This window comes from Bos javanicus, chromosome 5 (assembly GCF_032452875.1).
Source record: "Bos javanicus breed banteng chromosome 5, ARS-OSU_banteng_1.0, whole genome shotgun sequence".
In the NCBI taxonomy this organism is placed as follows: Eukaryota; Metazoa; Chordata; class Mammalia; order Artiodactyla; family Bovidae; genus Bos; species Bos javanicus.
The window spans coordinates 35,758,942-35,831,030 of NC_083872.1; the positions used below are offsets into that span (position 1 = coordinate 35,758,942).

Below are 72,089 nucleotides of genomic sequence, written 5' to 3' on the forward strand. Positions count from 1 at the left end.
CAGGGTGCATCCATCCTTTTGTCCAAAGCTGTAATTCAGGGCCAACCAGAAAGCTTTGCAGGATTTCAATATGAATGAGAGGCACCTGTGTCTGTGAGGACACTGAGCTAATGAGAGACGGTTGAAAAGCCGCTGCTCAGCAGCACTCAGGGTAATTTCCTCAAAATCTTTCAGTGGTTCTCACATTTCACTTCAGGCCAAACAGTACAAGCGGAGATGTGGTTAGAAATGATCAATGAGCGAGGAATGCCAGAGAAACTGAATGGCCTGGAAAGAAACTGGGAAGTCTCCCAGTTACAGAAGAAAGTCAGTAAAATAGAGCTTGGAGGTAGAATGCAGGGCACGGAGATGAACAATGCCCAAGGCATGGCAAAATAATATACCAACGCCAACAGAGCCAGCCAGGAAAGACATGTGCAGGAAAAGCAGGACAATCAGAGCACAAGTCCTGCCAGATCAACACTGAAAACATATTTATAAATGTGTGCCAGACTTTTAGAATTTATTTCAAAGATCAGAGAAGTGTATAGGAATGAGATGGGGTGGAAGGAGTGGGAGAATATTTAGAATTCAATTGAGTAGTGATTATTGAAGTGGTTGAATATGCCTACCTCAACATATTCCTGTAGTTTTCTTGAAAATATTTTTTTCCTCTGCCTCAAGGATTAGGATGTAATCTGTCCAAGACTCTGAGTCAGGAGTGGGTATTGAGCTACAGTTAGCAGTTACTGGGGAAAACCTGTTTTTCCTTGAGTAACCCTGTACCAGGGAGGTTTCCAGGTTACTAAAAGGGCTACGATGGGTTCCTGAAGCTTCCCTTTTGAGAACAGAATCTAGCTCCTCACTGTGACTTTTTTTTTTTTTGGTTGCACCATGTGACATATGGGATTTTAATTTCCCTACTAGAGATGCAATCTGTGTCTCTGCATTGGAAGCATGCAGCCTTAACCACTGGACCACCAGGGAAGGTCCACATCATTTTAAAGATGTTTGATTGTTGGAGTGGGTGCTCAGCGTCTACCAATGAGAGGTCAGCAGTTCATCCTAGACTTCCACCATATCTGTGAAACAGCTATGAAACAGCTTCTCTTTCCACCAAGCACAGAGACACTCCTGCTCAAAGGGAAGAATTGTGCTGATTATGGAGGGATGGGAAGAGCTTCTTCAGATGCCATTGCAGAGGTCCAGGTCTTAACGGAGCTGTTGTAAACATGTGTTTAAGAGAAGAGATTTACCCGTTTGTTGTATTTGTTTACTACTTAAAGGCTTTGAGGAGACAGACTAGATGGATATACATACCACAGAGGAATTAAATTAAACATAAAAGATGTAAAGTGAGCTAAGGAGAGGATGGAGATGAGGGAAATGCAAGCTAAGAGAGTTACTGCCATTGAGCTCTAAAATTAGCTCAACTTCTTGGCATTGAAAACACATTAGGAAACACAATGGCTATATAGTTCTCACGGTCTGATAAAATTAAGCACACTGGTTCCTTACAAGAGACAAGACTTCCTCAGGCTCTACATTCACAGGTGCCTTCTAGATAGCTCTCAAATTCTCCTCCTTTCCATCATCATTGCCACAAACCCAGCCCAGACTCCTGACTGAATTACTTTAATCATCTCCAATCACAGTCTTCTCCAACTCTTAGCATAGCCTCCGTATCGCAGAAGTGGTCTTTTTGAATGCAAATAGGAGATCACATCTCATTGCTTTTTAAAAACTGACATACAATGTTCTGTTTTAGGTGTACAGACATAATGATTTGATATAGGGATATACTGAAAATTTATCACCATGATAACTTTTGTTAATATCTATCATCACACATAGTTATAATTTTTTTTCCCCTTATGCACACCTCATTAACGACAAAGTCCAAAATCCCGAGTGCTGCATACAAGACACAATCTGGCCCCAGCCTACATCTCTAGTCTAATGACAACATACGTCTTACTTTTCCCTATGAACTCTCTCCCCTCGTTGCAACCTTCTTTAATAGATAACTCACACTCACTATTTTACACAAGGCTATCGCATAGGTTTTACCCATCTGAACTTGAAGGCATTCAAGTTCTTTTTTTTTGGACCAGATTTCAGCATAGGCCAAGGTGGTTCTTTAAGGAATGACAGCTCTGTAGCAAAATGGCTGAGACTCAGTGTATTGTCAATTATTAGGTTTTTGTGTTTTTTTTTTTTTTCCCATAAATATCAGTAGCTTTTAATAGCTACTTGGGCTTCCCTGGTGGCTCAGATGGTACAGAATCCACCTGTGATGCCAGAGACCTGGGTTAGATCCCTGGGTTGGGAAGATCCCCTGGAGGTGGGCATGGCAACCTACTCCAGTATTCTTGCCTGGAATATCCCTATGGACGGAACCTGGCAGGCTACAGTCCGTGGGGTCACAAAGAGTCGGACACAACTAAGCGACTAAGCACAATAGCTACTTAAGCAAATTAAGGAATATAGAGCCATTCCCATAACCTCACTACCATCACATGTGAAAGCAAGAGTCAGGCTGAATTCTACAACACACTTAAACATTTATGTGCAGGCAGGTACAGAGACAGTCACATAATATGTTTTGGAAGCTCAGTGATGCCAGCTCTTGATCCTTTCAATTTCACATTCTCTAAGAGAGATTTGCTTGAGGAAATGTGACAGTGTTCTAGTCCTGGGATGCTGCTAATCTCAGCTGGGTTTGGGCAATACGTTCTCTAAATTAGTAGCTGAAGACAAGAGTGGTTCAGAATTAAGCCTTACACTCCATTCTGGAGGTTACAGGCTTTCATGTAAAGGTGTAAAGGATTCCCTCCACATCTTAAACACTACTTATTGATCTCCTGAAAAATAATTTGTGATGTCCATTGTACTAACTAAAAAAAGTCCGGTGTTAATTGAAGATAAAGATAAATGTTGGGAAAGGCAGTCTTTCATCCTCCACTTGGCTGCATAACAATGGGCCTGGGGCCTGGAGCACTTCTTTCCCAGGAGAGAAAGAGCCCACTCAGCCTGTGCTGGGCTCATCGCCTCTCTTGGCTCCATCAAACAGCCCCATCTCTTTTTAACCTTCAGCCTCTTGTCCGTAGCACCTCTTTTCTTCTCATCATATAGACATAGTCATCTCTTCTTTTAACCCATGACTTTCTTTAGCTTTTCCCCCATGTTTCTTCAATCTCTACTTTCCTATTTTCTATGGACCCTCAATCATCCACAAACAGGTTTCTGCCTCTCTTTGCTCTCCATGAAAAAGTCTCTTGCCCAAGTCACTTAGAATCAAGTTATTTTTTTGGTCTGAAGCAAAGAGTTCAAGTTTACAGAGTTGCATATTATTAACTAAGGTAGGTGAGGATTTGCCGTGGAAATCAACTCTTTAAATTTTAAAGGTATTACATAATAAAGATTGATTTTTTTGCTTAGTAAAAGAATCCACCTACCAATGCAGGAGATGCTGGTTCAATCCTTAGGTCAGGAAGATCCCCTAGAAGAGGAAATGGCAACCCACTCCAGTATTCTTCCCTGGAGAATCCCACAGACACAGGAGCCTGGTGGGCTACCATCCAAGGGATCGCAAAGAGTCAGACACGACTGAGCACACTAGCACACATGCTAGGTTTGTCATAGCTTTCCTTCCAAGGAGCAAGCGTCTCTTAATTTCATGGCTGCAGTCACTGTCTGCAGTGATTTTGGAGCCCAAGAAAATCTGTCACTGCTTCCACTTTTCCCCCTTCTGTTTGCCATGAAGGCATGCGACCAGATGCTATGATCTTAGTCTTTTTTTAATGTTGAGTTTCAACCCAGCTTTAATGTATTAACACTGGATAAATGGTGGCTATGATATGGGAATGGTGGTGATGATGTAATCTCTCTATTCCTTGTTAATTTCAAAGGTTACTGATTCACACCTTATTTCCAACCACTGTTCACTTTTAAGACTCAAAGTAGGGGAGACTTCTGGAAGTTTTCTCACACTTTTCCCTTCAAATTTCAAGTCCTTTTTCAGATGTTATTTGTTTTTCTGCCTCACTAGGCTGTGAATTACTAATACAAAGCAAGGACCAGATCTTTCTCTTCTCTATATATTCCCAGGACCACCACTAGGGCTCAATTTATATGAAATGCTCTGTAAAGGTGTGCTGACTCAATCAGTAAGTGAATGAATATTAGTAACACGTACCAGGCTTGCCAGTAATTTCTCTGTCATTTGGCAACACGTGGGGGTGTGGGCCTTTAAAAATCTTTGGACACACCAAGTGTAAATGAAACACAAATAAACCAGGTGAATTTTCAAGAAGAAATCTATGTAACAAACCTGGCCAATATTTTAGGGACAAAATTATTCTTAGGGTAAAAAGTAAAACAATACATGTGACTCCAAACTTTGAAGACATCCTTTAAAAACCACATTCTAAATAAATGCATCTAAATTTGCATAGGAGAGAGGCAGTGGGAAGTATGAATTGACAGAAGTCACAGTTTGAACTTATTATTATCAAGGTAAGACAGTTTCCAAAATGAAGTTGCCTTGTGGTTAACTGGAACACTTAAAGACACACAAACTTGTTTCATCTGTCCAGTCTCTATTTAGCAGACTGTTAATAAATTGAAAAATACCCACATTTCTAGGAAAAAAGAAAAAAAAAAAAGTAGCTGTAATCCTAAGGAATTCAGAGTTCTCACCCTGGTCTCTCTGAGGAGTCCCTGGCCACCTTTGCTTTGGTGGTGGCTTTCTTCCTGGAATTTGGACCCAAGCACCTGTTACTTGCCATTTAATCAACTCCAACTAAGATCCCTTTTCCTAAATCAAAATTTATTAGATCACCTCTTCTAAAGTGACTCCTAAATCAAATTTTACCAAAAAAGTGACTGGACATGAATTGCTGGAAACAGAAATTTTGTAAGGGTCTTCCAAAAAAACTCATTTCCTTTCCTCTTAAAAACAAACAGGGGCCACATTTCATACACAAACAACGCATTCTTTAAAAGGTGCCTTTTCATCTGCACAAGTCTCAGTAACACATGTGACTTTCTCTGATGATTATACCCCTCCAGGACACTAGTGACTCCCATTCACTTCCCCTGGTGGCCCCGAAGTGACGTCAACCCCGGAGAGCCAGGGGTCGTCCAACAGGTGGTCCGCCGAGCGCTCTCCCAATGTGAGCGCCGTCCGCGCTCTGTGCCCGGCTCCAAGCTCCCCCCGGGCTCCGCAGGCTCCCGACCACGGCCGGGATCCCCTCGCCCCCGCACCCCTCCTCCTCCCGCTACGCGTCCCCTCCCCTCGCCAAAGTTCGGACTCTCGGGTTGCCCTTATTGTTGGCCGCGTCTGTCACTTTGTGGACTGGGTGACACGAATGGATGGGTTGGACACACCTTCCAGCCTACTAGAAAAAAAAAAAGTCCGGATCTGCATAGACAGCGGGAGGGACTCCCCCGGAGCCCTCAGAGCCTACGCCGCGGGCCGGGGAAAAGCACAGCTCCCCCTCCCACATTCACTCCTCCCCGCCTTAAAAAAAAACAACGCTCAGCGCAAGTAAATAATATCGTTCCCAGCCCGCCAGGGTCCTCGGTGTCCTCGCCTCCTCTGCCGGCTGAGCGCGTTCCAGCGCGGCGGGAGGCGGCGGCGGGAGGCGAGCGCGCAGAGGCCCCGGCGCGCATCATGCTCCCCAGCGCCGTGGCGGCCCACGCCGGCGCCTACTGGGACGTGGTAGCTTCCTCCTCGCTCCTGAACTTCCCCGCCGCTCCGGGCTTTGGCAACCTGGGCAAGAGTTTCCTGATCGAGAACTTGCTGCGGGCTGGGGGCGCCCCGCCGCTCGGACTCCCACCGCCCCAGCACCACGGCTCGGCAGCGGCTCTCGGCGCGGGCGCGCAGGTCCGGTCCCTGCCGGCCAGCCCCGTTCCCCTCAAGTTGTGCCCCGCGGCAGAACCAGTCAGCCCCGGCGGGGCGCCCTACGGCACACGGTGGGCGTTTCAAGTGCTCAGCCCTTCGGCGGACGGCGCCCGGCTGCCGGGCCGGGCTCCGGGGGACCCGGACTGTGCCTTCCAGCCACCAGCCCCAGGTGAGCCCGTTCTCCCCTCCCCAGCCGCGCCCTGCGCCTCCCGGGCCGCGGGCCCACCCGCTCCAGTGCTCAGGAATCCTCTCGGGCTTCGAGCTTCCGAGAGCATCTCCAGCATCAATGGAGATGCAGCCTCGGGAGTGAGGAGGGTACCACCGCTAATCGTGATGTTCCTCCCCATCCCATCCCACCAAGCTTCCTCTTCTCCCCTTCTTTCTACAAGTGGTAGGGCTACCTTGAATTTCAGGCCTTTCTGTAGAAATCCTGAAGTCACCTCGGGCCTTAGCCGAAAGCGCAGCCCCGCTCCGCTTCTCTGGGCTCGCTGGACCTATTCCACTGGGTTTCCAAAATTCAGCGTCTCTACCCGCCCGCTTCTGTCTCGGAGGCCGAGAGATACCCGCTCCCTGGAAAGTTCTTGGCTTGAAGAGCCTCGCGCTCTCGCTTTGGGGGCTTTTGCCTCTCAAACCTTAGCGTCGGTCGGGGAGGTTGGAGAACACGCGCAAAGATCTTTGGAAAAAGAGTTGCGCCAAGTTTTGGCTTTCTCCACTCTTAAATTTTGGATTGCTAAGGCACAAGAAAATCGACGCCGGCTTTTTCTTCGGGCTGAGCTAGAACAGTTGAATTGGCACCTGGAGTAGGAAGTTCACCAAATACATGAGAATTTACCCCAGCTGTTTTAGTTTGCTTGTTTTAATTCCCGCATAAAACCGAAGTGTTGTGACTGGGAAGAGAATGCGGACAGTTTAATTCTATATTAGCTAAAACTTACGGAGGGGCTGCCGAAGTTGGCCTTGAGAAAGGGAAAAGCGTCTTAGTGACTCAAAAGCTGAGATCCAGTCGGATTAATTTTTTTTTTTGGCTGCGTCCTTAGACGATCTTAATTCATTCTTTTAATCCTGATGGGTTTGTCCAGAATGACTAATCGACGCTTTTTCAGCAGATTTCATTGTCCCAGCAAACTGCCGGATCAAATTTATTGCTAATGACTTTATAGAATTGAACATGTTTAGAACCTGTCCTGGTCTTTCACTTTGAAATGGTTACTAACAGAATGGAACAAATATAATTACATGAGCACCGGTCTCATTCACACAGTGTAAAACCTAAATTCTAAGCAGCATTTTTGCACCCTGGGAGAGGAACAAATACAGTTAAAGGCAAAGTTTATGTGCCTAGGAAATCTGGGCCACTCTCTCCTTTTTGAAGTATTCGGAAAATTAGAAACATGTATAGCTGGTCCGTTTAGACAAGCACTAGTAAATAATGTCTCATAAAAGTAACATTTTCAAGAAAATTTAGTGATTTCTGTGGTTTTTGATGGCTTGACATTACGTTCATAGATGTTACTTTTCAAGTATTCTTAAGTTGCTCTTGATCATGATTGGCTACTCCAAAAAGCTAATTTCAACCTTTGTAGATTTTACAGGTTAGATTTAAGTAAACCAAATGCAAATCAAATACAGATATTTCAATAACTCTGAAAAATTATTTTGTATACCTACTCTTTTCATTCAGAATATTGCAATTATTCAGTAAAGGGTTTAACTACATTATTTTTGTTTTCAAGAACATATTCATTCTGTACACTTATTGAAACATCAAAATGCAAAAATGTTTTTTGGAATAATTGAGAATGTGAGAATTTAAATTTCACTTTGAAGTATTTTAATATAGCTTTAGGCCCGTATATCTCCTAATATTTTATTCAGTCCTTATTGAAGATTTGATGCTTTCTGAAGTTAATTTTTATTTGAACAAATAACTTTTTATTTTAAAAAATCATTCTTGTAAAGAGTGCATTTAATTTTTGAAACTCGAAAAATATCTTAAGAAGAAAATTAAAACCCTGTAAATTTGTGCCCACAAATATGCTTAAAAACATTTTTTAATAATTTGACAGAGAATACAGTTTTGTGAGCGCTGCTCCAGTTTTGTCCTTCCAAATGACAGATTCTTGTCCTGCCAAATGTTGTGGGAATTCTTTTGTACCGTGTAGAATTATAAAGTTACAATGAGTGCTGACAGTGTTCGCTATCACCTGAAAATTAGATGAGGATGAAATAGTGATTGACGTTCTATAAAGAGTGGAAAGGAGATTTAGAGAAGGTACTGTTTTTAGAACGATAACAGTATTGCTCTCTGAAACATCAGTGAACAACCAGTTCTGATCTATGCATTAACTTAGTGGATCACTGGATGTGATTTTTAATGATTTCAGTATAATGATTACCCGTTTTTTCCCTCAACCTTAATTTGTTGAGTGCACCAGTCTAAATATTGAGTAAGGAAGCCTCAGAGTTGTTTTTAAGTGCATTGGTGAAAGACAGCACCATTTAACTAGGGGATTTATGCCACTGCATGCATTTCTGCTTCATTATTTCTGTTACCCACTATTAATTATACCATATAGTTCATTCATTCAGCAAATGCTTACTGACTGTCTCCCATGTGTCCAGACTTTGTTCCAGGCCATTGGGATAATCAGGGAACAAAACAGATGACCGTCTCTGCCCCTGTGGAGCTTACAGTCCATGTTCTGTCCTACTTTATGGTTTACCAAGCATTTTCATAATTGTTAGCTGCTTTAATCCTCATAATAGGCCAATTTTTTCTACAATGATTATTCCACTTGCTAACTTTTTTTGGTCTGAAGTATCAATTAAAAACCCTGTGATCTTGTGATAAAGAAAAATATTGCCCCCGATTCTGCGACCTTGTGAAAGAGAAAACTATTGCCCCAAATATTCCTTACACTAGTTTTTCCCTGAATAAGAACTAATGAGGGCTTATGGGATAACCAGTTACATGTATCTTCATAATAAATCAGATTGGGGTGTTATACCTGAGCCTATAGGAAATTGGTCTTTCCCTTCATCTCGTTGTGTGTCTGAAAGATGGTGACAGTTAAACAGTAACGCAGGTTTACAGATTATGAATGAAATTTAGCTGTCTGTGCTTCATTCCTAAAAATTGGCAAGTCTTTAAGTATTTAGAGTTTAAAAAAAAAAGGAACACTCCATAGCTATATGTTGTCAAGTTGTGTATATAGAGTAGTTTAAAAACTTTAAAAATCAGAGCACATTCTCCAAGATTTGAGAGGGGCATGTTTACTGTGATCACAGGTAGTGAGTAGATTCACCTCCAGACATTGTATGTGAAAAAGAGAAGCTTGGATGTCATAGTGTATTGGTGGAAATCAGGTCTGTCAAGTAAATCCTAATAGTCATCAGAGACCCTTCCCCAGAAGTTCATTCATGTCATCATTTGGTGGCTGTTGTACTAGATTCAGATATCCATGCTTTTGTATATTAAAGAAGGTCTTGAAAATGTGAAAATCTGAACAATTTAAATTTCTTTTAGTTATGCAACCTATTTTCTTCAAAGTGGAATAAATAGCCTTGCTTTTCAGTGACATTTGTTATTTTAAACATTTTAGATAATGTTTGAAATAAAGATAATTTCCTGAATGTAATTTAGTGATTATTAAATCTACTTCTTGTGCTGCATATAAAAGGATTAGAAAGCAAGTTTTTTTATTCTGAAGAGTTGAGTTAAACTGTCCTTTTTTAAAAAGTAATTTTGTCCAGTAGGTTGTACCATATAGTAGTACAAGCATGGAATCAGATCCATCTTATTTTTTCTGGTACCCTGTTAAGTTTCTTATTACTAGTAATACCTCATGTGCACTCATTTTCTTGTCCACCTCACAGTGCCAGCTAGTATTTACTTACTAATCTTGACTGTGTCTTAAACTACCCAAACTTGTATTTTGTGTCCCAACTGGTAGTTTTTTTCTGTTTTCACTGAGATGTAGTGAAAGTGTGACATAAAATAGCTTCTCTTACGCCTTAGGCACTTTGAGGATGGAGGAGAAAATGGAGCATCTTGTATTCTAGGTGGGGATTCCAGTCCAGTTGAACATTTTGCGATCTAATTTATGAAGCTAGAGTTTGTTATTTATTTTAGCTAATGCTATGCTCTAGTTTTGTTTTGGCAAATTAAAATCACAGAATCTTGACTGTTGATAATGCTGACCCAGAACCAAGACAAAGACAATGGGGGATCTAGAAAAGGATAATAATGGGGCCCATGCTAGTAGTTCCTTGCTCAGACCATCACCCTAAAAACACCCTTTGGTGGAATTGTAGATAACACCCATCAATATTCTTATTACACTTGTATTTTTTAAATAAGCTGCTTAACATATCTTTGGATTTATATTAACATATTAATAACTTTTGCATAGTTTATAAGGAATCAACTCTGAACAAATTGCTATATGGTCTCAAACTTCATAAGGTTCTTCAGGTTCAGGAAGGTTTTGCAGTGAAGAGGACCAGTTGTACTAATAGACAGTCTTTTTACTTCCAGCTTTGGGTTGAGAAAACCACATTGTCTCTATGTCTTGAGTTGAAATTACAAAATGATAGCAATTTATGTGCATCATATTTGCCTCTGACATTAGTATCTGTCCCTCTCCCAGTCACTAAAATATGCTTCTCTGCTTTGCTTTAACAGCAAGAAATCTCAATCTGTTCACATGTATTGAAGCTTTATTATTGAGGTTTAATAATAAAACGAGTAAATCCAGGAGGCAAGTAGGAACATTTTAGAATTTTCCCTTTACCTCTTACTCACGTTAGGGATTTGAGGATTATTTTAAGAGGCACAGTGGTTTGAATGCCCAGAAAATTGTGTATGGATTTAAGCAGAAGTAATTGGAGGATCTAGAGAGTTCAGAGTCATCAGGATGCCAAAGGATGCCAAATGTTGTTATATGTTGTAGATGTGTGACACCATGTGTTCTGGACAGTTTAAAAGAATTGTCAACCGTGATTTTAGCTATGTTTGTTTACTATCAGTGTGGCTCAGATACTGAACCCAACACTGTACATTAGAGTCTGGTGTATTGCTCTTGGAGTGTGCCACCTCCTTCCTCCCCTTTGCCCAGCAGAAATAGCTCTTTTTGCTGTAAGAAAACATCTTATGGTTAGTTTTGTCATTGGTCAGTGGTAGAAATTGTAGCAACTTGAAAGTAAGAGAACCAATATAGGTAATAGCTGCATTGGTAAAATACTTTGAGCTTCTTTGCTATGAAAGTTTTTACAGAAGCAAAAATGTTACCATCTTTCAAATATTTAAACAAATGTGTTCTTACGTTAGAATTGGGAGGTAAATACATTATTTACTCTTCAAGCTACCTTCCACCATCCTATTTCCTTTGTTGATATCATGCATAACTTTTGAATCTATCTTATTCTATCTTTTGAGGAGATTTGATTTGTGGTTCTTAAAAATAGTATTTGTCCACTTAATCATGGGCTAACAGAGGCTCCAAATAAAGTTGTTTTTTTTTTACCTTATTACTGTGATTTTTTTCCACAATGAAGGTACATAATTTTTAAGTCAGTTAAAGAACTTTGTTTTCATTCAAGTACACCTGGAGTCTGTCAGAAACAAAAAGGCAAATTGTAAAAAGAAACAGTATGATTTCTATGTAGGAATGCTTGTTAGAATTTCTCCTTCTTTAAGACTTCATTAGATCATGCTTCCATTTTACACTCTCTTAGTAAAAAAATTGGATTTTTGCCTTAGCTTCTAATGTGCTTACCAGACCCTTGTATATTTTATTCCAAAATATTTTTATTTTACTTTCAGTAATGTTTCCACTTTTAATGAAATCTCTCCCTTTCATTCCTTTTAGCCTCTGGTCAGTACCTGATTTAGCAATGCTGAGTGATTCATCACTTTTATATAAAGTTACCATAACCGATTTTATTTTTAATAGCATTATTCATTTTGTCAGCCAGCTATTAGTTGGGAATGTTTCAGGGGCACACTCTTTATGTGAGTTATATGAACAGTAAACTTAAGGCACTAAAATTCTCTCTGAAGTCAGAGATCAAAAAGTCTCTATAAGTTTTTAAACTTTTGTTTCAGAATCAAAGCATCTGGGAAAAGGAAAGGGAAAAAAAAGCAGGTCTTTTTTCTATATATTGCTAAAATATTTAATTGCCTTCTTGTTCTTAAATATTCCAAAGATGAACTGGGTTTTTCCCTTTTCTTTCACATGTTCAGACACCATGCATGCCATAGCCACCTTGATTTCGTTAATTCTGTGGCCATCAGAAATAGCATGTACAATATATACATGTCTAACGGTCCCCTTCTTGCTTGGAGAATCCCGTGGACAGAGGAGCCTGGCAGGCTACCGTCTATGGAGTCGCCAAGAGTTGGATGTGACTAACCACACACAGCATGGCAGTCCTCTGGAGAGAGCTCAAAACTTCTTGTTCCTTAAAAATTTAAATCTCTAATATTTTTAAAATTAAATTATATGAAGGAAATAGCTATTCTTTGAGAAGATTTATGTACATTAAAAGGCAATAAAAACCATGATGGCTGGTGAATTTTTTTTTCTAAGATTTATTTATTTGTTTGGCTCCGCTGGGTCTTTGTTGCTGCACGTGGTCTTTCTGTAGTTGTGGTGAGCGGGGGCTGCTCGCTGGTTGCAGTGCGCAGGCTTCTCATTGTGGTGGCTCCTCTTGTTGGGGAGCATGTGGACTCTAGGGCTTGCGGGCTCAGTAGTTGTGGCACACAGGCTTGTTTGTTCCAGGGCATGTGGGATCTTCCGGGACCAGGGATCGCACCTGTGTTCCCTGCATTGGCAGGGGAATCTTAACCACTAGACCACTACCAGCAAAGCCCTGGTGAATTTTTAATAGACTAACCTAGGACTAGATTGAGTTTAGGTGTGTTGAACCTGTGCTGTGCTTAGTCACTCAGTCGTGTCTGACTCTCTGCAGCCACATAGACTATAGCCCACCAGGCTCTTCTGACAATGGGGATTCTCCAGGCAAGAATACTGGAGTGGGTTACCATGCCCTCCTCCAGGGGATCTTCCCAACCCAGAGATTAAACCCAGGTCTCCCAAATTGCAGGCGGATTCTTTACCAGCTGAGCTACCAGGGAAGCCCATATTGAACCTACTCTAGAGTTATATTGGGTCTGAAACCAAAAGACAGTCTGATCCTTCAAAGCAGGAAAAGAGTCATTTCTGTTTGCTTATTTCTTCTTCCTTTTTTTTTTTTTTTATTTCTACAGGTGCTTTTGCACTACAAATTGAACAGATGCAGCAGAGACCACATGACCTGCAAAGCCTAATGTATTTACTCTCTGGCCTTTTATAGTAAAAGTTTGCCAAAACTTTCTCCAAAGCAAAAATGCATATTGAGTCAATTTTAAAATAATATATAGTTTTCCGAGCTGGTTTTAGCAGCATTTCTTTAATTTTAAAACCTAGATTCAAGTCAAGATCTTTAAATGACTAATTATATAATCCTAAGCAATTCGTGTAACTGCGTTGAGCCTCATTTCAAAATGAGCACAGGTGATAGGCTCACCATGGGACTTTCAGCCACACATCTCAAAACCCTGTTGGTAACATACAGGGAAAGATGTAAAAGCTAGAGTTCCACCATTCCACCACAAACAAAATGCATACTGGTAAAAGGGGTATTGCTGTGTAGGAAACCATCTCAGAACTTAGAGGAACAATCGATTATTTTTGCTCACGGTTTGTTGGGCTGTCTAGGCTCAGCTGGGTGGTTCTCACTTGGAATCTCATTGCAGTTATAAGTCAGCTGCGGTCATCTGCAGGCTCAGCTGATCTGGATGTCCAAGATGGATGTCCATGGACTCACACGGCAGTCAAGGATGCTGGCTGTTTATGGGGTGCTCAACTGTGAGCTGTTCTAGCATCCTTTGATGATTGCAGTGAACTGTGATTTCAGGGTACCCCAGCTTGATGAGAAGCCAGACTCCAGACACTTGTTGGTGTTGTGAGGATAGTGGAGAAGGTGTCAGTGGGAGTGTCCAGACAACTGGTTGTTACCTCTTGCCACAACATATGACCACAGCAGGATCCTTCCATATAGTCCCTTATTATTCAACCACAGCTCATCTGCCATGGTTAGGTGGATGAGCTAACCGGATGAGCTAAAAACAAATGAACATGATTTGTTTTTTAAGTTGCTCTGATCATATAATCAAGTTATTTATGAGAACATTAATTATTCCTATTTGACTATCAGATCAAATAAAAATATTCAGTTTGTCCTTTAAGACCTTCATTCTATCAACTGCATTTAGCTCCTCTAACCACATTCCTTTTTTCAGTTATACATAAATATATATTTATATATATCTTCTTATATTCTTTCCCATTATAGATTGTTATAAAACATTGAGTATATTTCCCAGTGAACATCCTTGTGGGTTATCTGTTTATGTATAGCAGTATGAAAGTATGAAAGTGAAGTCGCTCAGTCGTGTCCAACTCTTTGTGACCCCATGGACTGTAGCCTACTAGGCTCCTCTCTCCAAGGGATTCTCTAGGCAAGAATACTAGAGTGGGTTGCCATTTCCTTTTCCAGGGGAGCTTCCCAACCCAAGGATCGAACCCAGGTCTCCCGCATTGCAGGCAGATGCTTTAACCTCTGAGCCACCAGGGAAGCCCTGTATAGCAGTATGTGTCTGTTAATCCCAAGCTCCTGATTTATTCTTCCCTACTGCTATCCCCTCTGGTAACCATACGTTTCTTTTCTGTTTGTGAGACTATTTCTGTTTTGTAAATAACTTTGTATTATTTTTTTAGATTGTACTTTCAAGTGATATCAAATATTTGTCTTTGTCTGACTTACTTCACTTAGTATGATAATCTCTAGATCTGTCCATGTTGCTGCAGATGGTATTATTTCATTCTTTTTAATGGCTGAGCAATATTCCAGTGTGTGAGAGAGAGAGAGTGTGTGTGTGTGTGTGTGTGTAGCAGCCGACTCTAGTATTCTTGCCTGGAAAATTCCATGGACAGAGGAGCCTGGCAGGCTACAGTCCATAGGGTTGCTCAGAGTCAGACACAACTGAAGCAACTTAGCACAATACACACACACACACACACCCCCCTTATTTATCCATTCATCTGTCAGTGGACATTTAGGTTGCTTTCATGCCTTGAATTTAGTAAATAGTGCTGCAATGATTGTTGGGGTGTCCAACCACATTCTTAATGCTCACACCTTTGACCTTGGTCCAGCAGTCAGGCTGGTCTTAACCCGCCCTGTGTGTCACCATCATCCTTGCCTTCTTTCATTTTTTTCATGCCACCTTTCTTTCCTGGAATGCCTTATTTCTCTTCTTGTGCCATTCAGATACTTTCCCAGTCAAGTTTCCAGATCAAGATGCTTTTCCTGCTTAAAGCCTTCTTGACGGAGGCTTCCTGACAATACTCTTTACTTTTTACTTGCTCATATGTTTTAGTGCAGGTCTGAACCATGCTGCTTCTTTTTATTTGTTGTCTTAGAATCGATCCCAAATTATGTAATAATGGTAGGAATAAAGGCTAACATTTATTGAGTGCCTGGTGTGTGTCAGGCATTGTTTTGTGTTCTAGTCAGTGGTCTCATCCTGATTATGCATTGTAATCATGTGTGCAACTTTTGAAAAAATATTAATAGTATGTTGGTGGACCCACTCCTACCAGCCCGGTTTAACCCAATTGCTGTGGGGTTCAGGCTCTGTATCTTTGAAAAGCATTCTAGATCATTCTCATGTGTATTCAGGGTTGGAAACAGTGGTTAGGGGAAGGTACTATTTTTTTTTAAGACCTTATGGCCATGGGAAATGCCTCAGATTTTATAGAACAAAATTGAATTTGGAGTGTGGAAATATTTGTATTTCATTTATTTGATCAGAAGATTCAAATTTGTAAGTTATGGAACATTTAAAAATAGAAATTCTTCCAGGGAGGGAAGCTATCCTATTGTAATCTTTGTCATCCAACACACATGCATTATGTGGCACTTGATAGATAGTAAATATTATTTGCATGGAATTAAAAGGACAGAATCAAACAAGTAGACACTGCACTTGACTTATTTTCTCATGAACTGTACCAGACTATTAAGACCCTTGCTTTCTGTCTCTGAAATACTCAAAGCAAAAAAAAAAAAAAAAAAAAGAAAATGTGGACTTCTGTCATTTTTTGATGAGCAGAAAGGTAAAGGATGACTTAACTTGCTTTGCCTTGTGATGGAAGGCATGTTTGCATGTGGATCGCATAAATGAATTACTTCCAGCTTGTGTGATAAAATAAATCATACCTTATTCAATAACTGATATTTCTTAGGTTTTATAACTCATGACAGATAGTTGTCATTCTTTAGAGATTTTTTTGGGGGGAGTCCTCTTAAGATAGTCTGTTCAATCATGTCATATATAAAGGTCAGAAGTTTAGATTTCTTTATTCCCAGTGCCCATATACCCAGCAATTGAAGGAGGTCATTCAAATCATCTTTTTGAAATTATTTAATTCCCTGTTATTCTTTCCCAGAGGTATGTTTTGATCCCTTGGTTGCCTTTGTAAGACATCTTGGAACCTTTTCTCTTTTTTCTTCCTCCTCCGTAAAATGTTCTGTCTAGTCGGCATAGCATCACAGTGGCTCCTGAAATGTATTTGAAGGTTTTATTAGTGGTCTTTAAGATTCTTCCTTTGAAATGTCAGCCCGCATCAGTTAGTACCACAGTTTGCTATGACAATGAAAAGAATGTGGTTTCACCCTCTTTAGATACACTCTGTTCTTCTCCATTGATAAAGAAAGTGGAAAAAAAAAATGAAATGTTTTGCTTGCTTTCTAGACCACAGAATTTTGAAAATGATTTCTCTGTAACTAGGCTTGTAACCATCCTTGACTGTGGGGTGCTTTTGTCACAGAACCATCTAGTTAGGTTTAAAAAAAAAATCAGGCCAGTTCACCATTAAGTTGGCTCTAAGTTCCCATCTTAATTAAACATTCAAAATAATTAATAGTTTGATTCTGTGTTTTCAGATAAGTCAGAACATGTGATTAAGAAGTGAAAAGTTCACAGAGTTTTCTCTGAATAAGCATGTTTAGTCATTTGGATTCAGACAGTTTTGTTCTGGAAATTTTAAATCATTTGTTTGTAACTTGAAACAGATTCCCACAGAACCCGGAAGGCAGATTTTTTGGCAGAATACAAAATGTGGAGTATCCTGAAGTGGTGTGCTCAGAGAACCTAGCATCTTGCTGCAGGACCTGACAGCATGCATCCCCCCCCCCCACCCCCATAGGGAAAGCCATTGGCTTTTCTCTTATGGAAAGCTGGGGAGATTTGGAAATGTCTGCCTCTTACTAAGTGACTGCCAGTATGTGTGCCTGACGTCCTTCTCTCTCATGGCTGCTGCTGCTGCTAAGTCGCTTCAGTCCTGTCCGACTCTCTGCGACCCCATAGATGGCAGCCCACCAGGCTCCCCTGTCCCTGGGATTCTCCAGGCAAGAACACTGGAGTGGGTTGCCATTTCCTTCTCCAATGCATGAAAGTGAAGAGTGAAAGCGAAGTCGCTCAGTCGTGTCCGGCTCTTAGCGACCCCATGGACTACAGCCTACCAGGCTCCTCCATCCATGGGATTTTCTAGGCAAGAGTACTGGAGTGGCCTCTCATGGCTAAGAACTATTAATACATATTATGCTAAAATACCTGTGTTTCCCCTGTCTGCTGAGAACAGTCATCATCACATTCCAGATGCATGCCCATTTGAGGATGAATATTAATAAATGAAATAGCAAGTGTTAACTTCATACCCATGTATGAAGTCTAGCGCCCACGTAGAGTAGGCATTCCTGTCATATATATTGTTCGGTAAGCTTAAAACAAATTGTTCTTAACATGATAAATGATAAAGGGACTGCATCTAGATTGCACTGATGGGCTTTGAAATGCATATCATGGTCTTAAAATTGCCTTGTTTTCTGCCCCTTTCAGAGAATCTCCCAAGTAGTTCTTAAATGGTTTGCTGAAGTTTTAACATATCTGTTAACTTGTTACTTTGTTTTTATCATACTTGAGTTTCCATATTCTGCTCACTGCTTGAAAAAGTATGTGATTGACAAACATTAAAATGTAATATATATCTTTAATGCATTGCATTGTTTTAAATGGCTATTTCTTCACACCATTCAGCATCCTGGCCATCACATGCTCCGTTAGATTAACATTTGACTTATGTCCAAGTAGGAGCATGTAAAAAATGGAGTACTTAATCGAAATTTCACAGTGATTTCCACATAAACCAGATGTATTTATGCGTAGAAATTAGGAATCAACTAATCTTCTGTGTAAATACTGTGTGTCAATTAGGTGATTTTAGATGGTGAGAAAATACTATGCAATGGAGCTTTAAGCCTGGTTATGTCACATGGAGTTCTTTAGCCACTATAGAGTTGCTACAGTAGACATAGCAACTGTCATTTTGATTACAGATTTATTATATTAAGATAGAATAGTATGGAGGAATATAAAAAACTGTTCAATTAAACTTTTTTCTGGTTAAATTTAACACCAAGAGTCTATATCTCAGAACCTCATTTATCACAATTGAATTTAATTGAACACTTGTCTCAAATGAACCGTACTTTTTTTTTTTTTTTAAATTGGAGGCTAATTACAATATTGTGGTGGTTTTTGCCATACATTCACATTAACCAGCCATGGGTGTACATGTGTTCCCCATCCTGGCCCTCCCTTCCATCTCCTTCCCCATCCCACCCCTCAGGGTCATCCCAGTGCACCAACCCTGAACACCCTGTCTCATGCATCGAACGTGAACTAGCGATCTATTTTACACGTGATAATATATGTGTTTCAATGCTATTCTCTCAAATCATCCCACCTCGCCTTTTCCCACAGAGTCCAAAAGTCTGTTCTTTATATCTATGTCTCTTTTGCTGTCTCGCATATAGGGTCATCATTACCGTCTTTCTAAAATTCCATATATATGCGTTAAGATACTGTATTGGTGTTTTTCTTTCTGGCTTACTTTGCTCTGTATAATAGGCTCCAGTTTCATCCACCTCATTAGAACTGATTCAAATGCATTGTTTTTAATAGCTGAGTAATATTCCATTGTGTATATGTATCAAATGAACCATACTTTAAAAAAATTCTTTGTTTTCATTTTTAGGGCTGTAGGATTAAACTGAGAAACATTTTGGCTAGAATAGTAAAATTTGTAATTTGTACCTAGCCTGCATTGTTATATTGATATCAGTAGTATCACCATATCATACTTATTTTCTACACTAGATATTGAGCAAAAAAAATTTTGTGTGTGTGTTTCCAACTATTATGATAGATGCTTACATGCACATATATAAGTGCAACATGGCTGAGCCTTTTTCTTTTACCTCAATTTACAAAATGCCAAGCAGCACAGTAGCTGTAACTTAAAATACCTATGGAGTACTTAGTTTGGAGGTGAAGTAAGTAAACAGAAATACTTGAGAATAAACATGAGACAACTTTTATTATATATATTAATATCTACTTTTCAAAGTGCTTCATATATTCATCAGATCAGATCAGATCAGTCGCTCAGTCGTGTCTGACTCTTTGCGACCCCATGAATCGCAGCATGCCAGGCCTCCCTGTCCATCACCAATTCCTGGAGTTCATTCAGACTCACGTCCATCGAGTCAGTGATGCCATCAAGCCATCTCATCCTCTGTCGTCCCCTTCTCCTCCTGCCCCCAATACCTCCCAGCATCAGAGTCTTTTCCAATGAGTCAACTCTTCACATGAAGTGGCCAAAGTACTGGAGTTTCAGCTTTAGCATCATTCCTTCCAAAGAAATCCCAGGGCTGATCTCCTTCAGAATGGACTGGTTGGATCTCCTTGCAGTCCAAGGGACTCTCAAGAGTCTTCTCCAACACCACAGTTCAAAAGCATCAATTCTTCGGCGCTCAGCCTTCTTCACAGTTCAACTCTCACATCCGTACATGACCACAGGAAAAATCATAGCCTTGACTAGACGAGCCTTTGTTGGCAAAGTAATGTCTCTGCTTTTGAATATGCTGTCTAGGTTGGTCATAACTTTCCTTCCAAGGAGTAAGTGTCTTTTAATTTCATGGCTGCAGTCACCATCTGTAGTGATTTTGGAGCCCAGAAAAATAAAGTCTGACACTGTTTCCACTGTTTCCCCATCTATTTCCCATGAAGTGGAAACATTAAAAAATGTAACTCTTAACTCTGCCTAAACAATGCCATATTATTATAATGTTGTTGCTGTTTAGTTGCTAACTTGTGTCCAACTCTTTTGCAACTTCATGGGCTCAAGCCCACCAGCCTCCTTTGTCCATGGAATTTTCCAGGCAAGAATACTAGAGTGGGGCGCTATTTCCTTTTCCAGGGAATCTTCCCAACCCAGAAATCAAACCCACCTCTGCATTGGCAGGCAGATTATTCTTTACCACTGAACCACCTGGGAAGCCCTATTCTTATAAGATATTAGGTTCAAATAAAGTGATTTATCATTTCTATGATGGCTTTTCAATCAGCATTAGAACAACTTATGATAACAATGACAATTTTTTTAAAGTTTTATAGAACTTACTGAATGCCAAAATGGATCTCTTTCATACTTTGGTTAGTTGCCATGTTTTCAAAGTAGCATTGACATTTTATTATTTGAAAGTTCAGGTATTAAAAAACTAAAACCATTGACATTGACAGCTTTTCATCATATTGTGACCCCATAGACTATAACGCCTCTGGCCTCTCTGTCCGTGGAATTCTCTAGGCAAGAATACTGGAGTGGGTAAGCCATTTTCTTCTCCAGGAGATGTTCGCAACCCAGGGATTGATCCTTGGTCTCCCATATTGCAGGCAGATTCTTTACCATCTGAGCCATCAGGGTAGCCATATTATAGAAAAGACCCTCCATTATGGTTAATTTGCAGTTTGACAGCGTTAAGGACCATAAGACCATAAAATTATTTTATGTACTTATATATTTATTTTGATATGTCCTTCAAAGATCTTGGTAAAATAAATGAATGCTTATCAGTTGGTTAAAATATGAGTGCGAAATTACTCTGTTCTTGAAAAAGGCGTGTATTTGCAGCAAAATTATATTCACTGTATATGATTAAGAAGTGAAAAAAGTTTCCATTGAAAATAAAGGGAGAATAGTGGAAATATTTATTTTCAAGTCGTCCTCTAGATTTAAAAGTTATCTGTTATAGAAGATGCTATGTTTCAGAGTGTCAGGGGAACAGGGAAAAGAGTAATTCCTGATTTCCTATTTCTTAGTTTTAAGATTATTCGTTCATTTATCAAAAATCTATTGACTATTTAGAATGTGTCAGACACTCTGATGGTTATGTGATGGTAAAAGCAAGCTGCCCACCTAAGGAAATCTCACCTGTGTTTGTATTATATTAAAGCCTACTGTGCAAAAGGACATCTTGTATTTAAGGTACTACACCTAACCAAAGCCTGGCATAGAGTGCGTGAAAGTCAAGTTGCTCAGTCGTGTCCGACTCTTTGCCACCCCATGGACTGTAGCCTACCAGTCTCCTCAGTCCATGGAATTTTCCAGGCAAGAGTACTGGAGTGGGTTGCCATTTCCTTCTTCATGGGATCTTCCGAACCCTGGGATCGAACCTGGGTCTCCTGAATTGCAGGCAGACGCTTTACCATCTGAGCCATCAGGGTATATAGTAAATGTTCAGTATAGGAGAGCTACTAATATTCTGTGACATCCGTTATAGCCATTTTTCATCTGCTGAGGAACAGAGTTTAAAATTTCTTTTACAAGATATATCAAGTAATGATAACTATTCTGTATATATGTATTAAAAATGTTCTGAATAGCAGAGTTTAATAAAGTGAGCAGAGCAGAATTACATGGCAACTCCCTGTACTATAAACACACGTGCTTTCAGGTTAACTAGATGTCACTTGAGATTAAATGTTGTTATTATTCTCAAATACTTTTAAGCATGTAAAATGATCAGAAAAACCACTGTTATCATTGAATTACTCAGTAAATTAACTGTTTTCACCTTTGGAATCCAGCTGTCTATATATTTCAAAGCACCTTCTGAAAATAAAAAGTGGAGTAATATAATCTCTTTAAAAACTAAACTGAAGCGTGTAACATACAAACTGTCTCTTGGTAAGTATTTTATCTAGAACTGTGTTGCTCAATGTGTTAGCCCCTAGACATACGAATCTACTTAAACTTTAAAAAACTGAAATGAAGAATTCAGTTATGCAGACATACTGGCCACATTTCAAGTGCTCAGTGGCATATATGACAAGTAGATACATATTGGACACAGAGAGACAGAGGATGTGTCCATCATCACAGAGAATTCTCCTGGGCAGTGTTGCTCTGGGCAAGTTTAAATAAAGCACTATTTGATATTTACTATTTATAACCACACAGAAAATGAACAATTAAGTTTGGTTTTGATAATTCGAGTGTTTATACCATAACTTCCAAACCAGGATTAAGTTATTCAGCAAGCTCTGACAGATGAAGACTACTTTATTTACTTTTAAATTTTATGTATTTATTTATTTTGAAGGATCATTGCTTTTCAGTTTTGTATTGCTTTCTACCAAACATCAGCATGAATCAGCCATGGTTTACCCATATCCCCTCCCACTTGAATGTACTTCCCACCTCCCTTCCCATCCCACCCCTCTAGGTTGTTAAGACTACTTTAAAATGACTTAAATTCCAGTAAAAATTGTAGCTAACTAAATGCTCCGAAGATGTAGGGCTTTACCCCGTGACTTTGGGAAAACTGGGATTTTGAATATTGTGTAAAAGAAATGGCTAATCAATGCAATCAATGCTTTCTCTGCAGCGCCTTCCAAGCCTTTTTTTCTGAGCGCCCCGCCATTCTACTCGGCGTGCTGCGGTGGGTCCTGTCGGCGCCCCGCATCCCCCACTGCTTTTGCAAGTAAGTTTTTATGCTTCATCAGCAATGCCTCAGTTACTCTGTAAACCAAAGCAGCAGGATTTAATGTGCTCTGGAAAACTAATTGGTAATGCAATGACAAGGAGCTAATTCCTCGCTAAAAATCACAGCGTTCCTATTCAGGAGGTTTCCAGAGATTTATCAGACCTCAGCACACTGTGCGATTGTGAGCGGTTTCTAACAGCATTGAAACCCAGGGCTGACACATCAAGGAAAGCGACTTGTTTTCCATTTGATATAAAAGATCTCAGAGGGACCCGTTTGGCTCTTGCTGAAACATGTAACGATGCTCATTTAAAGAAGAAGAAAGAAAGGAAGGAAAACTAAGAGATTGTGTAAAAATTTCCATTCGGTTTAAAATGTGACACAGAAAGTCACTAGGTGTCCATGGAAAATAATCTAAAATTGCCAAGATTGTAAAAGGAGATAAATACCATCTCTTATGATCTTGAAGAAAACCAGCCAGGGTTGTAGGAAGTGTTTTCAAGAGAACTTTTCTTCAAACATTACATCATTTTAATAGTGTCTGAGATAGAGGGAGAATGACAACCTTTGAAATTGAAGAGCACACACACATTCACATGCACAAAGAAAAAAAATGTCTAAGTGAAAATAAAAAGAAATAATATTCACAATAATCTTGAGATTTTTGGTCAACTAAGAATCTGTAGGCAGGAGGACTCAAGTTTGTGATAAAGAAGTCCAGCAGAGGGGTACGTGGACTTCTGCTGCGGAAGAGAAAACGTTGATTCAGGTTAACAGCTCTGTCAGGTGAAGAGTGAGCTAGGAGTACAGTCAGGCTGAAGTCCAGAGCTGCATCATGGTTGAATTCAGATCTCTGTTGCCTCTCTGCATGTGTTTTATGAATGTTTTAGGAGAGCAGTTGCCCAACAGAATGATTCCTGACAAGTGAGGCAGCAAATGCTGGCCGTTTAATGAGCTGCGGGCTTCTGAGCATCTCTTTAGGGGGCTGATACTTTCCCACAGGGCACTTTACATGGCCGAGCCCTGGCCACAATGGGTGGCAGACCCGTGACCAATCGCCACTTTCACTTGACTCATCCACACGCGACCTCACCACGATTTTTCACTGTGCAGATGAACTTTCGGAACCATTTCACAGGGAAAAGGCTCGGGCAAGGGTCAGTTGCCCTTTTGTATGGTCATAAAGTGAGGCTCTGTGTGTCAGCCTTTTCTCCTGTCTCACATTCCAAGTGAATTTCTGGACACCATTTAAAGCACTTGGCTGAAAAATAAAGCAGTGAATGAAACTGACTTTTATAGACTCGTTCCAGCTCATCTTCCCATATAACCCTGTCCACCTGAAAGGGGATTTAGTGGATGAGCTGAGTGTATACAGGGCTTGCTGAATACATAGGGCCCATTATCCACTGTGGGGATCGTTTATTAACCAGGACTGATACACTACTATTTTGGAAGTGACCTATTAATTGTCCATTTAACTAGAATGTATTGATTCAAATAGAAAAATAGAAACCATGACTAAACCTTTTACTCGCTCCTTCAAGGTGGTCTCCTATGAGGGTAATTGAAAAATGTTGTACAGATTAAGGAAACATTTATCACCATATATTAGAGTATCGGAAAAGAACGGCTGGAGCAGAGACTTACACCCCAAACATCTGATAGCGCAGCGTGGTGGCATCTCTGTGGAATTAATCTTCAGTGTGGTATCCCAGGGGTGGAGATTGAAAGAGTTCCCACACCTAGTTTCAGTGATTTCAGCTTGGTATAACACTGGTCTTCTACTTTAGAAAGTCTCTGGCAGTGCAGTTTAGGTAGGAGGCAATGGATCAAAACACTCCATGTGCCTGGTGGACATTCATGTGTGTGTGAGTGTATTCATTTTATAGTAGTGTTTTGATGGATTCATTTTGATATTTGGCAAAACTAATACAATTATGTAAAGTTTAAAAAAAAAAAAACTCAATGATATGTGAAAAAAAAAAAAGAGTTTCTAGGCTGTAAAAGTATTCTGGTGCCCAGGCCAGTTTAATAAATAAAGCCCATAAAAGTGAGTCGAAAGTTATTTCCTAGACAACTTCATCTTCTCGATTGTTTGAAAAAAAAAATCACTCTAAGCAAGTCTCTTTATTCTCCATCTGGTTCTCGGCCCTTCCCACTTTGTGCCTTTAGTATGGCTGTTGTAAATTGTGGTGTTTATTCCTGGAAGCTTATAAAGCCCTGTGTTTATCTCATTTATTTAATAAAACATACAAGTGGAAAATCAGCGCTGCTCAGACTGACATTTGTCTCCATTTCTAGGTTGCCATTTTAAAACAGCTTAGAGATGCCACCAGTGTTCTTAATAAAAAGGATGGCACCTCATTAGTGATAAATCTGAAGTGAATTTCTTATATTCTTATGTATAATGTTCATTGTATTAGGAGCAAATAATAATGAAATGGTAGATTTCAGCTGTCAGTAAGAATTTTACATAAATACTCATGATACCAAGGAACAGTTGATAAAGCTTACAACTGCCCAGTAAGGTTTTTATTTAAGGCATTTTTTGGCTTTTCTTTGGAGAAGGCAATGGCACCTCAATCCAGTACTCTTGCCTGGAAAATCCCATGGATGGAGGAGCCTGGTAGGCTGCAGTCCATGGGGTCGCTAAGAGTTGGACACGACTGAGCGACTTCACTTTCACTTTGGCTTTTCTTCTTCTTGTTTTTAATAATAAGAATGATTTTATGCCCAGGAATTTAATTTTTTTTCCATTTGCACAAAAGAAGGAAAATGAACTGTCCAAGTAATTTTGTATTTAGTTTCAGCCTGGACAGCCAAAATTATGGTTTATACTCAAAATTTTAATAAGTAGTAAAATCAGTGGCCCTCATCATTGTTCCACAATATTGATTTCACTATTTCTAAAAGTTTAGGATTAGATCAACACATCCATAGCAAGAGAAATATCTTTTTGATTCTTTACATGATTCACTTGTTTAAAATTGATTTAGTTTTTCTTGTTAACCTGTTAGATTTATGATTGACTTGTTGCAATGTGGAAACAATCATTCATCCAGTGCCCTTCTCACATATAATAAATAGTTTAATTAGCTATTTAAGCGCAATCCTTACAGTGGGGAAAAATTAAAAGGCAGTGGTAAATTCTCCTCTTCCCCAAAGCAGTGTAAGGAAAATCTTTGATAGTGTATTCATAAGGTTCCTTTCAAAATAGCATACAGCTCAGCTAAAATGAAATGGAAAGTTGTAGAAATTATGCAGAGAATGACTTTAAGAAAAAGACTACATGAAAATGTGTAGGTGTCTTAATTATGTAGAATATCTCATTGAATTAAATCATTATTTCTTTGTCTTTGAATACCCAACTTGAATTTAACCTTTCAAGAATTTTATGCATTAAAAAACAAAGTTTAAATTTGGAGCAGCATTATGAAGATATGAGTGAGGAAATACTATTCTGGAATAAATTGTTTTAGCTTTCTTGGTTGATGAACTTAGATTCTGCATTTAGAAATAATTTTACTATCTTCCCTTCCTTGTTAAAACTTAAAAGAATATAATATACTCTTGAAATTTGAATTTAGAATTGTGTTGAAGGCAGCAGGAAAGGGACCTTGTTATTATTGTAGGTTGGTCCTAAGAGTGTCACTTTCAAAGGTGGCGATGCTCTGTTGGGCACACACCTTGATAAACACACCTGTCCTGGCTGTGTTCTGCTCTCAGCTGGAGTGGTCAGTAGGTGTGGGGAACTGAACAAGACCTATGTATGCATGCTAAGTTGCTTTAGTCATGTCTGACTCTTTATGACCCTACATACTATAGCCTGCCAGGCTCCTTTGTCCATGGGATTCTCTAGGCAAGAGTATTAGAGTAGGTTGCCGTGCCCTCCTCCAGAGGATCTTCTTGACCTAGGGATCAAACTTGCATCTCTATGTCTCCTGCATTGGCAGGCAAGTTCTTTACCACTAGCGCCACTTGGGAAGCCCCATCAAAACCTATGGAAATCCATAAAAGGCTGCCTGAGAGCTTCTTTTATAAGGATTTAACTTTAGAACTCTAAGATTTTCAGAAGGATGCAGCATTTTGTGATAATAGATAACTAGTCTAGTTATTGTGCTGAACATGTAAATGAGTTTGTGTGATGAATTGAACGTAGGTTTTGACTTCTCAATAGTGAGGGGAGGGTACTCTATAGATACATGACAGTCAACCAGGAAGAAGGTTTAAAGGCATCAGAGACTCAAAGACAATAGCTTTTCCAAGTTGATGGCTCTATTCAACAATTCCACAGAGGCAGTGAAAAGTATTCAAGTAACATTTCTAGAATGGAGTTTTCTTTCTCCCCAAATGTTTATAAGTAGTAGTAGTAGCCTACCCTGGGCTAGACAGAGACCTCCACCAGTTTATCTACTGCATGTTTCTCTATTGTTCATCACCCTGTATCATTCACAAACAGCACACCTCCATTTGAAGTGCCTTTCGTAAGGCTCACGTCACATAGGGATTCCCCGGGGGTGGAGGTGGTACAGGGGGCCCGTTGCAAGATGCTGGGGATTATACCTGTGAAAACTTTGTTATCCTAGGTCATTCTGCCATTTTAATGACTCTCCCCACCTTCTGACCTCTTTCCACGACCATCTGTAACTTTGACCATCTTCGGTATAGTTTTAAAGGGTGTTGGTTGGGCTCACTCAGCTTGCATGTGAGGTCTCAATTGCAGAAGTTGTCTTTTCAGAGCCTCAGTTTTTTTTTTCCTATGGAAATGAGGATGCTAATATCTTCTTCTTGGGATTGTGGTAAAGATTTCATGACATACTGCTTATTGTTGGCACATATAGCATCACATACTGAGCCCAAAATATATATGGAAATCACACTATAAAATAATATACTGACATCTGCAAATTGGCAGAGTCTCTAGTATCTTGAGTTGATGGCCCTGGCTTCTAAAGCCTCTTATCTAGGCATGCTCTAATCTTTGTATCTGTTCATTGTTATTTTATAGTATTTATTTATTATTGTCACCTATAAGTTTCCATAAAAATCAGATTTGTGTCATGAATTTAGGAATAATCAGAGGTATTCGTTGCTTGTAACTTTTTAATAGCTCCTGAGAGACTTTTAAATCACCATCCAGTTCTTGAAGTCCCTATGTCTGTTTTGCAGGTGTAAATTTGAGCTCATATTCCTAGATTTAGAAGGTAGGAAAATGGGGTAAGTTCATCATTGGTTTATGGTTAGATCCAGAGAAAGCCCACAAAAGACTCCCAGGGGAGATGTGGAGAGAGGCAGCCGTTGTGGAAGCAGCATCTTGTCTCATGCTTCTTGTAGGAAACTGAGCCACGTCTGTTTATGAAAACAGTCATGATTCATGTATTGAGAGCAGAACTTTGGAAAACCAAGCAACTAGCAGACAAAGGAAGAATGGAATATTCTTTATATTTGCTGTGGCTTTTGTCCAGTGGTTGTATTTTTGCTATAGAGCACCGAATCCTGAGGACCAGACCAAGGAGTTAACCCTCTGATCCTCACAACTACTCTGAAGGTCTCTCTTTTAGAGATGAGGTCTGGTCTGTGTGTATTCTCACCCTTCACACTGGTGAGAATATTGTATTTGTAGATCTCTTTGATGGGGCTCTTCTTTCTGTTCTTAACATAGATCAATAGAAAACATAATAGGAAAATCTGTGAGTTCCTATTAAAAAGTCTTAGGGGAATTTAAAAGTGTTACCCACATTGTTTTATGTAAACATTTAGATTTTAGTGAAGAAAGTACTAAATGAGTAGAATTATGACCCCTATCTACAAAACCTTGATTTATAACAAATGTAGGAAAAAAAATTTAAACTAGCTTATATTGGGCCATAAATTTGTTTGTATTTTTATATAGATTTAAGAAGTTGTATTATAAAATATGCGGCTTCCCAAGTGGCTCAGTGATAAAGAATCTGCCTGCCAATGCAGGAGATACAGGAGACCTGGGTTCAACCCCTGAGTTGGGAAGATCCCCTGAAGTAGGAAGTGGCAACCCACTCCAGTGTTCTTGCCTAGAAAACCCCATGGACAGAGGAGCCTGGCAGGCTACAGTCCATGGGTTACAGTAGTTGGATATGACTGAGAGACTGAGAATACACACACACATATATGTGCGTACATATATGTGTATGTATGTGTGTATGTGTACATACTGGCTTCCCTCATAGCTCAGTTGGTAAAGAATCTGTCTGCAATGAAGGAGACTGTGGTTTGATTCCTGGGTCAGGAAGATCTGCTGGAGAAGGGATAGCTACCCATTCCAGTATTCTTGGGCTTCCCTGGTGGTCAGCTGGTAAAGAATCCACGTGCAATGTCGGAGACCTGGGTTTGATCCCTGGGTTGGGAAGATCCCCTAGAGAAGGGAACAGCTACCCACTCCAATAATCTGGCCTGGAAAATTTCATGGACCGTATAGTCCATGGGGTTGCAAAGAGTCGGACACGACTGAGTGACTTTCACTTCACTTATGTGTACATACATATGTGTGTATAACTGAATCATTGTGATGTACACTTGAAACTAACACAACACTGTAAATCAACTATACGTCAGTTAAAAGTAAATAAGAAGTTGTATTAACTCAGAAAGTATTGACCTTCTGAAATGCAAGGTCCTCAGAAGACTTCTCACTGTGGCAAAGTATATCCTAAATTTGTTTGAATCACTCCTGGTCCTACTCTACCTCCCAGCTAATGTCCTGTGTTCCTCCTGCTCATCCCCTGCATCCTCTAGAAGCACCAAGCTCTGAGCTTCCTGGATTCACCATGTCTTGCCCTTGTCCTCACCACACTCAAACTTCTGCAGATGTCAGTTGTTCTCTCTGCCCCATTGTCCAAGTTTCCCACAAGAGGAATTGCTAGTCCTTTGGTAGCACATCCCTCTCAGGACTTACTCTGTTGGCCTCCAAAACTAAAGGGCTTCTCAGCTGGTGCTTAAAAGTTCTCTGTGCAGTGGTCTGTGGGTGTTTCTCTCATTGTACTATGTCTGATCCTAGCCTTCTCACACTTCTCCTTATCAAATATGAACATTTGAAGGATGGAGTGGGTTCATCAGTTGGGTTTTCAGTTGTCACTCAGTGATGATTCAATTACTTGGCTAGATTCTCCCCCAAAGGTTGCTACAATGTTTGCTTGTTTTCCTAATAAAACTGAATCAGAGGTAAAATGTAGAGTGGAGATGCATTATTTGTCTATAACGGTATGATGATGGCCTCTCTTAGTTTTTATTTTTGCTTTATCAGTCTTTTTCCTCTGCATTTTTACTTAGCTTGAGCATGATATGTATCTTATATACCATATAGTGTATTTTTCTTGCTGCTGCCTGATCTTCCTAGTCATCTTTAATGGTTCTTTAAATTTTCACTTAGTAGGTATAACATGATGTGCTTATGCATTTCATTACTTTTGGGTATTTATGTTTCTTTCCCTAATTTTAATATGTATGGCTATAATAATGGTAGATTGGATACATTTATAAGTTAAGAATTCCAGATCAAAATATGAAGTGAGAAGGGCACGCTGGAATTTGAGGACACCGTTGCCAGGCTACATCGGAGATGCCATGTGGTCCTGACCAAGGACAGGGAGCAGAAGCCCATTGTCACAAGCAGAAGCTCTGGCTGTGTTCCTAAATGTTCCTTTCTTCACAATCTTGACCCACCAAGAAACAGTGGGGGACAGAGGAGAGAGCCAAGAATTTGGATTCAAAAGGTCTTGCTACCATTTAATTCTATCTTTTGTGCCACATTGAACCTTCACTGCTTTGAACACTTTTTCATCTGATCAGATGTCTTTAGCATATGATGATCCTTATTGTGGGCTCAGCACTGAAAGTTGTCTTGTGCTATTTCATCAGATCCTTAGAACAACTCTGTAAAGTAAGCTGAAAGAGTGAGTAACTCTCTCCAAATCACACAGGTATGTGCCGAGGTCTAAACCTAGTTTTCCCATCCTCCAGAGTCCTCTGTCCTGAGGCTTCCTAGAGAGACACCATCTCAACAGATGAATCTGTGCTCTGAAATAAAATGCAGAGGGCTAATTCTGTGGTATCTATACCAAGGATAGTTCAGAGAAGAAAAGCATTTAGAAATACATGAACATATTTATATGTCCATACTATTTTTATCAATATTATTGACCAATATTGCGTGTGTGTGTGTGTGTGTGTGTGTGTGTGTGTGTGTACACCCACTCATATCTGACTCTCTGTGGCCCTATGAACTGTATAGCCTGCCAAGCTCATCTCCATGTCCATGAGATTCTTCAGGCAAGAATACTGGAGTGGGTTGCCATACCTTCTTCCAGGGGGTCTTCCTGACTCAGGGATTGAACTGGTGTCTCCCGCATTGGCAGGTGGATTCTTTTACCACTGAGCCTTGACCAGTATTGCATAAACCTATTTAAGCCTCTGAGAAAGAAATAGTGAATCCAGTTGCCAAAGCCTGACTTTAAGATATGACCTTGGTGTGAGGCAGGCAAAAGTAACTGGTGCTATAGATGGAGAATTAACCAAGATCCCACACTTGGATGAATTGAAAAGGCATCAGTAAAACTAGAACTTTGTAAAGAATTGGGCTTCATTACATCCCAAGGATTATGGCATTTCTATGGAGATTTTAATGAGTGTTGTAGAGCTCAAAGAAAGAGAGAGAGGCCAGTGTTTCTTCTGGGAATGTCAGGATGAATGAGAATGAGATGTAACCCAGAGCTGAGAGACTAGCTGGAAGTTGTTTACGAATCTTTTAGATAAATAGGAAAGAAAGCAATTATATTACGAAGGTAAAATTGACAAGATTTATCCATTTATTGACATTTTTCTTCTAAAATACAAGTCAGTATTGTGTCAGTACTGTGTAGGTTTAAGAGCATTTGTTTTGGAATAAGTCTCTGGACAAAGTTCCTTAAGCTACCTAAGCTTCCTTTTATGCATCTTTAAAATGCAGAGAATAATAGTAGCATTCGTGGCATAGTTAGGTTTGGAGAATTAAATGGAATAGTGCATATCAGCTGCTTAATACAGGGCAAGTATGAGGACAGAGGAAGTGCTCAGTGTATGTTTATTATTATCATGTCACATCCTGCTTAAACATATTCTGTTGATCTTCACCACCTATTGGATAATGTTCCAGACCCTTGTAGACCTCTTCAGTCTGATTCCACTCCATTCCATAACCTCTACACCACAGGTCCAGATGTCTTCAAGAGCCTGACAGGTAAAAAGCAAGTTAATGAGGCTATGGCAAACTGGGGGATCACGTGTTTCCTGTAGGGGGCATCTGCCACTCACCCTGGTAACTCTTTGCTCTGTGGGAAGGTAAGCTCAGTGAGGTTACCTTTGAAAATATGTTGAAAACCTGAGCTTCAAATAAAACCTCCCAATTATTAATTATGAATAGCTAAATCAGAATTTTTTTACCAACAGTCTAAGACCAAACAAAGCACACCTCCAGGCTGGATATGGTTTCTAGCTTGTACCCTCTGCTTTATGCCGTTCCTTGGCCTTGCTGACTGTTTACTTTTCCTTGTTGTTGATCAGTTGCTAAGCCACATCCGAATCTTTTTGACCCCGTGGACTGCAGCATGCCAGGCTTCCCTGTTCTTCACTGTCTCCCAGAGTTTGCTCAAACTCATGTCCATTGAGTCAGTGATGCCATCCAACCATATCATTCTCTGTTGTCCCCTTCTCCTCCTGCCCTCAATCTTTCCCAGCATCAGAGTCTTTTCCAATGAGTCAGCTCTTTGCATCAGGTGGCCGAAGTATTGAAGCTTCAGCATCAGTCCTTCCAATGACTATTCAGGGTTGATTTCCTTTAGGAGTGATTGGTTTGGTCTCCTTGCAGTCCAAGGGACTACTTTTCTTTGGCAACACTTTATTCCCTTGTGCCTTAGTATTTTGAAGTATGCCTGGGTTGGCCTTAGTTCCTTTTCTCTGGAACTGAATTGTTCTTTTAGACCTGATTCAGCCTGTTTTCTCTGAACTCATCACTTCATTTTTTGTAATGCCAGAGCATTTTTGAGATCATTCTATTCTAGTACTTAAGACATTCATTTGCTTCTTTATTTAGAAATAATTATTAAGCACCAAAATGCATACCAGCTACAACTGTAAGCTGGAGACCCTGCTCTCCTAGTGCTTGTATTCTGGAGTGATGTTCATGTGTTGGTCCTGCCATGAGAAGGTGAACTCCTAGTGGCAGGGACCACGTACTTTTTGTCTGGTTTCCTCGGCAGTTAGCCCAGTGAGTCTGATACCCAGTGTCCTAGTGTCTTCTTGCTGCTGTAACAATTTCCATAAACCTACGTCTTAAAACAACACAAACTTACTGTCTTACAGTCACAGAGGTCAGAAGCCTGAAATGGGTCTCACTGGATTAAAAATCCAGGTGTCGGCAGGGCTGCATTTCTTCTGGAGGCTCTAGGGGAGAATTTGTTTCCTTGCCTTTCCAGTTTCCAGTGACTGCCTGCATTTCTTGGCTTATCACCCCTTCTTCCAATATTCAAAGGAAGAAATGTGACATCTTCAAAACTCTGACTGTGACTTCCTTTTTTGTCTCCCTCTTCCACTTACATTGGACCTACCTGGATTCTCCAAGATACTCTCCCAATTTCAAGGTCAGCTGATTAGCAACCATAATTCCATTTGCAACCTTAATTCCCCCTTGATATTTAATGTAGCATATTCATGTGCTCTGAGGATTAGGACATGGGCATCTTTGGAAAGGACATAATTCTGCCTACCACTACTAGAAAACTGAATGAACGAATGAATGGTGAATGATGAATGAAACTCACAGAGGCTGGGAACCAGTGTTGTGCCAACCAAAAAAAGGCAGAAAAAGTAGTGTCTCTGCCCTGAAGGAGTTGATAACCAACTGAACTGAGAGGGTAGGAGGTGATTGGAGGTCTTCCAAACCTTCCTTCTCATATTAAACATCTCCGACTCTTGCACGCTTTCCCTGACATCCCAGATTAAGGTTAGACCCATTGTTTTGTGTTCCTAAGGAACCCTCCTTAGGAATACTTCATCACACTTGTGATGCTAGTTCAGTAAATGCCTCCCCTTGATTTTATAGGTAATGAGTATGATAAAACATATGTCTTACTTCTCGTTGTGTGGTATTGAGCAGAGAGTGCCTGGCATATGGTAAGTGCTCAACAATTTGAGACAATAAATGAATAAATAAATGAAGAATTAGAGAAAATCAAGTATTTAAACCATCTACCACTTGTTCTACATTGGAGCTTTGTAACTGGGACCGTGGACTTTCAGAGATGGCATGCAAAATTGCGAAGGCAAGCGTCTGTATGTTGTTTTTGTTCCCCCAGTGGGGAGCAAAGAACTTTTATCAGATTCTCAATGGAGTCCATGACCAAAAAGAGGTTAAGAAGCACTCTACGTGTGCAGAGTTCAGAGATGAGATAATTTGGCCATGGCAAAGAGGTGGAGGATACGGTTCTGGGGAATATGAGTGGAATTCTCCTCCCAAAGCTAACGGAGCTTTTTGTATTATTTTTTCCCTCTAGGAGAAGAGAGTGTACTGCCTCTTCTGACCCAAGAATCTACTTCCAAAGTTCGGAGGGGCATTTTAAGAAGAGCTGTCTTTTCTGAGGACCAGAGAAAGGCTCTGGAGAAAATGTTTCAGAAGCAGAAATATATCAGCAAAACAGACCGAAAGAAACTTGCCATCAACTTGGGACTAAAAGAATCACAGGTACTGATGAGCAGGAAGATGTGTGATCAGCACACAGCTCCTGATTTCTGAAGGAATCCAATGAAATCCATTCATTTGGCAACTGTTCCTTGTACTAAGCATAATACAGGACCCCAAAGCATTATTGAAATGATTCTTATAATTTTTTAGTGAGTGGAAATATGTACAACAATTCCTGTTTGGAAATTGGTCCATTTGCTGAGAAGTCTAGGTTTTTGCCTGATTAATTCTTCCCAAATGAAAAGCAAAGGCTGTGGCATTTACATCATTACATTGTTTGCTCTGTTTTCAGAGAAACTGGCTGCATAATTGCCTACAAAAGCAGGAACCAATTTTCCTGTCTTTTTCTTCATTTCCAATCCAACAGTCAAGGCATAAATGAATGACTCATAAGTACCTCTTAATAGATGTCATTATTTTGTACTGTGGGCTTATGTCAAGTACAGTTAAGTAATTTCACGTTTGCAATCTTTACAAACCTTTCTTGTACAATGACGTTTCATATAATTTTGAAAGAGACTTCCTGACCTTTGGGGAAGTGCAGCATACTTCATTTAAAGATTGGCCTACTTATAAATAATTAACAGTATAAGGCACTGGCATTTTCCTATTTAATCCTTGTTATGAAATATCCCCATTTTCTAGATGAGGAAATGTAGAGAAGTAAACAGAGATCCAGTGTCACAGAGTGAAACTGCTCTGGAGCTGAGCTCCCCACCCCAGGCACCCTGACTCTGGAATTTGCTTTCTCTTTAACTTGGAACCACCATGTACATTTGTGCAGGCTGTTCACTGCACAGGGGCACTTGGCTCATGGGGATGGCAGCAGCTGAAATGCAGCAGGTACTCGTTTGTCTAACTGGCTTTCCTGGTGCAGGGCTCCATCTACCTGAATTTTTTGAATCAGCATAAAAGCTTTAAAGGGCTAGCAGAGGCTCTGTGTTAACCACCGTGTTCTTCTGTATTTCCCCTCAATACAAATGACCTGGTTTCTAACTTCAGATGTTACTAAACTAGTTATTTTTGGATGAAACCTTTCTTAACCTTGCTTCCTTTCCCCAGGGAAGTAATCTGTCCCCCTGACCCCTGACTTTTTGAAGTCATAGGAAGCAGTACAAGGTGTGGTTGAGGGTAGTTGGCCTAGATCAGCCAGTATGTGTTTTCCTCATGTGTGGTACTGGTGAGCCCATGCCCTTAATTGACTGCTCTGTGCCTCAGTTTCTCACTTTTATGTAAGACTCAGAGCTTCCCAGGTGGCTCTCATGGTAAATAATCTGCCTGCAATGTGGGAGACACAGGTTCAATCCCTGGGTCGGGAAGATCCCCTGGAGAAGGAAATGGCTACCCACTCCACTATTTTTGCCTGGGAATCCCATGGACAGAGGAGCCTGGTGGGCTACAGTCCATGGGGTTGCAAAGAGTCGGACGTGACTGAGCAATTAACACACTCTGTGCTAGGTAAGAGGGAAAATTGATAAGTATTGATTCAGGTAACACTCCTTGGATCCCAGGAATGTTTACAACCAACTGAGAAAACAAAGCAGAAGCTTACGAGCAATTAGATAAGAATATAAAACAATAATATAGGAAACAGTGCCTGGCAGGTTAGTTATACTGCCATATAGGAGCAGGATCAGTAGTTCTTCTAAAACTTATATATCTCTCTGGAGCCTTACACTAATTCCCACCTCTGGAAGGGACGGTCATATGACTGGTCCATATATCCTTGGGGAGTCTAGTGATGGGAATTTTCTGGTCCTCAGAGGAATTGTTGGGTCTGAGAAAGGACCACGTGAGGGCTCAGTAGGCCTGGCCTGCATTGCATTGGCTTGGATGAGTGTGTAGTTTTGTAAGTTTGGGGGCCTCTGGTTGACTTGGAACTTGAGGTAGGTGTTGTTTAGTTGCTAAGTCACGTGAGACTGTTTTTCAATCCCATGAATAATAGCCCACCAGGCTCCTCTGTCCATGGGATTTCCCAGGCAAGAATACTGGAGTGGGTTTCCATTCCCTTCTCCAGGGGATCTTCCCCACCCAAGGGTCAAACCAGCGTCTCTTGCAAATGTATTGGCAGGCGTATTCCTAGGTGTTAAAGAGCAACAATGGCTAGGATTAATCTGACAGTGCTCTGAGAAAGTGTGAAAATCCATAATAGTACATAGTATCTTCTTTAAAATGAACTATTGAAAAAGGATTGCATCAAGCCTATTCAATAATATTTATGAGGAGTTGACTGTAATATTTCCACTCTGAGAAAACAAACTGTTTCCATATTTTTATGTTATCTCTCAGTTCTTATCCATAGGCACATAGTTGTACATAGTTGATTATATTGGTTTTAAAATTCAAATGCCTCAGGAAAGAATGTTTTTTATCTCATTGAATTTGGTGAACAGCTCAGAAGTAGGTTAACATTTTCTTATTTCATATGTTGTCGTTGTTGTTGTTCAGTCACTAAATTGTGTCCGACTCTTTGTGATGCCACGGACTGCAGCATGTTAGGCTCCTCTGTTCTCCACTATCTCCTGGAGTTTGCTCAAATTCAGGTCTGTGAGTCAATGATGCTATCTGACTTTCTAATCCTCTGTCATCCCCTTCTCCTCCTGCCCTCAATCTTTCCCAGCATCAGGGTCTTTTCCAGTGAGTTGGCTCTTTGCATCAGATGGCCAAAGTATTGGAGCTTCAGCTTCAGCATCAGTCCTTCCAATGAATATTCAGTATTGATTTCCTTTAGGATTGACTGATGTGACCTTCTTGCTGTCCAAGAGACTCTCAAGAGTCTTCTCCAGCACCACAATTCAAAAACATCAATTGTTCGGCTGTCAGCCTTCTTTATGGTCCAACTCTCACATCTGTACATGACTACTGGAAAAACCAAAGCTCTAAGTATACAAACCTTTGATGACAAAGCGATATCTCTGTTTTTTAATACACCATCTAGATTTGTCATTGCTTTCCTTCCAAGGAGTGAGCATCTTTTAATTTCATGGCTTTAGTCACTGTCCTCAGTGATTTCAGAGCCCAAGAAAATAAAATCTGTCACTGCTCCCACTTTCTCCGCTTCTATGTGCCATGAAGTGATGGGACTGGATGCCATGATCTTCGTTTTTTGAATGTTGAGTTTTAAGCCAGGTTTTTTTTTTTTTTTTGCACTCTCCTCTTTCATCCCCATCAAGAGTCTCTTTAATTCTTCTTTGCTTTCTGCCATTAGAGTGGTATCATTTCCATATCTGAGGTTGTTGATATTTCTCCTGGCAATCTTGATTCCAGCTTGTGATTCACCCAGCCCAGCATTTCTCATGATGTACTCTGCATATAAGTTAAATAAACACAGTGACAATATATAGCCTTGTCATACTCCTTTCCCAAATAAGCTTATATGTTTCTCATATATGCACAAACACATAAAAAACACATGCTAAGTCACTTCAGTTGTGTCCTACTCTCTGTGACCCTTTGGGCTGTAGCCTCCCAGGCTCCTCTGTCCATGGGATTCTCCAGGCAAGAATACTGGAGTGGGTTGCCATTTCTTCCTCCAGGGAATCTTCCCAACCCATGGATCGAACCAGAGTCTCTTACATCTCTTGGATTGGCAAGTGTGTTCTTTACCACTAGTGCCGCTTGGGAAGCCCTGTTAAAAAAAAAAAAAAAGGTAGACTCTTGCATAATGATTACCACATCCCCTGACATTTGATGTCATTTACAGATAATAAAATAGCTACTTCCTTTATTTCTGTTTTACAGATGGAAGAAGCTGTGACCTAGAAGCACATATATGTATTTTTAGGTAAAAATGGGATCACACTCTGCACATATTTTGATGTTTTCCAAAGGACAGTACGAATCACCTGTGTGACCAGCACACAGCTCAGGCAGTAGAATTTGACCATGGGGCCAGGTGCCCCCGGCACACCCGCTCCCAGGCACTACCTGCTCCTTCCTGACTGAACTGCATGGATTAGTTTGCCCATTTTTGTGCTTTGTATAAATAATATCACTCAGTTCATATTCTTTGGTGTATGGCTTCTTTCACTGACCATATCTTGTGAGATTCATCCCTGTGGCTGTGTTGTAGCAGTAGCTCATTTACACTTATCACTGTGTAATATTACATGGTACACCACGGTTTATCCATTCTAACGGTGGCCATTGGGATTGTTCCCATTTTTTGGCTATTATGAAAATGCTGTTGACAATGACTGTTGTTTTACACTTTGCTTCCCCCCTGCCCACATTCAAATGTCATGAGATACATCCTTGCATATCTGCATACATATTTACTTCATTTTTCTTTAGTGTCTTAGAACTGACCATTACATGGATATACTGTAATTCACTTAGCCATCTTCAGCTTTAAGTTACCTCCTAGTTTTTACTATTACATATATTTGTGCACTTTAAAAATATTAAAGTAAGATAGGAAACTAGGAGTGGGACTTATAGGTTAAAGTTTATGTACATTTTAAATTGCGATCAATTAAAAAATTCCCTTCCAAATATAATTTTGTATCAAGATATTGAACTGTGTCAGATTTCACTCCTACTAACGAACAGTCCCCTTTTTTTTAAATAGTCCCATTATTTAAATTTTTGAAAATGTTGCCACCTTCATTGGCAGCTTGTATTTGTTATTTTTTTTCCTAGTTATCAGAACTTGGGAATCTTTTAATCACTTTACTGGTTATTTTCATCTGAATTTAGACTTCTCATGGCTATACCATTTCATTTCTATCATATTGTCTTTTTGTGGATGGATATGCAGCAATTATTTTGTCTGTTAATCAAAATATTTGAAATATTATGGTTAGTAACATTTTCCTGTTAACAGCTGTCACAGAAATCCCTTCCAAGTTTGTGGCTTTTTTTTTTTTTATTGTGGTAAAATACACATAACATAAAATTTACCATTTTAACCTTTTGGAAGTGTACAATTCAGTGGCATGAAGTACATTCACATTATTAGGCAGCCATCATCACCATCCATTCCAGAACTTTTTTAATTGCTCAAAACTGAAATTTTGCACGCATTAAACAATGACTCCCTGTTTCTCCCTACCCCAAGCACCTGGCAACCACATTCTATTTTCTGTCTCTGTGAATTTGACTACTCTAGGTACTTCATATAAGTGGAATCATACTGTATTTGTCCTTTTGTTACTGGCATATTTCACTGGATATAATGTCTTCAAGTTCCATCTGTATTGTAGCATGTGTCAGAACTTTCTTCCTTGTTAGGGCTGAATGATATTCAATTGTATATATAGACCACATTTAATTTATTCATTCATCCATCAATGGTCATTTGGGTTGCTTCTGCCTTTTGGCTAATATAAATATTGCTGTGAACAATGTGTGTACAAATACCTCTTTGAGTCCCTACTTTTAATTCTTTTGGGTAATTTGTGGCTTTTTCATATGTTTATGGTCATCTTTGTTTGTCCAAAAGTTTCTCCTTTTTATGTAGTCAGATCTAGCTTTCCTTTTGTAGCCTTACTGTTTTGTGTCATGCTTAAGAAAACATTCATCTCCCTAAGACTGTAATGATCATCTCTTATATTTTCTTCTAGAACTTTTATAGTTTTGTGCTCATGTTTAGCTGTTTTATCTATCTGATATTTTTATTGAGAGGCAGAACTTTTATGCATGTATGTGTGCTAAGTTGCTTCGGTTATGTCTTGACTCTTTGTGACCCTGTGGACTATAGCTCACCAGGCTCCTCTGTCCATGGGATTCTGCAGGCAAGATTAGTTTAATGAGTTGCCATGCCCTGCTCCAGGGATCTTTTTGACCCAGGGATTGAACCCAGGTCTCCTGCATTGCAGGCAGATTCTTTACCACTGAGCCACTGGGGAAGCCCAGACCTTTTATGATTTTCCCCAAGTACGTACATTATTTCTAGTATCACTTATGGTACTCTTGTCCTGATACCACTTATGAAAAAACATCTTTTATGATTTTCTTCAAATTGAGATATTACTCAAAAATTTTCTAGACAGAAAAGCTAACAAGAGAAGAAAATAATTGATGTGATGGAAAGGCAAGAATCACTAATGGGAACACGTAACTGTCTTAGTAAAGACCCATTAGAAATACTTGGCAGATTTTCTGGGAGTAAATGCCTACTGCAAATAATAAACGAGTTTATGAACAGAACCAAATGCTCTGGTATGTACACAGTAGTACTGTTTTCTTATTAAAAGCCTTGTAACGGAGACGGCTGTGTTTCGGACTCAGCTGCCTGCAATAAGCTTCTTTTGCAGCCGTTTTGGACATTGCCACTCACTTTGAAAGAATGTTTTGCCAATCTGGAAAGACTGTCTCAGTTAAAGTTAGAGTTTTACTTCATTGGGAGAAGTATTTGGTTTGTACACTTTAATAATTATTTCTTTAGGTAAAAATTTTCCAGTTTTTGTTTTAAAAATAGAAAGCTACTCAGAAGGATGCAGTGTAATGCGCAGGAAAGCAATGTGATTGAGTTTTCAACCACCAGGAAACCAATTGTGGTGTTTTCTTCTCAGGTACAGTTGATTACATAGTAGGTAAAGAGGGAAGTTAGTAGAAAAGACTCAAGTGGGATGGGGGCAGATATGGCTCAGATAAGAAACTACCATCATAAGCACTTTGAGGTTCGTTATAATCAGGTGTAATTTATTGAGCCTAATTCTTTGAAGTTGATAAGCCGTGGGAGTACTCGAACTTGGAAATTATAGTAAGCCTGCAATTTATCTAAGCATTATGAAATATAGTCTTAATTTAGTCTCCAAAAGTTTCTGATGAAGTTTGAATGTTTATAGGAGCCTCAGCACTGGAGTGGGACTGTCACTGAATCTCGTCTAAGTACTTCCATTTTACAAACTGTGTGACCTTGAGCTAGTTCATTGCTTTGAACCTCAGTTTTCTTATGTGAGCAATAAGGACTTCTTGCAGTCACTGTGAGGATCAAATTTTAAAATCTATGTTGAGTGCCTGGCTTGACACCTGGCACCAAAAAAAAAAAAAAAAAAAAAACCACTCAGATGATATTACTAGCTGATAACATTTCCTTTGGATAAATAATTTAGCATAGACTAAATGAGGTTTTAAAATATTGAAGAGAGTTAAACCAGTCTTGAAAGATGTCCGACTTATAGGATGTCACCAACTTAACCACAGTTGTTTTGTTTCGTAAGTGTGTGTGGAGATGTTATATTAAAGTAATTTCTCAGATGTTTCTGGACTGAAAAACTACAAGGACTTTGCTAGGCTGGCTCTCATAATAAGGCATTCTGTGGAATGAACAGTGGGGAAAATTACAGTTTAAAATGCTGAATTGAAGCAATGTGGAGTTAAGTGATCATTTTGTTCAATTACTTTATTACTAGGTGAAAATCTGGTTTCAGAACAGAAGAATGAAATGGCGGAATTCGAAAGAAAAGGAAGTACTTTCCAACAGGTGTCTCCAAGAAGTAGTCCTTCAAGAGGACCCCCTCTCGCGATCGGCTCTGGGTTTCCCTTCTCCTTGTGCTTCACTCTGGGAAGTCTCCCAGCAGCACCCGAGTCCAGGATGGAGGGAGAATTCTCCTGAACCTTCAGAGAGACTAATCCAGGGGAGTCCAGGGGCAGAGGCCCTGCCCCCAGAAGCAAAGTCACTGCAAGGTGCCTTGTATTTGTGTTCTGAAGAGGACGCAAGAGACAAGAGTGTACTTACTGGCACAGTGTGAATGGACACAGTCTGCCACGTTAACTTAAAAGAACGCTTGATTAATAACATTCGGGGTCTAAAGCCTGCTAGCTTGTGCCTCATCAGTGCCTAATACCTAATACCTTAGGAGTGAAACATGGACTAATGTTTTAGGAAACCCTCTCCAGTGTTCTCTTATTTGGGTCCTAGACTCAGACTTAATTTGTAAGTGGAACAGAATCTCCTGGAAATTGCGATGAAGCTAAAAAAAAAAAAAACAAGAGTAATAGTTGACTCAGTCACTGCTCCGAGTTTGCGCATATAAGCTTGTGTCTCTATGTGTGTATATATATATAAATAGTCATTAAAAATACATTAGTAGAAACTAGTTCCTTTCTATATAGTGCATTGAGCAAATTCACTTCCTTTTATATGAAGGAAAACCAACAATGGACTGAATGTTTTTAATTTTTTAAAAATTATGTGAAATTTGGACTTCAGTGCAAATTTTCATATCAATAGAACATGTTTTTAAGAATTCTCTTTTTTCTGGCTTCTTTCAGTATCCAGCTATAAATGCTTTTTTAACAACTCAGCTCAGCAGTCCTAATTAAATGTGCCACTGTTAAGCATATACATTGAAAGTATGTATTTAAAATTAGTCCAGTAGGCAAGCTGGAAGAATTTCTGAATGTGACTGTTAGTATCTTTAATTTTCCAGGCTCTGGACTTCAGGCTGTCAGTGATGGAGGTACCTATTTAACTGCTAATTATCATATGATCTCTTTTCTGTAATGATGGGCCTTAATCAGGGTTTGCCAAATAAAATGCCTTTAAGGGCATGTCAGGAAAATAGAGGGCATGGCCCACCTAAAGATCTGTGAGTTTAATAATTGTTGAAATACTGTGATGGCTGAACAAATATCTGTGCCAAGAAGTCTGTGACCTCTGGCTAAGACTTCAGTGTCACAGTTCTTAAATGTTCCCAACAGGACTTCAAAACCCAACACAGATAGAATCTGTAGGGATTTCTATTTGCACTTCTGGTTATAGACTAAATTTTCCACTTAGGTGGTGTACACGATAATATTAGGTTATTTTTATGTATTAACAAATACCACACAGATGTTTTATGTTTTTTGAATACTGTGAAATAGTATTATTATAAAATTTCATTTCTGGTAATGATTTGCTTAGTTCAGCTAGAATTTTTTATTCTAGGTCCAAGAAAAATTATGCTTCACTTTGAAGGAAATGAGGCAGAAAAAGGAAATGATGTGATTTTGAAGTAGGTTATTATAATCTGTGGACAAGAAACATTATTAGAAGTTCATGATGTGGAATTTTGTTAGAAAGCTACACAGAGAGAGTGACTTCTAATTTGCTTACATTCTTAGCTATTGGCTTTGAGAGTTTAGAGTTTTTAGCAAAGGTAATATTTTCGAAGATAACAATTTTGTCAACATGAGGAAATTATTTTGTGTGAATGGAATTTGATTTGGTGTATGATAGCTTATATCTTTATTTTTTGCTTGCAAGTCATCTCAGAAGACTCAATCCCTCTTTGTGGGAAGTGAAGGCAGAGGTCTGCTGTCAACAATTTCAATTTTAAAACCTGTCTTAAAGTGAGTTATAGTATGATTTCTTTTATTTATATAATGTTAACCTCATTTACATTTATTGGGTCCTTTCTATGTACTGGAGACTGTGCTAAGCCTTTAGGGTGAATTAACTCATTTAATCCTCATGACAATGACCTAATGAGGTATAGGGACTATTACTGTTAGGATTCTTGTTACCTAGACAAGGGACCTGGAGCAGTATGGTTAGGGTAATTTACCCGAGGTCATGAGGTTAATAAATGGAATTTGACCCCTGGCAGTCAAGTTTCAACTCTTGAAATTTAACCAACCATTTGGGGTTGTATACCACTGTGAATGTATTCACCTAGTTATGTGATGCATTGTAAGACATACATTTTGAAGACTAAAGTGAAATTTATTAAAGAAATTCAGAAATATACCGTACTTTTAAAAAATATTTATTTTTAATTGGAGAATAATTGCTTTACAATATTGTGTTGGGTTTCTGCCATATATGAACATGAATCAGCCATAGTTGTACATATGTCCCTTCCCTCTTAAACCTCCTCCCTACATCCCACCCCTCTAGGACATTTTACTTTTTAGTATCTTACTTGGGGAATGTTTTTCTCTTCAGTATCTTCTCTATTAACTTTGAAATGTTGGGAAAGTAAAGAATCATGAAAGTCTTCAGTTATGAAGCCTCCTCCATAGAGAATAGTCTCATAGGAGAACCTAAGTGTGAGATGAAAGAGTATTTTTCTCTCACTCTGCTAGAAATCATAGAGAGCTTATCCATGGATAAGCTGTTTCCATGGATAAGTGTTTCTTGAGAATAGCTTGAAAATCAAATGAAAGAAACCTGCGTCCTGGCCATCCAATTACCCAAGTTTTAGAAGTGGGACTCTTGGTGCTGAAATGATCTTTCCCCACGGTTTCACCTCGAATTCTGAGACCCCGTGGAGGCTGTCTGTGTGATTGGCCTGATAATCATATACACAGATGCATCTTTTAATTGTTTTATACTTTGGATGTGTTAGGAGCTTCCTTGGTGGCTCAGATGGTAAAGAGTCTGGCTGCAGTGCGGGAGACCTGGGTTCGACCCGTGGGTCAGGAAGATACCCTGCCTAGAAAAGGAAATGGCAACCCACTCCAGTATCCTTCCCTGCCAAATTCCATGGATGGCAGGCTACAGTCCCTGGGGTCTCAAAGAGTCGGACATGACTAAGCAACCTCACCTTTGGATGTATTAAAGGCTTAGGAAAAGAACATCTTGGATGAATATGAAAGTGAAAGTGTTAGTTGCTCAGTTCTGTCTGACTCTTTGCGATCTCCTGGGCTAAGCCCACAAGGGTCCCTCTGTCCATGGAGTTCTCCAGGCAAGAATACTGGAGTGGGTTGCCATTCTCTTCTCCAGGAGATCTTCCCAACCCAGGGATGGAACCCGGGTCTCCTGCATTGTGGGCAGATTCTTTACAGTCTAAGCCACAGGGAAGCCCCTTGGATGGATATATTAGGGATATCTAGGAAACATGCCCAAACACATATGCATGGTCCACAGGCATATGCTCGTTGTACCTTGACTTTGCCTTCAATTTACCCAAATTGTTGGCGAGAAGTGCTGAGCTTCATAGTCTAATTGACAAGGGTCTCCTTTCTCTTTTAACTTGTGCTTAACCAATGTTCCCTCCACCTACGGTGTTCTTACACATGCATTGGGTTGGCCAAAAAATTTGAGTCTTTCTGTAATTTACAGAAAAACCCAAATGAACATTTTGTCAAACCCAATATTTTCCTCTGCTTTCAGAATGCAGATTACTTTTCTCCACATGATCACATATGAGTATTTTTGCTATCTGCCTTCCAGACAAACACTATTATATAAAATACCAGGAAAATAGAAGCCTGAAGGCAAGAGTATTTAAAAAATTTAAAAAACATGCCAAATTACCTTAAGTGGAAAAGAAGAAAAAATTGTAAACACCATCCTTCAGCTTTTATGAAGAAAAATATAAAGCTAAGTATAAAGAGTTGGAAGTATACAGATTAGGAATGGTCATGAGGTCTGGAGATAGTGAAAGCCATGATCACTGATATTTAAAAGGCAATTCTATTTTCTTAGTGCTAAAGTGGTTTGAATGGGTAACCTGGTTATTCAAGCCAGTGGTTCAGTCTTTAAAAATCCATACCTGTAATGCCATACCTTCCAACCAGTTTTGTATATGTGCTCAGATTGGAATATACTTCGTACATGCTCTTCAAAAGTACCCACACCTCCCACTCCATCCGCTGAAAATCATACATATACTTACTTCACTTTTCAAATATGCTATGCTAAGTCACACAGTCCGACTCTGTGTGACCCCACAGACGGCAGCCCACCAGGCTCCCCCATCCCTGAGATTCTCCAGGCAAGAACACTGGAGTGGATTGCCATTTCCTTCTCCAATGCATGAAAGTGAAAAGTGAAAGTGAAGTTGCTCAGTCATGTCCGACCCTTAGAGACCCCATGGACTGCAACCTTCCAGGCTCCCCCATCCATGGAATTTTCCAGGCAAGAGTACTGGAGTGGGGTGCCATTGTGTAAACCACACATGTCATTTCTGGCCCCCGTATTCCCCATTCTGATGCATCTTTTGCAAAGGTACATACTCGCCAGCTTGCTCTGTAACCCATTCCTTGACGAACAGTGATTTTATCAAATTCTGCTAACCTTTAATAAAACAAAGCTCATTAGACACTGCTTCTGCACGCCTTTGAAATCCACAAAAATATTTTTTTTCTGGATCTCATACTTCTTAGGTATTATGTATGAGGCACTGTCTTCAGCTCTATGTAAATAAATATGAAGGAGCTCATGGTCCTTGCCCTCAAGGAAACTTAAGATCTAGTCTACTTGCCAAACATTTTTTGAAATCTTCCATGTTACCAGTGACTGGATCCAGTAGTTTTGGGGTAAAAAATAGTGTCCTCCAAAACCCTATCTATCTATTTGCAGAAGTAGTGGCAGTTTTGTTATTCACTTGCTCAGTTGTGTCCAACTCTTTGCTACTCTGTGGACTGCAGCACATCAGGATTCCCTGTCATTCACTGTCTCCCTGAGTTTGCTCAAACTCATGTCCATTGAGTCAGTGATGCCATGGAACCATCTCATCCTCTGCTGCCCCCTTCTCCTTCTGCCTTCAATCTTTCCCAGCATAAGGGTCTTTTCCAGTGAGTCAGTTCTTTGCATCAGGTGGCCAAAGTATTGGAGTTTCAGCATTGGCATCAGTTCTTCCAATGAATTTTCTGGGTTGATTTCCTTTAGGATTGACTGGTTTAATCTCCTTGCTGTTCAAGGGACTCTCAAGAGTCTTCTCCAATACCACAGTTCAAAAGCATCAATTCTTTGGCCCTCAGCCTTCTTTATGGTCCTCCTCTCACATTCATACATGACTACTGTAAAAACCATAGCTTTGATTATATGGACTTTGGTCAACAAAGTGATTTTTCTACTTTTTAATATGCTGTCTAGATTTGTCATAGCTTTGCATCCAAGAAGCAAACATTGTTTAATTTCACGGCTGCAGTCACTATTTGCAGTGATTTTTCAGTGCAAGAAAATAAAATCTGTCGTTACTTCCACTTTTTCCCTTTCTATTTGCCATTAATTGATGGAACCAGATGCCATGATCTTAGGTTTTTTAATGTGGATTTCCAAGCTACCTTCTTCACTCTCCTCTTTCACCCTCATCAAGAGGCTCTCGAGTCTCTCTTTACTTTCTGCCACTAGAGTAGTATCATGTCTATATATGAGGTTGTTGATATTTCTCCTGGCAATCTTGATTCCAACTTGTGATTCATCCAACCCAGCATTTTACATGATGTTCTCTGTATGTAAGTTAAATAAGCAAAGTGACGGTATGGAGCCTTGTCATGCTCTTTTCACAATTTGGAACCAGTCAGCTGCTGCATGTCTGGTTTTAACTGTTACTTCTTGACCTGCATACAGGTTTCTCAGGAGACAGGTAAGGCGGTCTGGTACTCCCATCTCTTGAAGAATTTTACATAGTTTGTTGTGATCCATACAGCCAAAGGCTTTTAGCCTAGTCAGTGAAGCAGGTGTTTTTCTGGAATTCCCTTGCTTTCTCCATGATCCAACAAATGTTGGCAATTTGATCTCTGGTTCTTCTGCCTTTTCTAAATTCAGCTCATACATGTGCAAGTTCTTGGTTCATGTACTGCTGAAGCCTAGCTTGAAGGATTTTGAGCATAATCTTGCTACCATGTGAAATGAGTGCAATTGTACAGTAGACTGGACATCTTTGGCATTGCCCTTGTTTGGCATTAGAATGAAAAGCCATCTTTTCCAGTCCTGTGGCCACTGCTGAGTTTTCCAAATAAATATGCTGACATATTGAGTGCAACACTTCAGTAGCATCATCTTTTATGATTTTAAGTAGCTCAGCTGGAATTCTGTCACCTCCACTAGCTTTGTTTGTAGTAATGTTTCCTAAGACCCGCTTGACTTCACACTCCAGTATGTCTGGTTCTAGGTGAGTGACCATACCATCATGGTTATCCTGGTCACTAAAACCTTTCTTGTGTAGTTCTGTGTATTCTTGCCACCTCTTCTTAATCTCTTCTCCTTCTGGGAGGTCCTTACCATTTCTGTTCTTTATTGTGCCTATCCTTGCATGAACTATTCCCTTCATATGTCCAGTTTTCTTGAAGAGATCCTAGTTTTTCCCAGGCTATTGTTTTCTGCTATTTCTTGGCATAGTTCATTTGAGAAAGCTGTCTTATCTCTTCTTGCTGTTCTCTGAAACTTTGCATTCAGTTGGGTATATCTTTTCCTTTCACTTCTCTTCTTTCCCAGCTATTTGTAAAGCCTCCTCAGAGAACCACTTTGCCTTCTTGTATTTCTTTTCTTGGGGATGGTCTTGGTAACTGCCTTCTGTAAAATTTAACGAACCTCCATCCATAGGTCAAAGCTCTGGTAGACAGAGTGCCTGAAGAGCTATGGACGGAGGTTCATTAAATTGTACAGGAGGCAGTGACCAAGACCATTCCCTAGAAAAGAAATACAGGAAGACAAAGTGGTTCACTAAGAAGGCTTTACAAAGCTGAGAAAGAAATTTTCCCTGGTAGCTTAGCTGGTAAAGAATTTGCCTGCAATGCAGGAGACTCTGGTTCAATCTCTGGGTCAGGAAGATTCCCTGAACAAGATATAGGCTATCCACTCAAGTATTAGAAATTTTCCCTGGTGACTTAGATGGTAAACAATCTGCCTGCAATGTGGGAGACCTGGGTTCAATCCCTGGGTCGGGAAGATCCCCTGGAGGAGGCAACCCACTCCAGTATTCTTGCCTGGAGAATCCCCATGGACAGAGGAGCCTGGAGGGCTGCAGCCCCTACAGTTGCAAAGAGTCATACACGACTGAGCGACTAAACACAGTACATACACACCTGAATGACCTAGTGGTTTTCTTTACTTTCTTCAATTTAAGCCTGAATTTTGGCAATAAGAAGCTCATGATCTGAGCCACAGTCAGCTCTAGATCTTGTTTTTGCTGATTGTATAGAGCTTCTCCATCTTTGACTACAAAGAACATAACCAGTCTGATTTCGGTATTGACCATCTGGTGATGTCCATATGTAGAGTCAGAACTCTTCACTGTGACCTGTTCATCTTGGGTATTCCTGCACTCCAAGACTCATAGCTTCATTTAGTTATGCAAACCCCTTTGCCATGACAAAGCTGTGGTCCCTGAAGTAGGGTGGTGGATTGGGGGGTTGTTATTGAACGCTCCAGTTTTCAGAAAAACACAAGGTACTTGGCATTGCTGATGTTCTGTGCTCTTTCTCCTCCATTTGGGCTACACTGGTCCCAAGAGAAGTCAGAAAGAATCTAAGGAAATAATATAGTAACTTTTTGTTTATAGTGCACCCTACCTTCTACTTTCTTCTTTCTACCTTCTCAGCCTCAGATCAGCTTTCAACCATGATGAATAGGAAGAGTGAAGAAAAAGTAAGTAGCACAAGTAAGGTGAAATCAGGAGTATTCGCCTGGTGAGTATGGTGAGTATTTTTGAATATACTGGAAAAATCTTGCAGAATTAATTTACATCCTTTATGAACCAGTTCTAAAATAAGCACCTACCTGAAGGACAAAATGCTAGCCACACCCCCCCTCCCCCCGCCACAATGGTTCTTAGCTTCCAGCTGTTAGTTGGGTTCCATTACATTATTATTTTTGGTTATAAAAGCTATATATGCTCATGATAAAAAGCACGCTGGAAAATATAGCTGACAAAGAAAAATTTATGTGTAATTCTACCATCTGGAAATAGCCAATTTAGCTCTTTTGTGAAAATTTTCCCCTTTTGAATGTATTTATATGTAGGTGTGTGTGTGTCTAAACAAATTTGGATCATAGTGTATGTCTAGGTTATCTTGCCTTTTTTTTACTCAACTTTATAGAGAATAGTTTCCCATGCTGTTAGAAATTCTTTAAACTTTTTATGACAGCTGTATGGTATTATTCCTTTATAATTCCTTCACTTCTTGAGGTGGACCAAGGGATGGGGCCAGGAGATGGCAGGTCATAGAAAGAATGATCATGGGCTCTTGTACCAGAAATTTACTTAAGAAAAACAATCTGATGCTTATTATTTCTTTTAACTATTAATAAACAAAAGCCCAGCAAACATAAGACATAGAATGAAAATCGAGGAGTTAGGGCTTATGCTTTCAGTGGTCTTTAATATCAAGGAGTATCAGATATACAAGTGGAGAGCCTCTTCCGAAAAGCCACCGTGATGTTTATCAAAATGTCCTCCCATCCATGCAAAATCAAAGGGATTTTTTGCACATGGGTTTCAGCAAGTAGCCAGCTACAAATATAACTAATATAAGGTAACAGTTTACCTCTCTTTAATCATGTTTTATAGTCACACTGATATATTATTTAACTTGAAAAAATACATCCTTTTGTTCACAACATGGGCAGAAGCCCAGTCAGCTGATGGGTATCTGACATGTGTTACCATTTTGAAGGCTTGGATGATAAGGCATTTTTGCCTATTTAGTCTAGAATCTCCCAGCTCTCACAGCTCTATGGATATTCTCTCAAACATGCTTGAACAACAGGAATTATGGAGAGAATCACTTGAGATCAGAACATTCCAAGGTTAAAATACAGCCTTGAATGTTATTTAAACCCAAAGCAGAACCATCAAGTGCTTGATGCTAATCAAAAGTCAAAAAATTAAGCATGTTAAATCTGAATAAAGTGCAGTGATACAGTTAATTCATAATATGTATCTAATCCTATTACAGGAGCTTCCCTGGTGGCGCACTGGCAAAGAATCTGCTTGCCAATTCAGGAGACATGGGTTTGATCCCTTGGTCAGGAAGATCCCCTGGAGCAGAAAATGGCAACCCACTGCAGTATTCTTGCCTGAAAACATCCCATGGGCAGAGAAGCCTGGTGGGCTACAGTCCATGGGGTCACAAAAGAGTTGGACATGACTTAGTAACTAAGAAACAACAACAATCCCATTACAATGGATTCCCATTGTGGTTTCCTAGGGATGTTGTAACAAATTACCACAAACCATAGCTTAAAACAACAGAAGTTTATTCTCTTGGAGTTGTGGAGGCTAAAATCAAAGTCAAGATGTCAGCAGGGCCTTGGTCCCTCAGAGGTTTTAGGAAACCACCTCTTGAGCTTCTGGTCCCTCTAGGAATTCTTGGTTGGGGCTGTGTGACTTTAATCTCTACTTCTGACTTCCTGTGGTTTTCTGTCCTATGTGCTTGTGTCACAAACTTCCCTGAGTCTTTCTTTTATGAGGACACTTGTCATTGGATTTAGAGCTGAGGTTCAGCAATATCACATCTCAAGATCCTTAACTTAATTGCATCTGCAAAGCACCGCACCCCCCTCCCCCCATGTTTTTTCAAATAAGGTCACATTCACAGGTTTCAGGAGTTATGACATGGGCATACTTTTGGGGGGAGCTACTATTCAACTCACTGGTCCTCCCAGATGGCTCAGTGGTAAAGAATGCTCCTGCCAATACAGCAGACAAAGGAGATGTGGGTTCTATCCCTGGGTCTGGAAGATCCCAGGAGAAGGAAATGGCAACCCACTCCAGTATTCTTGCCTGAAAAATTCCATAGCAGAGGAGCCTGGCAAGCTGCAGTCCACGGAGTTGCAAAGAGTCGGATACGACTGAACAGCTGAGCACATTCAACCTACTACATCTATATTCCACAATATCACAGCATAAGATCTAGAATAAATAAAAACAGGAGACTTAGATTTCTGCTTCCCTGATAGCTCAGTCGGTAAAGAATCTGCCTGTAATGCAGGAGACCCTGGTTTGATTCCTGGGTTGGGAAGATCCCCTGGAGAAGGGAAGGCTACCCACTCCAGTATTCTGGCCTGAAGAATTCCATGAACTGTGTAGTCCATGGGGTTTGCAAAGAGTCAGACACAACTGATCGACTTTCACTTTCACTTTAGACGCCTGTGGCATCACCTATGATGGAATGTGGCTATATTGCTTTGACGTAGGCTTTTGTATCAACCAATGCAAGGATATTTGGGGCAAGGAAATTTTTGTAAAAATTGCCTCCATTTTGAATTTCTTTCTACACTGGGAAAATATAAGAAAATACAGCACTAATTTTTTTAGAGCCCTCACATGGATTCCAGATGTTGACCATTTAATCCAAGAAGGTGTTTCCTTATTATATGGATGTGGTACACATCAAAAAATTGGCATTGTTTAATTTATGACTCACACGTGAACCATTGTTTTTTGTGATGTAGTTATTTTAAGTGATTCATAAACTAAACAATGCCAATATTTTGGACACGTACCATATTTGTGTAATGAGGAAACACCTTCTTGCATTAAATGGTCAACATCTGGGATCCATGTGGGAATTTCTTTGAAATTTTAAGTCAAGACAAATTAGCATGGCAACATTTTCTCAGAGAGGCAGCTAGCTTGTAATCAAAATGCAGAGTGAACTTGGTACTATATTGTGGTTAAGAAAATAGGAATATTTTTGACAGAAAACCTAATGTTGTTTTTACAGCATTATTTTGAGGATGCGTAAATGGAGGTGTGGAGTGAAATACAGTATGGGCAGCATTGAGTCATCAATGAAAAATTCAGCTAAAGTGTACTTTCTTAGTAGTGGTGGCCCATTTGGTAACACAAAGTTGTTAAATGAGCATACCTTTTGACCAGACAATTCCATTTACTGGAATTTATCTTATGGAAACAGTCAGAAATGTGCAAACAGATTTGCACACAAGGATGCTCATCATAATACTGGACTTTATGTTTTAGAGCAGTTTTGGGTTCACAGCAAAAGTGAGCAGAAGGTACAGAGATTTCCCATATGTCTCCTGTCCCACGTATGCACAATCTCCCTTACTATCAACATCTCGCACAAAAATAGTACATTTGTTACAATGAAAGAATCTACATTGACACACCATTATCACCTAAAGTCCCTAGTTTACATTAGAGCTCATTCTTGGTGTTGTACATTCTATAGGTTTTGAAATATGTGTGACATGTAACTACAATTATAGCATTATACAGAGTAGTTTCACTGTCCTTAAAGTCCTCTCATAATATGTTTTGATAGCAAAAGCAATTTGATAGCAACAGGGGATGGTTAAAATCAGTTGTAGCAAATTTATGCAATGAAATCCTGAGCAGCCATTGAAAATATTGTTGAAGAACAATGATTAATAAAAATGGCCATGATTCATTGTTAAAGGGAAAAACAGATTACAAAACAATGTTTTAATACCTAATTTACTTATGTTTGTGTGTTTAAAGAAAAGCCTATACACCCATGTTTTAACTGTAACAGTCTCTGAGTAGTGGGATTAAAGATGACATTTGCTTTTTTTTTTCACCTCCATTTTCCAAACTACAAATACATTACTTTTTAAAAATGTATTCATTATTTTAAAAATCTTTAAATTTATTTTTGGCAGCAGCACATGGCATGTGGGGTCTTAGTTCCCAATGAGAGATTGAACCTATTCCCTTTGTAGTGGAAGTGTGGAGTCTTAACCCTGGACTGACATGGAAATCCCCCAAATTGTATTACTGTTAAAATTAGAAAACACATGTTGACTTGAAAGTCTCACAGACATCTCAAATTTCAACAAGCTCTTCTTTGACCTCAAATCTTTACTGGTATTTCCTTCTTTTGGTGAAAGTAAAATAGGACAAACAGTTGCTGAATTCAGCAACTTGGGAGTCAGCTTGACTCTTTGCTCTCTGCTCCCCTCATATGTAATTAACTACCCAGTTCTGCATATGCATTCTCCTAAACATCTCTTCAGTTTGTCCCCATTCTAGCCAACTCCATAGTTGCAAATGCATTCCAAATCACCACTCCCTCTTGTGTGTGCTTGTTTCCTAGACGTCTCTTTGCTTTTCTTCTAGCTCCCTTCCAGCTTCTTCCTCAGGCTGTAGTCAGAAGGATCCTTTTTAAAAGTATAATCAGACTGATTATATTCTCTGCAGCCAAAGATGGAGAAGTACTATACAGTCAGCAAAAAACAAGACCAGGAGCTGACTGTGGCTCAGATCATGAACTCCTTATTGCCAAATTCAGACTTAAATTGAAGAAAGTAGGGAAAACCACTAGACCATTCAGGTATGACCTAAATCAAATCCCTTATGATTATACAGTGGAAGTGATAAATAGATTCAAGGGATTAGATCTGATAGATGGACTGCCTGAAGAGCTATGGACGGGGGTTCATGCCATTGTACAGGAGGCAGGAATCAACACCATCCCCTAGGAAAAGAAATGCAAAAAGGCCAAGCGGTTGTCTGAGGAGGCCTTACAAATAGCTGTGAAAAGAAGAGACGTGAAAAGCAAAGGAGAAAAGGAGAGATACACCCATTCGAATGCAGAGTTCCAAAGAACAGCAAGGAGAGAGAAGAAGCCTTCCTCAGTGATCAGTGCAAAGAAATAGAGGAAAACAATAGAATGGGAAAGACTAGAGATCACTTCAAGAAAATTAGAGATGCCAAGGGAACATTTCATGCAAAGATGGGCTTAATAAAGGACAGAAATGGTATGGACCTGACAAAAGCAGAAGATATTAAGAAGAGGAGGCAAGAATACACAGAAGAACTATACAAAAAATATTTTCACAACCCAGATAATCATGATGGTGTGATCACTCACCTAGAGGCAGACATCTTGGAATGTGAAGTCAAGTGAGACTTATGAAGTATCACCACAAACAAAGCTAGTGGAGGGGATGGAATTCCAGTTGAGCTAATTCAAATCCTAGAAAATGATGCGGTGAAAGTGCTACATTCAATATGCAAGCAAATTTGGAAAACTCAGCAGTGGCCACAGGACTGGAAAAGGTACATTTTCATTCTAATCCCAAAGAAAGGCAGTGTCAAAGGATGCTCAAAATACTGCACAATTGCACTCATCTCACATGCTAGTAAAGTCATGCTCAAAATTCTCCAAGCCAGGCTTCAACAGTATGTGAACCGTGAACTTCCAGATGTTCAAGCTGGTTTTAGAAAAGGCAGAGGAACCAGAGATCAAATTGCCAACATCCACTGGATCGTTGAAAAAGCAAGAGAGTTCTAGAAAAACATCTACTTCTGCTTTATTGACTATGCCAAAGCCTTTGACTGTGTGGTTCACAACAAACTGTGGAAAATTCTTAAAGAGATGGGAATACCAGACCACCTGACCTGCCTCTTGAGAAATCTGTATGCAGGTCAGGAAGCAACAGTTAGAACTGGACATGGAACAACAGACTGGTTCCAAATAGGAAAAGGAGTACGTCAAGGCTGTATATTGTCACCGTGCTTCTTTAACTTATATGCAGAGTACATCATGAGAAATGCTGGACTAGATGAAGCACAAGCTGGAATCAAGCTTGCTTGGAGAAATATCAGTAACCTCAGATATGCAGATGACACCACCCTTATGGCAGAAAGTGAAGAGAAACTAAAGCGCCTCTTGATGAAAGTGAAAGAGGAGAGTGAAAAAGTTGGCCTAAAACTCAACATTCAGAAAACAGATCACAGCTTCTGGTCCCATCAATTCATGGAAAATTGATGGGGAAACAGTGACAGACTTCATTGTTTTGGGCTCCAAAATCACTGCAGATGGTGATTGCAGCCATGAAATTAAAAGATGTTTACTCCTTGGAAGGAAAGTTATGACCAACCTAGACAGCATATTAAAAAGCAGAGACATTACTTTGCCAACAAATGTCCGTCTAGTCAAAGGTATGGTTTTTCCAGTAGTCATGTATGGATGTAAGTGTTGGACTATAAAGCTGAGCACCGAAGAATTGATGCTTTTGAACTGTGGTGTTGGAGAAGACTCTTGAGAGTCCCTTGGACTGCAAGGAGATCCAATCAGTCCATCGTAAAGGAAATCAGTCCTCTGAATATTCATTGGAAGGACTGATGTTGAAGCTGAAACTCCAATACTTTGACCACCTGATGTGAAGAACTGACTCATTTGAAAAGACCCTGATGCTTGGAAAGATTGAGGGCAGGAGGAGAAGGGGACGACATAGGATGAGATGATTGGATGGCATCACCAACTCAGTGGACATGAGTTTGAATAAGCTCTGGGAGTTGGTGATGGACAGGGAAGCCTGGCGTGCTGCAGTCCATGGGGTCGCAAAGGGTGTGACACAACTAAGTGACTGAACTGAACTGATTCAGGGCATTTCTACCCATTAAAATCTTTCCATGGATATTCCTTAAGTGCAGGTCAAGACTAACCTTTCTCTCATAGTTACGGTGTTCTCTGAAATCAGATTTCCGCTCATCTGGAAAAGACTCTGATGCTGGGAGGGATTGAGGGCAAGAGGAGAAGGGGACGACAGAGGATGAGATGGTTGGATGGCATCACTGACTCGATGGACGTGAGTTTGAGTGAACGCCGGGAGTTGGTGATGGACAGGGAGGCCTGGTGTGCTGCGGTTCATGGGGTCGCGAAGAGTTGGACACGACTGAGCGACTGATCTGATCTGTCTCCACTTCTCCTTTCCTAAATTCCAAACATGCTGAATTTTCTTTATTTACTTCAGTGTGTTCAGCTCTCATAACTCTCCCACATCTTTACCCAAGCTGATCCCAGGGTGCTCTACTGCTATGCTCCCCACATTTCTCGTTACATGTTCTTACTTATCCTTCAGGTCTTCCATGCTGTCCCAGGTTCAGCCCCTTACCATAAACTTCCTACTTCCCAACACCTGTACTGCCTTTGTAATTGCCTATTCATTTTTTGTCTTCCTAGTCTTACGAATCTAGATAGACTTTAAGCTCTATAAGGTCAAGAAACCTGTCTGCATTTTTCCTCTTTCCATCACTAAAAGCTAGCAGGGAGCCTGGGATTGGATTTGGTAATTCCACAATAAATATTTGTTGGTTTGATTTGAAATTAAATAATATTCAAGAGTTTTATCTCCAGTTTTCCCCACCATGCACTTGTCTTTTATACAGCTGTCTTGTTAAATGACAATAATGCATACATGAGGAAAAGAGTAGTAAGAGAGGCATGAAGAGCACCTGCTTCAGCATCTTAGAGATGGTTGTGACAATGTCCAAAGTGTGACAGGCTTAGTGTGAAATGCTTGTAGTTTTCATTTGTATCTACTTATTTACCTGGCTGCATTGGGTCTTGGTGCAGGATTTTTCATTGCTGTGTGAGGGCTTCTCTAGTTGCAGTGCATGGGCTTCTCACTAGTTGTGGCGTGGGCTGTAGAGTGCACAGGCTCAGTAGTTGGGGCATGCGGGCTTAGTTGCTCTGCGGCATATGGGATCGAGTTCCTTCACCAGGGACTGAGCCCACAATCTCTGCATTGGAAGGTAGATTCTTAAACACTGGACCACCAGGAAGGTCTCTGCTTGTAGTTTTCTGAAATACAGTCTTTTTCTTCTTGAATTGTATAACTGAGCACAAACTCAACTTATGAAGGAATATGTAAGCAATTCGTAACATAATAATAGCTTTCTGATAAAGGCAAATTAGAAAGAATATTTGTATTAGACAGCTTAGGCTATCATGACAGAATACCACACTGGATGGCTTAAACAGCAAAAATGAATTTTCTCACAATTCTGAACGTTGGAAGTTCAAGATGAAAGTACCCGCAGTGTTGGTTTTCGGTGGGGCATCTCTTCCTGGCTTGTACATGATCAACTTCACACTTTGTGCTCATAGGGCCTTTCTTTTGTGTGTGTGCGGGGAGAGAGAAGTATCTGGAGACTCTTCCTTTTCTTATAATTTTTTTTTAAAGACTTTGAAAGTTGCTCAGTTGTGTCCAGCTCTTTGCAACCCTATGGACTATACAGTCCAGGGAATTCTCCAGGCCAGAATACTGGAGTGGGAAGCCTTTTCCCTCTCCAGGGAGTCTTCCCAACCCAGGGCTCAAACCCAGGTCTCCCGCATTGCATGTAGATTATTTACCAGCTGAGCCACCAGGGAAGCCCATAATGATACATCCTATTGCATTAAACCAACCCTCCTACCCCACCGCTGCCACTTAATGGCCTCATTTAACTTTAGTTTACTTCATCTCCAAATATAGTTACCTTGGGGGTTAGGGCTTCAGTGTAAGAATTTTGTGGGGAACACAATTCAGTTCTTAACAATATTACCTACATCCCATTCTATTCTATATTGATAATATTATAAATATTTTAACATATAGAAGTATATAAAATACTTTCAAATTAGATTCCTATGGCTGCTGTAATAAGACATAACTGCAAACTTGGTATCTTAAAACGGCAGAAATGTATTCTTTCATAGTATTGGAGGCAAGAAGTCCAAAATCAGTATTAATAGGCTGAAATAGCAGTGTTGGCAGGGTTTGATTCTTCTGAAGGGTCTGGGGAGAATATGTTCCTTCCCCCTTCCAGCTTTTGCTGCCTCCCAGCTTTCCTTAGCTTGTGACTGTACCACTCTCATCTTCCTCCATGGTCATGTGACCTTGTCTTGTCTGTGTTTTCTCAACTTCTGACTGTGTCAGATCTCCTCTGCCTCCTGATTGTAAGATTACATGTGATTGCATTTAGGGTAACCATAATTCAGGATAACCTCCCAGTCTCAAGATCCCTAAGTCAATTACATCTACAAAGACCCCTTTTCCATATAAGGTGAAATTTACAAATGCCAGGAATCAGGATCTGATATCCTTGTGGGGAGCATTTCTCAGCCTGCCACAACCAGTATTTTAAAATATCCTAGTCTTTTACAATTCAATTCAGTTAAGTTCAGTCACTCAGTCATGTCCGACTCTTTGCGACCCCATGGACTGCAGCACGCCAGGCTTCCCTGTCTATCACCCAACTCCCGGAGTCCACCCAAACCCATGTCCATTGAGTCAATGATGCCATCCAACTATCTCATCCTCTGTCATCCCCTTCTCCTGCTGCCCTCAATCTTTCCCAGCATCAGGGTCTTTTCCAATGAATCAGCTCTTCACATCAAGTGGCCAAGGTATTGGCTTTTCAGCCTCAACATCAGTCCTTCCAATGAGCACCCAGGACTGATCTTTAGGATGGACTGGTTGGATCTCCTTGCAGTCCAAGGGACTCTCAAGAGTCTTCTCTAACACCACAGTTCAAAAGCATCAATTCTTCAGCACTCAGCTTTCTTCACAGTCCAACTCTCACATCCATACACGACCAGAGGAAAACCATAGCCTTGACTAGACGGACCATTCTTGGCAAAGTAATGTCTCTGCTTTTTAATATGCTGTCTCGGTTGGTCATAACTTTCCTTCCAAGGAGTAAGCATCTTTTAATTTCATGGCTGCAATCATCATCTGCAGTGATCTTGGAGCCCCCCAAAATATAGTCAGCCACTGTTTCCACTGTTTCCCCATCTATCTGCCATGAAGTGATGGGACCAGATGCCATGATCTCAGTTTTCCAAATGTTGAGTTCTAAGCCAACTTTTTCACTCTCCTCTTTCACTTTCATCGAGAGGCTCTTTAGTTCTTCTTCACTTTCTGCTATAAGGATGGTGTCATCTGCATATCTGAGGTTATTGATATTTCTCCTGGCAATCTTGATTCTTGTGCTTCCTCCAGCCCAGCATTTCTCATGATGTACTCTGTGTATAAGTTAAAGAAGCAGGGTGACAATATACATACAGCCTTGATGTTCTCCTTTTCCTATTTGGAACCAGTCTGTTGTTCCAGGTCCTGTTCTAAGTGTTGCTTCCTGACCTGCATACAGGTTTCTCAAGAGGCAGGTCAGGTAGTTTGGTATGCCTATCTCTTTCAGAATTTTGCACAGTTTATTGTGATGCACACAGTCAAAGGCTTTGGCATAGTCAATAAAGCAGAAATAGATGTTTTTCTGGAACTCTCTTGCTTTTTCGATAATCCAGCAGATGTTGGCAATTTGATCTCTGGTTCCTCTGCCTTTTCTAAAACCAGCTTGAACATCAGGAAGTTCACGGTTCATGTATTGCTGAAGCCTGGCTTGGATAATTTTTTTTTTTTTACCTTTAAATTTCTTTTTTCTATTATTTATTTTAATTGGAGGCTAATTACTTTACAATATTGTGGTGGTTTTTGCCATACATTCACATGAATCAGCGAAGGGTATACCTTTAAATTTCAATTACTAACATAATAGTCAAGTTGTATCCTAGTACTCTGGAACTGTTCCACAAATCCATCCCTATTTAAGAGTTCATGGATGCATTATTTTATTTTATTTTTTTCCTTTTTTTAAAATTTTATTTTATTTTTAAACTTTACAATATTGTGTTGGTTTTGCCAAATATCAAAATGAATCCGCCACAGGTATACATGTGTTCCCCATCCTGAACCCTCCTCCCTCCTGGCTTGGAGAATTTTAAGCATTACTTTACTAGTGAGTGAGATGAGTGTTTAAAGTAGTTTTTTTTGGTCAAAACTGTATTTTTATATTGTGGGTCTGTGAATATACAAATCTTCTTTATAATGAAGAAACTCAAGTCATAAACATCAAATCAGAAGCCCTAACACCATTATTTTAAATAGGATATGATTGTCTTTTCTCTCTTTCTCTCTCTCTTTATATATATATATATCAGATCAGATCAGATCAGTCGCTCAGTCGGGTCCAACTCTGTGACCCCATGAATCGCAGCACGCTAGGCCTCCCTGTCCATCACCAACTCCCAGAGTTCAGTCAGACTCACGTCCATTGAGCCAGTGATCTATATATATATATATATATATATATATATATATATATAAAACTTTTAAATTCCTTTCATGTAAGTAATACAACTGGCCATTTAATTGCTCACTTGTACTAAAAGAGTTAGCTAATAAAATTCATGTGCCCTATATACAGGGGAGGCCAAACAAACCGAAATATCAGAGTTTGGAGCAGAGAAAGGTTTATTTATTGTAGGACCATGCCAGGAGAAGGGAGTGGGACCTGGAGGTCATTCCCCCCTCCCCCAAACCACCCAACTACCTGAAGGGTATCAGGAAGGCCTTTTTAAAGGCAAGGACTGGAGAGGGGTATCCCAGGGTATGTGATCAGCTTGTGCACAATTCTCTGATTGTTAATGTTAAGGTAATAAGGCAGTTAACATTATCAACCCTTTGACACCAGAAGGTCTGGGGGCTTATAATCATCAAGTAGTTCATTTCTTCCATTTGATGGTGGTTTTTAGCATCTGAAGAACTCAGGAAATATGCATGAGTCATCTGGGTGCTTCAGAGAGGAGCTACAGCAGAGGATATGGGGGAGTGGCCTGCCCTGGGAAGGTTCCATAAGGTCCTGCTTGGTTACAAAAAGGGATTATACGTTCACTTTAAAGGTTTTTTCCTGTCTTTATCATATTCATTTATTTTAAGTTCAATTTCTGTTTTATTGTATGATCTCAATGATTTTCTCTAGGTATTTTGAATCACTGCATTTCTGAAGATTTTATTCCTTTTTGCCTAATTTCATGTTATTCTCTCTTCTTCCCTGGTGTGAAATGTCTATAGTAACTAGACTGTATGCTACTTCTTTATGCCATATTTTTTCTCCTTTGTAAGATTTGTCTTGACTTATCTTTGAGAATTTACATCTTAGGGTTTATTTTTTTTACTTTTATTTCAGCAATGGAATTAAGTTTGAATTATGAGTTCCACAACTATTTGTTAACTTCATGTTTCATTGAAGACCAATTGCATCTTCCTCTCCAAGTGAGCTCAGCTGCAGACTCAATGAATGCACTGCTTTTATCTAGACATCTAAATGAGAAGCCTGTGAGTAACCCTGGATGTCTTTTTCTGTCTACCTGACTCTCTCTCTCAAAGTACAACCAACTCTAAACATGTACCCTATATCCAAACATCCTAAACATGTATTTACTTCTCTCCATACCACATTCTTTGTTCCAGTATAGGACATCCTCTCTCACCTGGAATAAGCTTATAATTTGTCTCTCCATTGCCAACCAAGGAAGAGACTAACTAGCAGTAATCTGTTCTTCACATTTTACTTTGATCTCTCTAAAACAAGATCTGTCACCTAGCACTATGAGCATTTGGGGCTAGATCATTCATTGCTGTGCAGGACCTTATACGATGCCACCAGTAGCCCCAGTCTCTACCTACTAGCAAATCCTCCTCCTCCCCAAGTCATGACAATAAAAAATATCCAAATGTCCCTGGGGGAGGGAAGATTCCCCTCAGTAAAGAGACACTTCCCTAAAATATAAATTTTAGCATGTCACCCCCCTCCAGGTATGTCACTGATTGCTTATTTAATTTATTAAAAAAAAAACCAAAAAAACTATGTGTTTGCAAGTCTCTGTCCTAGACTATAAGAATATCATGGTGAGCAAGTTAAATGTGGTCATTACCCACACAGCTTATATTCAGTTTCACTGAACAATCTAAGTCAATAAAAAAGAGTAAATTATAATAAGTTCTAGAAAGGAAACAAAATAGAGATGGCACAGACTTTACCCAGAGTGGTAACATTCCAGGTACATTGTGAAAGATAAGAAAAAGTTAGATGTGCAAAAAATGATGGGAGAAAGGTTCTTGGCAGGGGAAAGATGATGTGCAAGTGCTTTGAAGCAGAAGAACAAGCTGTGTTTGAGGAACTGGGGTAGAATATATGGACACAAGCACTGCAGAGGGGAAAAGTATGTAGAATTGGGCAGGGACTAGATCAAGATGAGTTGTATAAGACGTGTTAAGCAGCATTCTAAGTGCAACAGAAGCTATGGAAGAGTGAAGGAATGATTACTTTTTAAAAGTCACTTTCTTGTGTATGGAGAATGGAATGGGAAGTGATAGGCAAGAGATTAAAAAGTAGGCAGAAAGAGGAAGGGAGGAAGGAAGGAAGAAGGAAAGAAAGGGAGAAAGAGAGAAAGAAAGAGAGGAAGTTAAACAGAGTCATCCCCCTAAAACTGAGTTCCCTTGCTGAGTCTATGATTAATCTATCTATAACTTTATTCCCTTCTTGTTTTGCCCCTGTTCCCCTTAATATGGTAGACTATCAGTGAAAAAGGACCCTATGGGTCCTTCCCAAGTACAAAAGCCCCTCTGTGTTCCCTGTTTCTTGTTTTTATTAAAAAAAAAAAAAAAGGCTTTAGTCTCCTAGACTTTCCCTGAGTTCCAAAGAGCAGGTTCAAGCAGTTAATGATTAGGACAATAGGGTCACAGGACTCCTAGTTCCTCCTGAATATATATATATATATATATATATATATAACAATCTAGATGCATATCTTTGAGTTGTTCTGTAGGAAATAGGATCCTCTCCCCTCAACCAGGTGGAGGATGATGAATACACGTTATGATCACACATGCTACTAACCTCTCCCTTAGCTGTGTCTTTAAACACCTTTGTCTGAAAGCCATTGTGGCATTCAAGTATCCTGAGCATGAGCTGCCCATTCTCCTTGCTTGACTCCCTGCAAATAATTTAGCTGCAAACATCCGCTGTCAGAGTTTGACTTTCTGCGCTGTGGGCACATGAGCTCTTGCCCTGTAATTGAAGAAGGAAGGAGGAAAGGAAGGAATGAAGGAAGAGAGGGAGGGGAAAAAGGAAGTAAGGAAAAGGCTATTTAGTAGACTAAATGGGAAATGAAGAAATGATGGTGGTATGAACAAAGCTAATGGCATTTTATTTATTTTATTATTATTATTGGCTACGTTGGGTCTTCATTCTTTTCACAGGCTTTCTCTGGTTACAGTGAGCGGGAGCTACTCTTCATTTCAGTGCACAGGCTTCTCTTGTTGCAGCTCACAGGCCCTAGAGCATGTGGATTTCAGTAGCTGCAGCACACTGGCTCAGTAATTGCAGCATACAGGCTCAATAGTTGCAGACTATGGGCCCTAGAGGAGAAGGCAATGACACCCCACTCCAGTACTCTTGCCTGGAAAACCCCGTGGATGGAGGAGCCTGGTGGGCTGCAATCCATGGGGTCACAAAGAGTAGGACACAACTGAGCGACTTCACTTTCACTTTTCATTTTCATGCATTGGAGAAGGAAATGGCAACCCACTCCAGTGTTCTTGCCTGGAGAATCCCAGGGATGGGAGCTTGGTGGGCCGCCATCTATGGGGTCACACAGAGTCAGACACGACTGAAGTGACTTAGCAGCAGCAGCAGCAGCATGGACCCTAGAGCATCCAGGCTTCAGTAGTTGCAGCAAGTGGGTTTGGTAGTTACAGTTCATGGGCTTTAGAGTGCAGGCTCAATAGTTGTGCATGGGCTTAGTTGCTCTGTGGCATGTGGAATCTTCTGGGACCAGGGATCAAACCTGTGTCTCCCATATTGGCAGGTAGATCCTTATCCACTGCACCACCAGTGGATAAGATGTCCTAATGGGATTTTTTTTTTTTCTGATGGCATTATAAATGGAAAGAAATTAATATATTTGAAATAGGTAGTGAAACTAGAGTCAGTGGGACTTTCCGATGGATTAAATGTGATGAATGATGGAAATGAAGAGGTCATGAAGATTTTGAGGTCTGTGGGTTGAGCAGGGAGATGAACAATGAAGACATTTACTAAGATGGTGAAAGTATGGGGAACGAGTTTGGACTGGCAATTCAATTATGGGCTCATGAAGCTGATGAGTCATTCAATGAACATTGTCTGAAGGTGGTTATAGGAAACTGGGCTTGAGAGGTGACGTCTATACTGGAGATACCAATTACAGGTCAAAATATAGGTGTTGGGAAACTACGGGGTGGGAGGAGTATAGAGAGAAAACACAAGACGGCTGTGGAGTAACTGTGAAGAATGCCAGCACAAAGTTTGTGAAGGCAATAGCCTGTTGTGAGAAGGAGTAGGCACTGAGGTAAGAGGAGGTGAAAGAATGCGTTGTGTCAGGAAGCCAAGAGAAGATTATTGCAAGGAAGAGAAGGCTAACTGCCTCCGCAAGTACTTCTGAGAGGTAAGATAAGGACAGAGAAAAGTTCTTTGCATCTGACAACAGAGAATGAAAATGACATTGACAAAAGTAGTTTTAAATGTAACTGAAAGCGACCGCAGCCCACTGAATATGTTGCCAAACCCAGCTTTGTTGTCATAGTGAGGCCAAACAAAACCTTAAATGTTTGGAGCAGAGAAAGGTTTATTGCAAGGGCCATACAAGGAAAATCAGGCCCCTTGTGACTCAAAAAAACCTGAACTCTCCTATAGTTTTCAGGGAATGGTTTATAACAGCAAAATCTGGGGTGAGAGCTGCAGGGTTTGTGACTTTCTTCTGATAGGTAGGTGAGGAGGTGACAGGGTAATGTAGGAATCTCAGTCTCCAGCCATCTTATTCCAGCCAGTCTAGGGTCCACATACTTGTGCTCAGCCTGAAGTTACAATCCTCCTCCTGGAGGGGGCCCCAACTCCTGTGTAAGAACCAGTATCAAACTGCTATGCACGTCCCCTGAGGAGGAATCAGGCCACTTCCCCATGGCTGTACAATTGATTCTCCGTTTCTTGACTGCCTTTCCTTTGTTTCTATATTCCCTTGCTCTCCTGATTAGTAACTGTTTGAATCTTCCCTCCTGAACTCAGTGAAGTTCTGGAAGGCTGAAGCCTTTTTCCTACAAACAAGAAACAGGGGACATGGAAAGGGTTTTGTACCCACGAGGGTCCTGCAGGGTCCTATCCAGTTTCAAAGAGAGAAAAAGTTTGAAGCAGTTTTGCTGTGATGGGGATGAAAAGACAGTGTGGAGTGTGGAGGGGCATATACAATGAAGTGAGGTCCCTTTCTTTTAAGTCAGAGCTACTAGAGAATATCAGGGTAACAGTGGAGTGCTACAGTTGAGAGGGAATGTTGACAATGTAGGAAAGGGAAGGAAGGAGACAGTCTTGATGACAGCAAGAGGGTTTGGATAAAGGGCCATGGGTAGAAGAGGGCCCTTCCTTCAGGAGGGGAGAGCACTTTCTCCACTGGACTCACAGAGAAGAGCAGTGCAGAGGCATATCTGTGTACGTATGTGGGACCCTTTCAAGGTCCGAGAGTGTGCTCTTGTCTAACACTTGGAAATGAATTGTTCAAGGAAAACACATCCTGACAAAGCAAAAGAATTTATTGGGAAGGTGCGCCCAGACAGAGAGCAGCGGGAGAAGTGCTCTGCCACATGGCTCATAGCCTCAGGTTTAATGGTAATGGCGTTAGTTTCCACGTTGTCTCTGGCCAATCATCTTGCTTGTTCCCACATTTGGTCTGACTTGAGGCCACCTGATTCGAAGAGCTGACTCATTGGAAAAGACTCTGATGCTGGGAGGGATTGGGGGCAGGAGGAGAAGGGAACAACAGAGGATGAGATGGCTGGATGGCATCACCGACTCGATGGACATGAGTTTGGGTGAAATCCGGGAGTTGGTGATGGACAGGGAGGCCTGGCGTGCTGCAGATCATGGGGTCGCAAAGAGTCAGACACAACTGAGCAACTGAACTGAACTCAACTAAGGTCCTGCCTGGTGGCGTGCCCATCTCTCAGCCAAGATGGGTTCAGCATGAGGGTTTCTGGGAGATTAGCAGGCAGCTCCTTCCTCCTTGTGGCCCTCCTCAATTCTCCCAGCTAATTTTCAGCGGCAGCAGGTGTTGCTCAATGGGGCCTCCCATTGTGAGACAATTCATGCAAGCAGTTCTTGTCCGGCTTGGCTAAGGTGGGTGGTTTCCGTCACCAGTTCCCTAACAAAGTCTTTAATGGCAAGTGAAGGTGAGGGATGAGGGAGGGTATGGGAGGTTAGGGGATAAAGGGAACGAAATAGGGAGATTGAAATAGGGGATAGGGAGGGAATCTATCAGAGAAACAGAGTAAGGCATCTGGGTCTTTTTTGTGTTCTTGTTACCGAACTCAAGTTCATTGGCGTGCCCTTCGCACAGAGAGGCCAAACCAAAAAGTCGGAATTTGGAGCAGAGAAAGACTTACCGCAGGGCCAGGCAAGGAGAATGAATCGCTTAAAAACTCCAAACTGCCTGACAGTTTTGGGGAAGACGTTTTATAGGAAAATTTGCGTAAGGGCTGAAGGGCCTATGACTTCCTCCTGAGTCATTAGTGGTGAGGTAACAGGGTGGTGTTCCAGGAATCTTGATGCTTACTCCTTGGAAGAAAAGTTATGACCAACTAGATAGCATATTCAAAAGCAGAGACATTACTTTGGCAACAAAGTTTCATCTAGTCAAGGCTATGGTTTTTCCTGTGGTCATGTATGGATGTGAGAGTTGGACTGTGAAGAAAGCTGAGTGCCAAAGAATTGATGCTTTTGAACTGTGGTGTTGGAGAAGACTCTTGAGAGTCCCTTGGACTGCAAGGAGATCCAACCAGTCCATTCTGGAGATCAGGCCTGGGATTTCTTTGGAAGGAATGATGCTAAAGCTGAAACCCCAGTACTTTGGCCACCTCATGGGAAGAGCTCACTCATTGGAAAAGACTCTGATGCTGGGAGGGATTGAGGGCAAGAGGAGAAGGGGACGACAGAGGATGAGATGGCTGGATGGCAGCACTGACTCGATGGACGTGAGTCTGAGTGAACTCCGGGAGTTGATGATGGACAGGGAGGCCTGGCGTGCTGCGATTCATGGGGTCGCAAAGAGTCAGAAACGACTATGTGAATGAACTGAACTGAACTGAACTGAACCATCCTCCATCTCGATTGGGGTTGATCCTTTAGGAGAACTCAAAGATTTTGTTCTGTATGGTCCTTGAGAGGGAACCAGCATCCTGCTTTAATACTGACTATTGTTTCTTGATTGCTCCTCCTTTGTTTCTGCATTCCCTCCCTTCTCCAATTACTGTTTGATTCTGCCCTGTGGTATTCAGGAAGGTCTAGGAGGATGAATGAAACCTATTTCCTACAAACAAGAAACAGGGCAGGGGACACCACAGAAAGAGTTTACACCTCGAGGGCCCCAAGGGTCCTCCTGAGTTTCAGTCTGTGTTATGAATTTAAAGAGAAACTAGTAAGTGTACACATATAATTTTTCTTTACCAATTTTCAGATGCCAGTGCATGTATGAGGAAGGCAGATTAACAATCAGGGTTTTGACAAGAGTGTAGTATGGAGGGAGAAAAGAATAAGAGAGCTCAGGGTCTTTGGAAAGAGTGTGGTTATGATGGTTGACCATGATCTATGCTGGATGAGGGATGGGCTGAGGAAAGGGCTGAGGGCAGAGACTGGCTGTTAGAAAGTGGTGGGATCGACGTAGTGGGGGTCTTTGTTGTTATTGTTGTTCAGTCCCTAAGTCATGTCCAACTCTTTGCGACCCCATATACTGCAGCATGCCAGGCTCCTCTGTCTTCACTATCTCCCAAGTTTGCTCAAATTCACGTCCACTGAGTTGGTGATGCTACCTAACCATCTCATCCTCTGCCACCCTCTACTCCTCTTGCCGTCGATCTTTCCCAGCACCAGGGTCTTTTTCAATGAATTGGTTCTTCACATCAGATGGCCGAAGTGCTGGAGCTTCAGCTTCAGCATCAGTCCTTCCAATGAATATTCAGAGTTGATTTCCTTTAGGATTGACTGGTTTGATCTCCTTGCATTCCAAGGGACTCTCAAGTCTTCTCCGTAACCAAAATTTGAAAACATTAATTCTTTTGCCTTCAACCTTCTTTATGGTCCAACTCTCCCATCTGTATATGATTACTAAAAAACCATGACTTTGACTATATGGACCTTTGTGGGCAAAGTGATGTCTTTGCTTTTTAATGTGTGTCTAGATTTGTCATAGCTTAACTTCCAGTATAGGTCGTTATCTTGGGAATATAGAAACAAGAGATCTGGTGACTGGAAAGTGTGATGCTGTAATATTGTCTTATTATAAGAATATTGAGCAGAGATCCCTGTACTACACAGTGGATCCTTCTTGTTAATCTGTTAGTGTGTCCCTGTCAATCCCAGACTCCCAATTTATCCCACTCTACCCTTCTTTTCCCTTTGGTAAACATAAATTTGTGTCCTAAAAAAATTTAGAAATAATGAGGTTTCTAGTACTTATGAGATCTAGGTTGGAACCATGTGGATAGGTGGCTGCTAGGATGGAGAGAAAGGTCATTAATGATAAAGAGGTGAAGGAGCTGAAGATTCCCATTGCTTTTAGAATGAAGCTTAAATTCTTTAATAGAACATTCACAGGTCTATGTGAAATTATCCCTGCTTTATTCTCAATCTAACCATCTCCTCACTCCAGACTCTTTACTGCATCTTGCTCTTCACACTCTTACTATATTCATGAGTGAGGTATGTAAGTAAATTATGTACACTTAATTACACTCTTTCACTCCAGGTGGACAGCTCTGCCATGCTTTCATCTTAACTAGACAAACTATTTGTCGATGTGCTCTCCCACTTGCTGTTGTGCTATTAGATATTAGATATCTAATAATAAACTTTGTACCTGCATGTACAATTTTGCCTCCATGAGAAATGCATTTTTCACTGGGGGTAAAGATCCAGGGAAAGATAGCTTCTAGCCTCTAGCTCTTGGCTCACTTCTGCCTCACTGAGATCAGTTTGGAAACGTGAAGAGAGCAGTGGACCATATAGATGAGTGGTTCTCCAGGGACATTGTAATGTCTGGAGATATTTTTGATAATCATGACTGAGGTTATACTGGTGGCATCTTATGGGTAGAGGCAGGAATAATGCTGAACATCAAATAGTGCATAGGATAGTTCCTATAGCATAGATTATCTGGCTCAAAATGTCAATAATTCCAAGACTGAGAAACTCTACCATAGATAAAGACATGCCCACATAGAGCCACAAAACTTTGAACACAATTTAAATAAAGACATGTCTACAAATACACATGGAATTTTGAACAAAACTTCAGGGGTTTCCTTAATAAACCAACTCTGAGTCAATTGCTGTTGTTTAGTCCCTCAGTTGTGTCTGAACTCCTGTGACCCCCATAGACTATAGGCCACCAGGCTTGTCTATCCTTTGGATTTTTTCCAGGCAAGAATACTGGAGTGGGTTTCCATTCCCTTCTCCAGGGGATCTTCTTGACTCAGGGATTGAACCCACATCTCCTGAATTGGCAGGCATATTCTTTACCACTGAGCCACCTGGGAAGCCCCTGAGTCAGATGATCTCAGGTCAAAACCCTTTGCTGGAAGATTCTATGTAGTCCTATATCAGAAAGATAGACTTCTTTGAGCATTATTTCAAACAAGTGAATTAAATTTTAGAATAGTATCAAAAATGTATTTAATGCTTGACAGTCTTCTACAAAAGCACACATTTTTACAAAAACTTTCCACGTTATTTTCAAATCAATGCATATTTTAAGCCAAATATGATACAGATGTTTTTGATTCATATATTAATACATCAAGATGTTTTGTATGGATCATTTAATGTTAGCAAAGTCTCCAAAGGGTCATTTAATTTTCAAAGGTGGAAGGTCATATTTTTCCATTAGAAAATTCACTAACATGGGCTCAAATCATGTTCAAGTGCACAGTCCCATTAGGATTTGGAAAAAACAAGTCATCTCTTCTTTATTTTATCATGCTTATGCAATATGCAAGTGCTTGGGGAATGACTTAAGAAATGGCTAAATAGATCTTTGTTCTATTATATCATCAATAAAGTTTAGGTTTAAGTCTTTTTGTAACTGTTGCCTTGTTAAAACAGTTTAAAAATCCCAGGAAATGGCGTAAGTTCTTTGTTGAACAAGTGTGCTAATAACTTTCATAAAAATCTCACTATTTGGAATTTATAAAACTTTCTGCTGCAGTCTAGGAATTCATTTAAAGGTTGATTATATCAGTCCTGCATATATATTAAAAGGCACATTTCATTGATCATTCAATAATAGGCTCTGACTTCAGAAATGTATTATTAAATGCATGCTATTTACTATTCAATTGTCTAGGATTGAAAAGCAAGCAGATTTAAGAAAAAGCACTTCAAATCACTGAGCAGTCTTTACATTTTTAATGCCATTGAATAACATACATGTCACTCCTTATGCTTTTAATTTTAGTTTGTATGTCTGGTTGGTAGAACATGAAGGCATATTATATGTAGCATTTTTTCCCTCTAAATAAGGAGCTTAAAGTGCAAAGAATGATGATTATGATTGCAGTTAAAAATATTCATTATATTAGAATTTGAGAAGGAAAAATGAAGAACTGAGGCAAATATTTGGTTTTCATCTATTCAGTCATTCATATAACAAATATTTATGTGTTCCAGACTCGGAACTAGGAATTGCAGATAATATAAAAATGCATTGAATGGGGATCATCTCCTCAATGAGTTCACTATTTGAGGTGGGAGATAAGGTAGGACATTCATTCACTCAGTCAGTCAGTCAACAAATGAGTACTGAGCACTTATTATGTTACAGGTATAGTTCTAAGCTCTAAGGAACCATCAGCGTATTTAATAGCCAGAGTCTCTTTCTTTAAGTAGAGTACACTGAGTGTTTCTCGCATTGGGAAGATCTGATAAGAGATAGATGAGAAGAAGGCTGTTCCTTCAGAGGAATATGAGCAATGATGTACAAGAAAGATATTAATTACTGAGATAATCATGATGGTGTGGTCACTTACCTAGAGCTGGACATCCTGGAGTGTGAACTCACATAGGCATTAGGAAGCATTACTATGAACAAAGCTAAACAGAATTCCAGCTGAGCTATTTTAAATCCTGAAAGATGATGCTGTTAAAATACTACACTCAATATATCATTAAATATGGAAAA

At 40.2% G+C, this 72,089-nt stretch overlaps 1 protein-coding gene across 1 annotated transcript; it reads left to right on the forward strand.

Annotated features, from left to right (window-relative positions):
• Positions 1-5,277: 5,277 nt before the first annotated feature.
• DBX2 (developing brain homeobox 2) lies at positions 5,278-44,311 on the forward strand. The gene is made up of 4 exons (XM_061416376.1): positions 5,278-6,056; positions 22,787-22,882; positions 34,447-34,634; positions 41,993-44,311. Exons 1-4 carry the CDS (start codon positions 5,657-5,659, stop codon positions 42,329-42,331), a joined length of 1,023 nt encoding a protein of 340 aa, XP_061272360.1. The 5' UTR covers positions 5,278-5,656; the 3' UTR covers positions 42,332-44,311.
• The last annotated feature ends 27,778 nt before the right edge of the window (positions 44,312-72,089 follow it).

Excerpts from the sequence above, each read along its gene's own strand:
- DBX2 (XM_061416376.1), top strand. The coding sequence starts at position 5,657 with ATGCTCCCCAGCGCCGTGGCGGCCCACGCCGGCGCCTACTGGGACGTG. Across the intron at positions 6,057-22,786 it reads CTTCCAGCCACCAGCCCCAG|CGCCTTCCAAGCCTTTTTTT; the intron begins GTGAGCCCGTTC and ends CTTTCTCTGCAG. Across the intron at positions 22,883-34,446 it reads ATCCCCCACTGCTTTTGCAA|GAGAAGAGAGTGTACTGCCT; the intron begins GTAAGTTTTTAT and ends TTTTCCCTCTAG.